Here is a 72,089-nt window from a genome sequence, read left to right on the forward strand (position 1 = left end):
CAATGCTTTTTGAACCAATGCGAAATTCACTTCGAGTTGCAAGCTGCAAACTTCCTCACAGCAAGAAGTTGAATAGCTTATATTATCTCCCTTCTTTCTGGACAAGCACTCGATTGGGCCTCTCCACTAATTCTTCAAACTTTGGCATCAGAGCCAAAATCACTCCCACTGACATCACTAGTGATGTCAGTGAGGCCGGACCCAGACGGTAGGCGTTCCCATGGGAACGCCTCCGTCTGGCAGCCATGCCCCCAGCACGCCCACCAAAGGGGGTGTGCTGTCAGTCACCATCGACAGCACGCCCCCTTTGGTGCGAGACCCGGAGCGACAGCTTGGCTGTCGCTGTCCGGGTCTCGCGCATTCGCACGACGGATCTCCCTCCGGTGTGCGCATGCGCATTGGGGTAACATCGACCCGCTTGCGAGCATCCTGCGCTCGCGAGCAGGTCTGAATGACCCCCTTAGTCAGATTCTGTCCTCTTTGTCCAGGAAACACCAACTCCTAACTTATGACAAAGCAGTTAAGTTAGAAGTTGCCATTGAGTCACCCAGGAAGTCAGAATATACCATCAATGCCCTGTTAGAGCTTTCTCGAGGATCCAAAAGTGTGCTAGCGCTCTTGAATTCGGGAGAAGCAGGGAATTTTGTAACTGCAGACTTTGTTCAAAGACATCAAATTCCCATCAAAGCTTTGTCCCGGTCAGTCACCTTAACTGCCATAGATGGTAGTCACATCTCTGATGGAGTAATTTTGTACCACATTCAACCACTCAAACTCAGGATAGGTGCACTTCACTCTGAAAACGTATCCTTCCTAGTGATTTCCAAAGCCTCTCACATTCTAATTCTCGGATTGCCTTTGTTACAAAGACATAGGGCCTGATTCAGTAGTGCACACTAGTGCACTGCTAAACGCAGATTTCTGTTGTTGGGAATCTGCACAAGCGCAGGACCCATTCTGCGAGTGTGCAGAATGGATCCTGCTAACTTGCTCGCAGACTTTCAGGAGACTGTCAGTGATTGACAGTCTGCTGCCATTTGTGGGTGGGGAGGGGGAGGTATTGCCCTCCATTTCCCGAAACGGAGGTGTGTTGCTGCCATCACAAGGGGGGTGTGGTGGGTGCGGGCCGCACCGGGTGTCACCCTCCAAAGGTTGTGACATCAAAATCCGCACAGTCATGCCCGCACCCCCCCGCCGCCACCACATTCCTGCCTGTTCGCCCGCACCCCGCGCACTTGTAGCCGCCACTGCCTGCATCCATCACCGTCATCAGCCCGCTCCCTGCTACCACCCCCACTGCAGGTGAAGGGGGATTGCGCCGGACACTGCCAGCCCCAGGTGAAACTGTGGCCAGAGGGGTGGTCTGGGTTAGCTGGATCACGGGCATTCAGCTGGTCATGTGCGCGTCGTGACGTGATGTCACGGCACGCGCGCTGTTTGTGTGACTGTGTAGTCAGTGAAGAGTCAGATGCCAGAGTACCGAGGACCGAGGGGAGTGGCAACTTACTCCCATGGGAGGCTTCCTTATAAGGACATTATGTGCTGAGTATTTCTTGCAGGTTTAAATACTATGGCTTGTTCAATACCCTGTAGGTATTTAAATTTTTTCATTCAATTGCATCAAATTTTTCTAAACCACGGTGTGCTGGATTTTGTCCTGGATGCACTCTATTGCAATAATTGTTGTTGTCCAAGCACCGAGAATCCAATAATTTTTGAGTGATGTGTGCGTCCTATTCTGCCATATATTTTATATATATATATATATATATATACAACACGTAATGGATGGCACTCCCATGTAATGAAATAGTCCGGGTGCCCTCAGCAGTAAGCAATGTAGCCAACAAATATAGTCAGCATCGCAGCGGCACTCCAAGAAAAAACACAGTCTGGGCAGGAATGATAGTCAACGTTTCAATGCTTTACTGCATCGTTTTCAAGACATAATAAGACATAAAGAACTTACACTTACATATACCCCAACGCCCCACCACGTGCAAAACGCCGCAGCTTCCGGGTCCAATCCTGGTCCGCCCACTAGTGACGTCACAGGTGCGACCCGTTGCCATGACAACAACATAGCATATACACATGACAACATAAGCAGGAGACAATACAATAATACATCAAAATAGACATACGAATCACGTTAAGTTATATCAACTCTTATCATACTAGCATACCCATGGATGGTTATAGCATATATTCCAGTATTACTTTAGTCAAATTTAGAGACGTGGTATCGGGACTTCTATGTATCCGTAATAATCTAGCCATGTATAGGTATAATAGACCAACCCGCTTCATACAGAGACCGGCCCAGACAGACGTCTGTGGTCGGTATCAAAACATGTGATTACATCATAGTACAATCTCCACTACCGACAAAAATGTTCCCAAACAGCAAATGATCATATTAATGAACTCCTACAGAAAACAATGTAAGCCCAAATGTTCATTTAGACCCTTAGGGCTTAATGTTCCTAATCGATGTATCCAACGCGATTCGCATTGTAGTAATTTTAAGGATCTATCACCCCCTCGACTCAATGGTGGTATGTGGTCAATGATGGTATACCTGAGTGTCGCCAAACTGTGATTAACAACAGCGAAGTGTCTTGCCACAGGCTGATCACTAGTACCTGTTTTGAGGGCCGCCCTAATAGCGGAACGATGTAATGCCATCCATTCTCTTAACGTGCGGTCAGTCTTACCTACATAGTTAAGACCACACGGACATGTGATAATGTAAACAATAAATCTCGTGGTACATGTCACTCTATGCCTGATCTCATAACGTTTTCCACTATGTGGATGGTTAAAGTGCTCCCCAGTAGTCATATATCTACACGTAAGACAATTAAGGCATTTATAGCACCCTAGTTTTGCTCGAAGGAAACCACCCTCATTGTTGCCACTTCTGCTGTTATCGGATTTACCCAGGCCACTAATATCAGATTTAACGACCCAATCTCAGATGTTTCTACCACGTGTATAGCACGACATCAATTTTGTATCGCTCAAATTAGGTTCGTTATCACGTTGAACAATCGGCCAATGGTTTTTTGAAGTGGTCCTTATCTCGTCACTCAAGGTGTTAAAGTGATTAACCCATGGTAGGTGCTTCTGTACATGCATATTCCTATTACTACATAAAAGCTCCTCCCGTGATTTGGACATAGCCCTTGTTTTAGCAACATTCAAATTATGCGCATCATACCCCCTGGCTAGAAAGCCAGTAATCATTTGATCTATTTTCTCAGAAGCAACATCGATATTACTGCAAATCCTTCTCACTCTCAAAAATTGAGAGTAGGGTAACCCAAATTTGGAGGCTCTAGGATGAAAGCTCCTTGCATGCAACATAGAATTGCGATCTGTGGGTTTGCTGTATATCGATGTGCTCAAAGTGTTACCACATTTGGTCACTTCAACATCAAGAAATGTAATTTTGGTGTCATCGATGGTATACGTGAGTTTAATGGGACTATCGGACAGGTTATGCCTCTCAATTAAATCAACAAACTCACTTCTTGAGCCAGACCATACAATAAAAATGTCGTCTATGTATCTGGTGTAAAATCTAATACACTCAGACACCCTAGACGATTTAAAGAAGATGTCTTTCTCAGCCTGGAACATGTATGCATTAGCATACGATGGGGCCACATTGGACCCCATCGCACACCCGCTGCACTGCAGGTATACCTTCCCATCAAATAGGAAAAAGTTATGTGTCAAAATCATATTCAACAGTTTGGCAACAAATGTAACATCAGGACCAATGTAAGCAGGATTATCATGTATAAGAGTGCAGACCGCCTCAACCCCTGTTTTATTTGGTATGACAGTATATAATTGTCTTACGTGTAGATATATGACTACTGGGGAGCACTTTAACCATCCACATAGTGGAAAACGTTATGAGATCAGGCATAGAGTGACATGTACCACGAGATTTATTGTTTACATGATCACATGTCCGTGTGGTCTTAACTAAGTTGGTAAGACTGACCGCACGTTAAGAGAACGGATGGCATTACATCGTTCCGCTATTAGGGCGGCCCTCAAAACAGGTACTAGTGATCAGCCTGTGGCAAGACACTTCGCTGTTGTTAATCACAGTTTGGCGACACTCAGGTATACCATCATTGACCACATACCACCATTGAGTCGAGGGGGTGATAGATCCTTAAAATTACTACAATGCGAATCGCGTTGGATACATCGATTAGGAACATTAAGCCCTAAGGGTCTAAATGAACATTTGGGCTTACATTTCTGTAGGAGTTTATTAATATGATCATTTGCTGTTTGGGAACATTTTTGTCGGTAGTGCAGATTGTACTATGATGTAATCACATGTTTTGATACCGACCACAGACGTCTGTCTGGGCCGGTCTCTGTATGAAGCGGGTTGGTCTATTATACCTATACATGGCTAGATTATTACGGATACATAGAAGTCCCGGTACCACGTCTCTAAATTTGACTAAAGTAATACTGAAATATATGCTATAACCATCCATGGGTATGCTAGTATGATAAGAGTTGATATAACTTAACGTGATTCGTATGTCTATTTTGATGTATTATTGTATTGTCTCCTGCTTATGTTGTCATGTGTATATGCTATGTTGTTGTCATGGCAACGGGTCGCACCTGTGACTTACTAGTGGGCGGACCAGGATTGGACCCGGAAGCTGCGGCGTTTTGCACGTGGTGGGGCGTTGGGGTATATGTAAGTGTAAGTTCTTTATGTCTTATTATGTCTTGAAAACGATGCAGTAAAGCATTGAAACGTTGACTATCATTCCTGCCCAGACTGTGTTTTTTCTTGGAGTGCCGCTGCGATGGTGACTATATATATATATATATATATATATATATATATAATTTGCACTTATGCTTGCGAGTTTCAAAATTTGTTACCTCAGTATGGGCCTGATTCTGAGTTGGACGCCGATGCTATCGCAGCTGTATCTTTGGCCGCAAGCATGCCTGCAATTTCCCGCCAATGGTGGTACAGATTCAATGCTCGGTGTGCTAGCATGCATTTGAATGTGCATGGACTGAGATGCCAACTCGCAGTATCTATAGATGCCACATTACCGTCCTGTATATCATTAGACGCATTATTGGTGTAACATTGGTTGCACCATCGGAATTTGCAATAGCCCTATATCAGGTGCAGTTTCTCCATCTGAGTATGGTCTCCTTTGTGAGTGGCTGTGCTCCTCCGTATGTTGCCACTTTCAGCGAAACACCTACCATTCTCTCATAATACGCAATATTAGAGTGCGTCTTTTTTTAACACCCCTCTGTTACCTCCCAAGAATGCACACTCACGTTCTCAAACCCTGCGTCTGTCTGTGCATCTTAGATGCATTTGCAGTATGAAAAAACATTGGCTGATTGCATCCATATCGGCACTGCTTCTGACTTAGAATCAGAAACTATGGTCTTGATCCAAGGATGAACGCACATCGATGTCATAGGGTTTGCGCTTGCACAGGACCCATTCTGTGCATGTGTTGATCTTGCTCGTAGACCTCCCCTCCCCCAAGCGGCAGCATGATTGACATCTGCGGCATTTGGAGGATGGAGCAGGGGGAGTGCCTGGGCGCTGTTCCGAAAATGGGAGTGTCGCCTCCGCTATCCAGGAGGGACTAGGCCAGGGACTGAGTTGGTGGACACAGATTCCTGGTTTCTTGCGTCACAAATCACCGCCCAGGCTGTGGGAGGCTTCAACTCACGCAGCCTGACCAAAAGAGCAACCATCACAACTATTGGTCTCAATGGTGATCCCAGCCTGCGACGACTGTCACAGAGCTGGGATCGCAAATGCAGCAAGGAGGTATCTGACACCTCCTGTATTTGCATCTGAGATGGACGTATTTGCGCAGCTGCTTGTGTTCGGCTGAGTAAATCCGTCCATCTCTGAATCAGGCCCTATGTTTCGACCACTGACTATAAGGTGATGATTAGACAATATATCCGTACACCATGAGCAAGTTGCTTTTAGTGTGTTTATATAATCTGATTTTGCCTTCTATGACAAATTATGAGTTGAAAACAACAAGTTGAATAAAACAAAAGAATTACTTGGGGAAAAAAGGTCCTCACACCCCAAATTTAAAATGTGCAGGTAAAATAACATGCTTAAAGGCTTTATAAATGTAAAAAGGAACATATTAAAAAAAATGAAGTTACTACAGGTATATGATGGATAATCTGTTACATATAAAAGGCAATATCAGAATATATAAACATACCAAAAGTGATTTGCACACGGTGCACTGATATATTCACAATAAATTCTCATCATCACCTTTATAGAAGTAATCAGATCAGTATCAGGTAAATGTGTGGGGGGCAGGGGCTGGAGGATTGGGGTGGGGAGGTTGATAGGTTTAGTTTTGGGAAAATAACAAGTATAAGGAGTTAATACTTTAATAGAGTTAATTAAGGGGAAGTTGTCATTTTGATTAGACTGAGAGAGGTAATGAGAGGGTTAATGAATATGAATCAAATTATCTGATTCATATTTATTAACAATGATTAGTTAATAATGATTATAAAGGGCTCATTATTGAGGAGATAATTATATTGTGTTGGTCACAAAAAGATTCTGTATTTTATGTTTGTCTCAAAAATGCTCTCTGTGAAGTATGGCGGTTTCACAAATGCTCTCTGTGTGATATATGTAGTATCAAAAATGTTCTCTGCTTTGTATAGTGGTGTCTAAAACACTCTTTTAGTTGTACGGTGGTCTCCAAAATGCTCATGTGTTGTATGGCGGTCTCAAAAATGCTATCTGTGTTGTAAGGCGGAATCAAAAATGTTTTCTGTGCTCTCTGGTAGTCTCAAGAATGTTCTCTTTATTTTATGGCAGTCACAGAAATGCGCTGTGTATTGCATAGTTGTCACAAAAATATTCTCTATTGTATGCCTGTCATGAGTGCAGTCTGTATTGTGTGGCGGTAAATTGTGTGGTTGTCATTAGAATGCTCTCAGTATTGATGGCTGTCACCAGGAGACAGTCTGCATTGTAAAATGTCCTTTTTCTGTACATGATGCTCATATAGAGTAAATTGACATAATTTGGTCATTTTTAAATCTGCTTAATATATTATATTTTTGTATGTAATTGGAGACAATTATTTGAACATAATCTTCTGCCATATAAATAAAATATTGACATAGCTATAATTCATGTCAAATAAATACAATTTCTAATTTGCTCCTGCGCTGTTCTTCTCTCCAATTTATATTTTTTTAGCACAAGAAATGAGGGATTAAACAAAATGTATGTTTTATTTGTAGCAGTACGATTTAACAGGCCTATGAGAAAAATTTATTTAATTAACTATAAGGCACATAAAAGGAGAGGGTAGCATTCAGCAATTTAGGGGCACCCAAACAAAACTATTACTTGCCCCACCCCCAACCTTAAAACGTTCTGCCACCCGTGAGTACTATATATATTGTTACTGACCAAATTGTCACTATACTGCCTTCACCAATTACTGTATCTCTTATAGGAAGTTCTATCCTCTGAAATGGTTGCAATAAATATGTTATATGTCTATTTTTTAGTCTGACCTGCATTATCCAAAGATATTTAATAAACTATAATAATAATTATAATGAAAATCAGAAGTACATAGGGTTAGGGTGATACATATTTATTGCTCTTCTATAGTTGAGGGAAGATGATCCTAAATATAAAGTGATAATTATTATTTATTGGGTTTTATTATGAGGGTGAAGGGATTAATTATTTTAATGAAGTTAAGGTGAAGGTTTAAGGAGGTACAGTTATTAGGAATTAATTAATATGATTTGAATTAATTAATGTGGGCGTTAATTAAAGTGAATGAGTTGGCTAATGATTATAAAAAGGTTAATTATGTCGAATGTAGTTATTATAATGATGAAGAAGTTAATGATTTTAAGGAGGGGTTAATTAATGCTGAAGGGATGATATTGTGTGGCAATCACTAGAATGCACCTTATAGTGTCTGACAGTAATTGGGATACTCTCTGTATTGTATAACAGTCACTGGGTTGCACTGTGTATTGTATATAAGTCCCTGATATGCTGCTTGTACCTCTAGCCATAAATGTGGCTAGCAATAACTGTGTGCTAACTCCATCTACTTTTCTGCCTGCACCACCTACAGTTTATTTGGACTTGCCTACTGTATGTGAGGCCACTTCCATAGTTATGTCCAGGGCCAGTTTAAATTTACAATCCATTTCTGCTTTGTAATATGGCTTCTTTCCTGTAAATGTAAAGCGTTTTGAGTCCTCTTGAAGGAAAGTGCTATATAGATAAACATTGTTTTTATTAATTATTATTATTATTATTATTATTATTATTATTATTATTATTATATGTGTCACTAACTGTCCTCCTATGCCATCAAATGAATAATATCAGCAATGATATGCAAGAAAAATACTTTGCTATTAAAATAATTTTTTATTTTTAAAAATATATTAAAATAGATGTTATTTGGTTACAGTTTTGATTTCTTTTTCTGTTCTTCATTTTTTGTTGAATCAGCTACTGGAAGCCCAAGATCAGCTAACGCAGTTCAAATGTGTGACCCTGCAATTGCACATAAGGATCCTGGACTGGTCAACAAAGTGATATATCTTTCTTCACTCAGCTGTCACAGCAAAATATTTGTAATAAATTGCATAGTTATATAATTTTCTGCAGTCTGCAATCATTAACTGTAGGTATTTCTGATAAAACCTGTATGTGTGATGAATGGTAACTAAATATGTGTATCATGGATAAATGCAAGCAAGTAAACTATATAAATTAAAATATTATTTATTTTAGTTGAATTACAGTAACTCCTGTATAAAATAGCAGTTACTGTATGATGATGGATTAACATAAATGCATCCTCCCATCTGATATGCTGCACCTCAGATGAGACGATGCTATAAACTATACCATGCTGCTAAATATAGCATGTGGCGGCATATCGCGCCATCGTACACAGTATCGTGCAGTGTGTATGGACAGCGCAATTGTCCTGTTGATGGGTACACACATTGTGTAGTGTGTAACGAGCCTTACATAAAACTAGAGATGAGCGGTTTGGATTCTGTGGAATCCGAACCGCTCCAAACATAGGGGATCTGAGTCCACCCGAACGCTGTTCGGGTGTTCCCCGCCTGACTCGGATCCCCGTTCGGGCCGAACGGCGGCCGCCTGATGTCGGATTCTCACTAGAGAATCCGACATCAGGGCTCCTCGAGTGTAGGGCAGAATGCTGTGATAGCAGTCTGCCCTACACAGACACAAACACACAGCCGCCAGCGGCAGCTGTGTGTTTGTAATAGCAGAAGAACACAGAAAGCGGTAGTTTAATGGTGCACCAACCGATTTGATCGATTTAAAATATAACTTTTAATAAGTATTATTTAAGAAAGACAATCCCCTCCGGGAATAGGTTGACGAAGTATTGAAAATAATAATAAAGTGAAAAAATTTAATAAAAATTATGTTAAAACCAGTGTGTCAGGGATATAGTCATAGTCTATTGACTGTATTGACTAAGCGGAACAAACCCCATATACAGCTAAACTTACACTAATGGAATATTAGAACTGCTGTAGCTATTCCATAATATACTAATAATCTCCACCAGTATTAATTATATACACTGATGTTACAATGTGGCTTAAAGTTAAATAGACAGCTGTTTAAAGCTGTTTACACTATATCGCATAACACGCTGATAATTGCCCCGGCAGTCAGATACATTCACTGCAGCCGTGGTCAGCATTGATGTTGTTTTATTTAATAAACGTAAATGTTTGTAATAGCAGCCAATGAGAGTCACACAGACTCTCATTGGCTGCTGCACGGAGGGAGCCGGCTGGAGCTCACTCAGGAGCTCCGTCTTCCGGCTCCCTCCTCGTCGCGTGGATGCAGAGCAGACGGCGCGGGAGTGGGGATTTGGGTAAGTTTTTAATTTTTTTATATGTGTAAGGGTCGGGGGCGCTACTGGGGGGCACAGCTACTGGGGGGCACAACTACTGAGGGGCATACTACTGGGGGAGGGTCTGCTACTTGGGGGGCATACTACTGGGGGGCCTGCTACTGGGGGGGCTTACTACTGGGGGGCCATACTACTGGGGGGGGCTGCTACTGGGGGGCATAATACTGGGGACCATACTACTGGGGGGGCCTGCTACTGGGGGGCATACTACTGGGGGGGAATACTGGGGGGGGAAACTACTGGGGGGCCTGCTACTGGGGGGGCCATACTACTTGGGGGTCCATACTACTGGGGGGCCTGATACTGGGGGGGCATACTACTGGGGGGCCTACTACTGTGGGCATTGTGTAAAAGGGGCACTACTGTGTGTCGTAACATAAATAAGAGACACTACTTTATGGTGTAATGTGAATCAGGGGCACTATGTGTGGTGTAATGTGAATAAGATTGTGCACTGTGACTCCTTGGGCTGTAGCTTACTTTGTAATCAAGTACTGTGATTCTGCTGGCCGTACCCCACTGGGTGGGTGCACTACTTTTCATTTCTGCCACTGCTGTGTGGCAATGTGTCATAGATGTGCTTTATTCTGTGGTGTCTGTGTCGTTGTGCCACTGCTCTGTCGCTTAGTAACCAGTCAGCTCACTGCAACCTGTGGCAAATAATGTTGAAAACAATATTATAAGCTGTGAGGTGTTCTAAATTGACTGGAAATTAATGTTATTGAGGTTAATAATACTATAGGAAGAAAAAAAAGACCAATTTATGTGGTTTTAGCTTTTTTTGTCAATTTTTGTAAAAAAAATCCAAATCCAAAGCCAGTCACCGCAGTTTGGCAAATCCAAATCCAAATCCAAAGCCGGACGACGAATTAGAACCAGATCCGGCAAAAATGGTCCGGCACACATCCCTACATAAAACCATACAAGGGATGGGAGTGAGGGAAAGTGCAAAGACCAAGATCACTTTGTGCGGGGAGGGGCTCCGGCGGCAGCTGAAAGACAGGGAGTATATAAAGTCTGTCTGGGTCTACAGGATTTATGAGATCGTCTGTGCAGTCCTAATATTGTACATGGCCAGCAAATTCCTTGGCAAACTTGTGTGCATGAGTCTTAAACCCACTGGTATTTTTCTTTTGTTTTTAACTAAAAAAGTGTGTTTTGCTAGCATTTTACTACTGTTTTATACCTCACTGAAGGCCTTTCAAGACATTTACATGCAGTAACAGCACAAAATTAAACAAGTAGCATAGCAAAAAAACAGTCATTCTATGCAACGTAAAATACTGGCATTAACTCTAGAAACAATAAATAAAACTATATAAACACAAATGATTCAACCTGCCTAAGAACTAGATGGCTATTAATTAATCTGTTTAATCCTTTGAGATTTATAGTTTAGTTAGTTAGAGCTTACCAATATAAGAGGGATTTATATCCGAGAAACAGTAATTTTGATATACAGTATAACTACTCTGCTGACATCCAATAGTGTTAATTATCAATTCATATACATTTTATATATTTCAATCTATTTTTAATAATACTTAATAGTGTTAACTGTGTACACCCATCTTATTGGACTGCCCTATTTGTGTTTGTATCGTGTATAATACATATTTTATATGATCTTATATTGAGGTATGAAGGTTATTAGTACCTTATTTTTCATGTCAACCCCATTTTGATAATAACTTTATCTTTCAGTACTATAATAGTTGTGTCCCTATTATCAGAGGAGCACTCTCATTTAAGGATTAATGAATATAACTAAACATTATGTAACAAAATCCCTAACACACTAGAAAAGTGGATTACCTAAATCATAACCTGTTATGGAGGGCTTCAACTTTTGATTAACAACAAAAAATATATTTTTCTCCATAAATTGTCAATTATTACATTAATAATTTGAGCATTTTAATTATGTAAATGGCTCCATATACAGTAAAAAAGAGACAAAAGCAATAGAATTAATATAAACCCACTAATACCCCTTTTACACCAAAATCCCGGGTCCGACCCTGGAATTTGAACACTGGTCAATCCCGGGTCGAACTCGGCTTCAGACCCGTTTGGGTTATTCCCGGGTTTGCCCCGTTTACACTGAACCTGGGTAATCCCTGCGTTTCTCTATAGAAGTCATTAAAAATGGTCTGTTTTAAGGTCTGACAAAGATGGTCACAAAAGGCAACAAAAGAGAGGGGTGTGGACTGATTACAGTATTGCTACAGATTGCTGTAGGTTCTGGCTGTGGCAGGCTGTGTATCAGCCTGCATTTGTGGCTGCTGGTCAGGCTGTGGTGCAGGCTGCAGTTCTGACTGTGACAGGCTGTGTACCTGTCTGCTTTTGTGGCTGCTGGTCAGGCTGCTGTGGTGCAGGAGGTTAGGCAGGCAAGCGATGGCTTCATGTGCATCTCTCTCTGCAGGGCACTGACAAATTACATCATCTGCCAGCGACCCAGAAGCTCCAATCAGCATCTTTCTGAGCTAGCCGGGTCAAATAAGCAGGGTAGCACCCGTTTACACTGCCTCATGACCCGGGAACAACCCGTTTTCAACCCTGCTGTCAACCCGAGTAAGATTGCCTGGTAAATCGACCCAGGTATTTTTGTTGGGAGCCGTTCACACAGAGCCTCAACCCGGATCGACCTGGCAATAACCCGGGTTATTTGTTTGGTGTAAAAGGGGTATAAATTACCCAAACATATTATGATCTTGTCCAAAATATAGGGATACCAAATATCTATTATGTATTTGCTGCAAATATATCCTAAATGTAAACGTTGCACCTACAGTAGGCAAAGTATAATTGTTGCTCTCAGCTGCAGATCTTTTTTCTTCTGACTCCACAGACCTAACTGATCAGTCTCTGAAGGGCACAGAAAGGACAGCATACAGGTGGGAACTCATATTAGTCTGGTAAGCAGGGAAAAGACATGTAATGTGCACAGGTGGAATGTAGGTAGACAGTGCAGGGTGTGTGTATCGCTGTAAGGAGGGTGGAGGTGGATAAAAATGGTGATAAATATATGTAGAGTTAATATGTTTGGAGTGCATTAATCTTTACTGTACATAGGAATCAGTACTGTATTATGATAGATTAGATAGATATATTATATATATATATATACAGTATATATATATATATATATATATATAATTATATATATATATGTTATGACCAGTATATATATATATATATATATATATATATTAGGGGTGAGCGGGTTCGGATTTCTGAAATCCGAACCCCCCCGATCCGAGGCCGATCCGAGTCAGGCTCGACTTTTCCCGCCTGACTCGGATCTGAAATCGAGGCAAAACGTCATCATCCCGCCTTCCGGGTCTCACGGGTTTTGGATCCTATATAAGGTACCCGCGTCGGCGCCATTTTCTCACTCGACTGTGGACAGTGAAGAGGGAGGGTGGGAGTTAGGGCTGGCTGGGCTGTGTAGTGTAGTGTAGTGCAGTGTAGTGTTGTGCTGCGCTGTGCTGCTGTTGTCCATAGGGGCTGTGTCCACTCCTTCAAAGTCCATAGGGGCTGGCTGGACTGTGTTGTGCAGTCAGTTCTCCATAGGGGCTGTGTCCACTCCAAAGTCCTGTGCAGTGTCCCAGTCCTAAAGGGGTGCTGTAGTGTTGTCCAGGGGGTGCTCTGTCCATCAGGGGTGCTCCCCCCAAGTGCAAAAAAAAAAATATTTTTTCTGTGTTTGTGAATTGTGTGCACTGTGGCTGCACGTGCATCAACAAAGGAGCAGCGCCAAGCGTGCGCCTGTGTCCCATGTAAAAGGCCGGCTGGCTATTCATTTAAAGGGTGCTGTAACCCCCAAAGGGCACTCCAAACAAAATAAAAAATATATTTTTTTGTGTTTGTGAATTGTGTGTGCAGTAGCCGCACGTGCATCAACAAAGTAGTGCCAAGCGTGCACCTGTGTCCCATAAATAAAGGGCCGGCTGTATTGACTGCTAAAGGGTGCTGTAACCCCCAAAGGGCACTCCAAACAAAATAAAAAATTTTTTTCTGTGTTTGTGGATTGTGTGCACTGTGGCTGCACGTGCATCAACAAAGGAGCAGTGCCAAGCGTGCGCCTGTGTCCCATAAGTAAAAGGCCGGCTGGCTTGTCCATTAAAGGGTGCTGTAACCCCCAAAGGGCACTCCAAACAAAATAAAAAAATATTTTCTGTGTTTGTGAATTGTGTGGGCTGTAGCTGCATGTGCATCAACAAAGGAGCAGCGCCAAGCGTGCGCCTGTGTCCCATAAGTAAAGGGCTGACTGGCTCATTTCTTAAAGGGTGGTGTAACCCACAAAGTGCACTAGTCTCCAACAAAAATAAAAAATTATTTTCTGTGTTTGTGTGCGCCTTAGCCGCACGTCTATATCAATATAACATAAATGGAGGACCAAACTTTCTCTGATAAAAATAAAATAGGGAAAGATCAAGAACCACTTCCTCCTAGTGCTGAAGCTGCTGCCACTAGTCATGACATAGACGATAACATGCCATCAACGTCGTCTGCCAAGGCTGATGCCCAATGTCATAGTAGAGGGCACATACAATCCCAAATGACAAAGTTCAGGAAAATGACCTTGAAAAAAAACATTTAAATCATCTGAAGAGAAACGTAAACTTGCCAATATGCCATTTACGACACGGAGTGGCAAGGAATGGCTAAGGTCTTTCCCTATGTTCATGACTAGTGGTTCAGCTTCACATGACGATGGAAGCCCTCCTCCCACTAAAAAAATCAAACGAGTTAAGCTGGCAAAAGCACAGCGAAGAACTGTGCATTCTAAGAAGATATCACAAATCCCCAAGGAGAGTCCAAGTGTGGTGGTGGTTGCGATGCCTGACCTTCCCAGCACTGGACAGGAAGAGGTGGCTCTTTCCACCATTTGCACGCCCCCTGCAAGTGTTGAAAGGAGCACCCACAGTCCACTTGCTGATATGCAAATTGAAGATGCCACTGTTGAAGTACAACAGGATGAGGATACTGGTGTAGCTGGTGCTGAGGAGGAAGTTGGCGAGGAGGATTCTGATGGTGATGTGGTTTGTTTAAATCAAGCTACGGGGCAGACAGTCGTTGTCCGTGGGATGAAAAAGCCCATCACAGTCATGCCTGGGCAGAAGACCAAACATTCCACCTCTTTGGTCTGGCAATATTTCTATCCAAATCCAGACAACTGTCTTGCCATATGTACCATATGTAAAGGTGAAATAAGTAGGGGTAGGGACGTTAACCACCTAGGAACATCCTCCCTTATACGGCACCTGCAGCGCGTTCATAAAAAGTTACTGTCAAGTTCAGAAACTTTGGCTAAAACCGTAAGCAGTCCAGGGACACCTAAATCCCGTTGTCCTGTTGTATCCAAGCGCCTGCAAACCACACCGTCAACTCCCTCCTCGTCAATTTCCTCCTTAGTCAGGATCGGAAGTAGTCCTGCAGGCCATGTCACTGGCATGACTGACTCTCCTATCTGGGATTCCTCCGAGGATCCTGCATTGCTACGCCTCCTGCTGCCGCTGCTGCTGCTGCTGGGAGTCGTTCATCATCCCAGAGAGGAAGTAGGAACACCACTACTTTTACTAAACAATTGACCCTCCAACAGTCCTTAGCGAGGAGGATGAAGTACGACAGCAGTCATCCTGAAGCAAAACGTATAACTGAGGCCTTGACTGCTATATTGGTGTTAGACGTGCGTCCGATATCCGCCATTAGTGCAGTGGGATTTAGACAATTGATGGAGGTAGTGTGTCCCCGGTTCCAAATCCCATCTAGATTCCACTTCACTAGGCAGGCGATACAGAGACTGTACAGAAACGTCAGAAAGTGTCCTCTGTGTCCTGAAATATGCCGTTGTACCCAATGTCCACTTAACCACGGACATGTGGACAAGTGGAACAGGGCAGACTAAGGACTATATGACTGTGACAGCCCACTGGGTAGATGTATCACCTTACGCAGCAACAGCAGCAGTGTCACCAGTAGCGGCATCTCAGAAACGCCAGCTCGTCCCAAGGCTGGCTACGCTGTGTATCACCGGTTTCAGTAAGAGGCACACCGCCGACAACCTCTTAGAGAAACTGAGGGAAATCATCGCCCAGTGGCTTACCCCACTTAGACTCTCCTGGGGATTTGTGATATCTGACAACGCCACCAATATTGTGCGGGCATTACAACTGGGCAAATTCCAGCACGTCCCATGTTTTGCTCACACAATAAACTTGGTGGTGCAGAATTTTCTGAAAAGCGACAGGGGCGTGCAGGAGACGCTTTGGGTGGCCCGAAAAATTTCTGGCCACTTTCGCCATTCAGCAACTGCGTGCTGAAGACTGGAGCGCCAGCAAACACTCTTGAACCTGCCCCGCCATCACCTGAAGCAAGAGGTTGTGACGCAGTGGAACTCAACCCTCTATATGCTTCAGAGGATGGAGGAGCAACAAAAGGCCATTCAAGCCTATACATCCACCTATGACATAGGCAAAGGAGGGGGTATGCACCTGACTCAAGCGCAGTGGAGAATGATTTCCGTGTTGTGCAAGGTTCTCCAGCCCTTCGAACTTGCCACACGTGAAGTCAGTTCAGACACTGCCAGCTTGAGTCAGGTCATTCCCCTCATCAGGCTTTTGCAGAAGCAGCTGGAGAAAGTGAAGGAGGAGCTAAGATGGAGCGATTCTGCTCGGCATGTGGGACTTGTGGATGAAGCCATTCATTTGCTTTGCCAGAATTCCAGGGTGGTCAATCTGTTGAAATCAGACCACTACATTTTGGCCACCGTGCTCGATCCTAGGTTTACAGCCTATGTGGTGTCTCTCTTTCCGGCCGACACAAGCCTGCAGAGGTGCAAAGACCTGCTGGTGAACACACTGTCAGCTGAAGCGGAACGTGACACGTCATCAGCTCCTTCTTCATTTTCTCCCGCAACTGGGGCTGCCAGGAAAAAACTTAGGTATCCTAAGCAACCCGCTGGCGGTGATGCAGGGCAGGCAGGACCAAGTTTGGACATCTGGTCCGGACTGAAGGACCTGGCAACAATTTCTGACATGTCTACTGTCACTGCATATGATACTGTCACCATTGACAAAATGGAGGAGGATTACATGGGTGACAGCATCCAAGTAGGCATGTCAAACAGTCCGTACCTGTACTGGCAGGAAAAAGAGGCAATTTGGAGGCCCCTGTACAAACTGGCTCTATTTTACCTGAGTTGCCCCCCCTCCAGTGTGTACTCCGAAAGAGTGTTTAGTGCAGCTGGGAACCTTGTCAGCGAAAGGCATAGGAGGTTCCTTCCAGAAAATGTGGAGATGATGTTCATAAAAATGAATTATCAACTCTTCCAGGGAGACCAGCCTCCAGAACGTACAGAGAGACCTGTGGTGGTGGATTCCAGCGGGGACGTTAATACTCTGTGAGGATGAGGATGTACACAACACTGAAGAGGGTGAGGAATCGGTGGATGAGGAGGATGAGGACGACATCTTGCCTCCGTAGAGTCAGTTTGTGCAGGGACAGATTAATTGCCAGCTTGTTTTGTGGGGGCCCAAACGAACCAATCATTTCAGCCACAGTTGTGTGGCAGACCCTGGCGCTGAAATGATTGGTTTGTTAAAGTGTGCATGTTCTGTTTATACAACATAAGGGTGGGTGGGAGGGCCCAAGGACAATTCCATCTTGCACCTCTTTTTTTTCTTTGCATTTGCATTATGTATAGTTTGGGGCCTAGTTTTTCAAACTGCCATCCTGTCTGCCACTGCAGTGCCACTCCTAGATGGGCCACGTGTTTGTGCCGCCCACTCGTATCGCTTAGCATAGTCATCCAGCTACCTCGGTGCAACCTTTTGGATATAAAAACACTATTGTGAGGTGTTCAGAATAGACTGGAAATTAATGTTATTGAGGTTAATAATAGCATAGGAGCAGAAAAACCCACAAATTCTGTGATTTTAGCTGTTTTTATGCTTTTTTAAAAAAAAAATACAGATCCAAAACACAAAACCCAGAACCCAAAACACGGAAGGGTGGTTTTGGCAAAACCAATCCAGATCCAAAACACAAGGAAAGATCCAGATCCAAAACCAAAACACGAAAAGTGGCCTGTGCACACCCCTAATATATATACAGGTTGAGTCTCCCATATCCAAATATTCCGAAATACGGAATATTCCGAAATACGGAATATTTTCAGCATGACTGAGATAATGAAACCTTTGACTTTTGATGGTTTAATGTACATAAACTTTGTCTAAGGCACAAATTATTAAAAATATTGTATAAAATAACCTTCAGGCTGTGTGTATAAGGTGTATATGAAACATAAATGAATTTCATGTATGTACACAAACTTTTTGATGCATAAAATTATAAAAAATATTGTCTAAAATGACCTGCAGGCTGTGTGTATAAGGTGTATATAACACATAAATGCATTCTGTGTGTATATTTGGGTCCCATTTCCAAGACATTTCATTATAATATGCAATTATTCCAAAATACGGAATATTCCGATATCCAAAATACCCCTGGTCCCAAGCATTTTGGATATGGGAGACTCAACCTGTATATATATATATGGGTATATATATATATATATATATATATATATATACTGTGTATGTTATTACTTGTCCCAGCCAACAAGAGGAGAAGCACCTGCACAGGGTAAGTATGGCAGGTCCATATTGCTAGTATTTATATGTTTTATTAAATACATCTTTTGAGATAATTACATGTAAAGTGCTGAATATATAGAGCGATAAGATAATGCATAATTGCATACAGTATCTAGAATATCATATATTATACTGTAGCCTACTTATTCTATGTGCTATATACATCCATATTGTGGCATTTACAGCTTTTCCTGCTTCAGTATATACTGGGTGTATCTATATACAAGATTATTTTTTAATCTGGTCCTTAAATCCTTATTTGGAAATACTCATGCATGATTATTAATTAATATAAAGTTGTACCTTACTGAGCATGCACTCAATACAGAAAGTATAGAAATAAGCCACTTAATACATCCTACTTTTGACAGGTGCCATGAACTTTTTTCTTGGATAGTACAAGTTATTGCATAGAAACTCTAAAGCCATGTACTCACTGGGCAATCTCTGGCAAAACTAGTTAGCTATTTTGTATGTAATAATTACAGGAACTACAGGAACTAACTTGTTGACTTGTTTTCTGACACAAGTAATGTATAGTGCTATCTCCAATCCATGCTAATGTTAGCTACAGTAGCTCTGTAATTTGATGTCAATATATCAGATCTCTTAACATAGTTATCCTGTGAAATCACACTTTCCTGTGGCAAAGTAAATACGTTATGTAGTATTCAAGAAATACCAGAAATGTAAACTGATTACATTTAATTCAAAAAAATTGTTTCATTTACCTCTTTCTGTTATCAGGATTTCTTTCAAAATATCATATTTGATGTACAAAATAATTTTTTCTTATTAGTTATTTTTAATGTTTAAATAAAATAATTCATATATTTATATCATATTTAAAAAAAGGATAGAAGTAAGATTTTGCTGTTATCTCTATACTTATTATTTGTGAATACTTCATTATTTCAAGTTAAATAAAATGTCAAAACATTTTATTTTTAAAATTTCAACATATAACTTTAGAGAATTTATTTTATTAAAATAAGTTATCTGTAGATTTAAAATTGAAAAAAATGCAACAAAGAAAATACAGAATGTTAGTTTTGTACGAAATACATATTTTATTGATATCGTCATAATTTGTTAAACATGACTATCATTTGGCCAGCCACACTTTATCTTGAAATTTGTAAAGTAACTTTCAAGTCAAAAATTTGTGAATCGTAAAATCATTTATTTTACAATTTTTTTATTATTAATATTTATTGAAATACATTATTGAGTAATATTTAATTTGTGATTCATGGGTTCACTAAAACTCCTGCACTGTAGAACCCATTAATTTATATCTTGTACTGGTACTGATTAAAAAAAAGAAAAAGATATAAACAAGGCTATTAAATTTTATTTACAGTTGAGAACATTTTGACTGTTTTCCACAATTCAGTATTACCCTTAATATTTGCTCTACACACAAAATACAAAATGTTGTTTGTTTTCTCTACGATAATCTTTGAGCCTTAAGTGAAAGTAATGCTAACAACAGAGGGTAGAATTTTACATGCTGTAGTATTTGCCTAGATATAGATTATGTTTACCTGTCTTTTATGCATTTGCAGAACTTGACATAACTTTTGGAATTATTTGCATCTCTCTCAGAGCAAAATAGTTTAAATAAAAAAAGCAAACACACACCAGAGAACAAAAATAAGACTATTAATGTCAACTTGTCAAAATGTTCTTCACACTTCAATGAACTGTATTGACTGCTTTACAAACAGTAGTCTACCTTTGTGTATTTACAGTATATATAATATAGAATATAGACTACAGAAACAGCAAGCCTGTGATATTGTGTGATCAGACAAGCATAAAGCGGGCAAGGGAGGGGAGGCTGGGTTTGGAGACAGTGAGGAGGAACTTATAACAATGACATTAGCCACAGGTTTCGTTATACTTGGTAGTGTGTGACATAGAGATGTGTGGGTCACTTTATGCAGCAGGTACAATAAGTGACCTTTGTCAATGACATTTGTTGCTGTTAAAGCTGTTAATATCAGAGTACAGATGGATTTAATGTACAGAAATTTAACAAAATTGCTGTGTTCCTTGATATATAATATTTATGTATTTAAAAAATTTTATATATAATTTTTATCAAGTTTTTCACAACTTATACAGAGACAAAGTATAAGAGAAACAACTCTGAAATGTAACAAACATATTCTAGAATTCGAAAAAAGAGCAGTAACAAGACTTATTTATTTTTGGGAGTATAGTTATAACATAATTGTATTATGGGAATGAAAGAAGCCAATATTTGTTTGATTATGATAAATACAAAAAGAACAAACATATCTGAGATTTGTATTCCTTCGTGTCCATCTCATTAATATTGCCCTTAGTCTATATATAGAAAAAATCCACTTGGAAAATAATATGAAGTATAATAGTCACTACGAAATGAGAATTGTGTATAAATGAGAAAGACTATTGTCTCTTAGTTGAGGGTAGGGAGGGAGGGAAGACAAGGGAAAACACAAGGTAATGGGAGATAGACGACTTATATTTTTAAGCGATGAATGATGTAGGGAGTCACTGATAGTAATTATCTCTAAGCCATTTAGGTAGAAAATACATCATTGTAGATATTGCATTAGTAATATGAGCAAAAATCATACAAATATTAATAAAAGCATAACAATAGTAATCAGGTAAGGTGTTTGAGAAGAAACCAGTCAGTATTTTCAAAGCGTTTTAATATATATGTTGTTGAGTAGTAGTATCTAGGGAATCTATGTACTTTTCCCATTTTGCATAAAATCTCTCAACACCTTTATCGACTTCTGGGACAGTAGCTCTTCTATCGAAGTAAAGGAGTTGTAGTAGTTTTTGTTTAACTAACATTAATGAAGGTGCAGATTTGGAAGTCCAATGAATTAAAATAGCTTTTTTTTTCCCAAGGTGAGTATGTTAGTAAATAATGGAATAGTAGATTTTTTGTGGGGACCTAAATCCCCATAGAGGTATAAATTGGGTAATAAGGGGGTTCCTATCATGTTTTTTGTTAAGGTCAAGCCATGCTTGGTATGTATCTTAAAGATTATGTTGTTCATAATGTTATGGGGAATAAGAGATAACTTCGTCTGAAGAAGAGCAGCTGGGGAATATGGATACAGAAGAGCCGTATTTAAGGCCTTGTCTGTCAAGTCGCTTTTTTCTAGAGATGTGCGCTTCGGTTCTCCAGAAATCCGAATCCACTCAAGTTTCATGAATCTGGGTAAATCCTGAGCATATCCGGGTAAATCTGGGTCGCAGTTCTGATCTTTTTGCGGTTCGGAATTCGGATTTTAAATCCGAATTTCAGGTTTTGGATTGCATAAATTACATGAGTTTAGCTGTTTTTAAAACTTTTTATCTATTTTTTATTTAACAAATCCAGATCCAAAACCAAAACCAAAACACTTGAGCGTGGTTTGCAAAGCCAAATCCAGATCCAAAAACTTGAAAGAGATACAGATCCAAAACCAAAACACATCCCTACTTTTTTCCAAAAGCCAATCACTAATGTAGCAAAAGAACACCAATAGAGAATATGCAGAAATGTCAGCAGTTCCCAGTCCTCCCCCTTTTCTTAATACCTTTAGTTTCTGTCTCACTATTCTCGGTCTCTTATTTTGCCATAAAAATTTTGAAAATAATGCTTCTATTTTATTTATAGCAAAGACCATGGAAACATCCTGAAATATGTATAATTTATGGCCTTCCCATGTCAAGGGAATTTTTTTGCGAGAGGCAGACTAGAACACAGTCTTAAGGAGGTAATTTAAGCAGTTGAATATTTTTACTCTCGATTTAGCTGATGAAGAGGTTGGGGTGTTTCTACCCACTCTGTGGACTCTCTATAACAAGGTCAGCGCACTCTGATTCTATACCTAGAAGTGATGGAAGTGTGACACGGACAAAGTGGGCCAAAGACTGACCCTTAACTGATTCAGGGATTTCCACTATGCGTATATTATTGTGACGGGACCCGTTTTGAAGGTCATCTATTTTGTTCCACAATTGCCAATTTTCCTTCTCTAAGCCTTGAAAAGAGCGTTTTATCTGTGAGACATCTTAAAAATTTGCCCCTATTCTGTCTTCAGCTACTGAAACCCTGTGGGTAAGTTGATGCATCTGGGCTGTGATATCTGCGACTGCTTGAGTCAGCAAAGGGGTCATGGTCATTTTAATGGCCTCAAAGATGTCACTATATGTGACAGGGGAGTCCAGTGGACATCGTACCTGAGAGCTGTCAGGGTCCTGTATGAGTGCTGGGTTGGACTTCTTCACTTCAGGAGTTCCAGCAGCTTTATCAGCATCCGGCGCCATATTAGATTCGGCCCAGTATTTCTCCTGTCTGGGAGGTAGCGGCTGCGGGGACTACGGCGTCTGCTGAGGTGTTTGCTGAGCCCTCAAATTTTTATCCATGGGCAGTCAGGTAGGTAATGGGCAACTTTTTGTGCCAGCTGGGAGGCTAATAAACTAGCCGAGAGAACAATTAGGCGGCAGACGGCGGAGCTTGCGGAGGCTGCTGCTCACTCCTCCATGCCAGAACCAGAAGTCTGATATATAATATTTAAAATATTTTGAACATTAGTTCACTATGCAAAAAATGTATATCCCCTGCCTTTGACTGGCTGAAAGGAGAAATACAGTATGAGGAGAAATACAGTTAGTGGGTTTAACGGCCACGTTGATATTACCTAACCAGCAAGACTTTTCTAGGCATGAGATGTCTCTGTTATAGAGTAATTGATTAGCAGTAGAACTGTTCACTGTTTTCTGTTTCCTGATCATTCATTAAATCTCGATGACCATAGTTTATTAAGTTCTTGGAAAGTCACAACATTCACATAAATTGTTATTATAAAATCAGTGGGAAAAAGTAATGTTTTTGTTTAAAGATCCTATCTATAGGATTAAAAGAATATTTTGACATAAGAAACTAGGGGCCTGATTCAGAGCCGTTCGCTATTTGCGGTCGTTCGTTCAAAAACAAGGGGTGGCTATTCAAATGATCCGTTCGCAAATTGCAGTCTGCTCACACCTCTAAGTCTGAACGAGCGAGCAAAACATACGCTCGTTTATTTGTTAAAAACGCCCCCTGGCCGCTCGCACCATACGTCATGTCCGCTATTTATTAGATTAATCGAGTACATCGACCAGCGTATGAACTGCTCGCTATTCTTGTGGTTGGTTTTTGCTACCACAATTTTGCGAGCATTTCTGGCTATAAAATAACCCAGTGACGTGGTCAATGACGCTGCTGTATTAATTATGCACACCCATAAAACGCCCGTTTTGACCTTTAAGCACGCCTGCGTTCGGATCTCCACTCCCCATTTTCAAGCACCTTCCCCTGTTACCACCCACATACGCCTCATTCTGTCACTCAAAATAGCAGGCATTCGCTATATTGCGAGCACATGAATTTCGTCCGCACTGACTGGTTCGCGCATGCGTATAACGATCCGTACGCATGCGCAGATGTGCGAACATCGCTCGGAACGAGCGTACTGCCGCTAGCGAGTGGCTCTGAATCAGGCCCTAGGCTTTTAAACCATTGGGCTTTTAATGGAGGTTGTAAAAGCAATTACCTGATTATGTCAACATTTCCTTACTTCTAATCTACAATTGTTTCAAGTAATAAAAACAAAATTGTAAGTGTTGAAATTATACAGGTTGCTTATTATACAGAAGTCAAAGTATACATAGAGTGATGAGATGAAAGGAGTAGTGGGGCATACAGTACATGCTACCATTAGAACTGTGCCATCTGATAAAAGATCCTCATTCAGCCATATCATTCTGGCTGCCCCTTCCGGGAGGGAGCAGCCAGATCGACATAGCAGGGGGGCATGGCCAGCATAGGGGGGTGCAGCCGGACATCTTACCCGGCATTTGTGGGCAGAGTGGGGGCATGGCCATGCGATCGCATCATTTTGGCCCCGCCCTCGTTACACAATGCCAGTAATCTTACCGGCATTGTGAAGCAGGGGACAGGGCCAAAATGACACATTTCAGCGTGAATCGCGTCATCGGCCTCCCCTGCTGCAGTGGTTTCTCTTGTAACCACGGGGGGGGGGGGGGGCGGAGGGGTCGGCGGAAGGCTTGCCTGGCTTTCTAGGGGGCTGACAGTGGCACCCAATTTTTGGGAGGCTCCCGACCAAATTAGGAGGGTAGGCAAGTATGAGCCGTATGGGAGGAAGAGCTTCAACGGCTGCTAAAGTAACTCGACCCTAATTTTCCCAACCTGGGGAACCCAGCAAAGTAGATACCAATACGGCATTAAAAACAGGCACTAGAATGGGTTGTTCATCTAAGTGGCTACTCAAAGAGAAGGGATTGTCAGTTCCTGAATAAACACATATATACATACAAAGGATATAGTAGCGCTAGAAACCAATTACATGTGATAAATGATGAAAATATATTTAAGTATATATGGCAATAAAATATGTAAAATGTATTACTTTAATATATTAAAAGGTCACAATGGATTTTGTAACCAATGAGCATATGAGCATATTAAAAAGTCACAGTAGTTTTGTAACAAATTAGCAAATTATCTCACCCACAGCACTTAAAAGTTCAATAAAGGCCTGTTCCTGTGCATTGCCTTCATAATGGACACTGGGAGAGCCTGATGATACAGATAGTAAAGACTGTCCACTGGATGATAATCCTTATCACCGATAGAGGAATGTTCTTTATAGATACTGTCATTCTGCTGTAAGAATAGATCCTCAAATCACACTGTGTCCATTTGTGGTCTTAGTCCCAGTTAGTTGTATCCTTTTGGGTCCTGAGGGACCAATCAGTAGTTGTCTAGAGATAGTCCAACACACCGTAAGGATAGGTATCACTGCTTCGAAGTGCAGCTTTTTCAAAGGTATCCAGTGTATGTCCATCTGCTAAAAAAAACATATCGATACAATCAAAATAAAATAAGTAAAACAGTAGAAGGCACATCTATTTCATAATCTCTTATTCTAGGGAAATATATATATTATTTCAGCAATATTCACGGGACATCTGGTTTACCGGCACCCGATCACCTAGTGTAAATAAATCAATTGTCGGTGTATGTATATATATATATGTATATATGTTTCGAGCGGCTCTGAATCAGGCCCAATATTTTTAATTTCTGTACATTGATTATTGAAAGTGGATATAAATGCCACTTCCCTTTGAGCATCCTTTTCATCTTTTTCTCCTTTTCCTTTCTGTACCAAAAGATTATCCCTATTGATGTATCTGACATCATCCAAGGCTGGGGAACCTGACTTCTACAGCCACTCTCAAAAGGCTCATCATGGCTGCTAAGAATTGTATCTACCATTTATTACTTTAAGTTACAGGAATAGATACAAATATTTTCATTTGTACTTAGATGTTAGAGCATCAGAGGTGTAAATGGAATCTAAATGGTTAAGAAGTAGGACACATTTTCTAAAGCTTTCTGCTTGTGTAACTGGCCTCAGAGCAGAGAAAACAATGCTTAATATCATCTCTAGTCTTTGCAATCTGATCCCCTGGGGCATCTGGGAAACGGAACACGGTACATTCCACAACACTTTACAAATCATCTTACACAACTAGGAGGAAACAAGGTAAATATGTACAGAGGGCACTGTGCCGTGAATTTTGATTGAACACCTATACCTGAAAAAAAGGAACAATCTGTACGAAATGATTAAAATTAGCTCTAGAGGGCAAGTGACGATCTCTTGACAATAGCAAACACCCTTCTCAATAAGAGAAAACTACTTTCATGAGTAAATTACTGGCACACCCTTTCCATTAACACTATTGTAAGCTAATAAATATGTAATCAATTATGTAATGTTTTCCTTTTTTCACACTTAAAATGTAATGGACATATAATTATTTTTCCTCTCAATCAAACCATATTATGATCCATGATGCATGGCGTACTTTACTTGTATATACTGTATATAGTTACAAATGTGTCCTCATACGCTATGGCTTCAGTAACGTCCTTCTTGGTGCGCCAGGTCCCATGCGACTTGTCCAAGCAACTTGCATTGCTGATAATGTGAATCTTATTTGCATAAATAAAACAACTGGAAGAGACAAAACTACTTTTCTAGATTGCAGAGATCATTTTGATGTGTGACATTTGTACATCTGTGTGCGAATGAGTCTAAAGCTGTATACGAAGTGCTATGATGCAGCAGTTGCGGATGCTTCATCTGCGAATTTGTACATGTTTACAGCAAATTCCTGTGTGCAAGGGCGACTTTAGAGAGGAGGAGGCCCGTTAGCAACACTCGTCACGTGCACCCTCCTCTCCCTCCGGTGGCCGGCCACTGCAGAATCAATAGACCCTGGGCACCAAAGTGTGCCCAGGGTGTATTGAGCATGCGCAGATTGCCGGGGAAATGGCTCAGCCGGCATTTTCCCAGAGATCTCCTCACAGCGCATGAACAAAATGGCGGAAAAATGGCCGTGACTGCCATTTTCCGGCATTTGAACAGCGCTGAGAGACCCGACGTGGGACTTCAGAGAGGTAAGTATTACAAAGTATGGGTGTAGGGTGTGTGGTGTGGGCCCCCCTGGACCCGGTGGCCCGTATGCACCACACACGCTGCACCCATTATAGATATGCCCCTGCCTGTGTGGTTATTGCAGCTCAGAGTCCCAAGTACATTTTGTGTGGTGTTTCCCTGCGTCAGCGATGCAATTAAGATGCAAAATTTACAGAAAAGTCAATGCGGCTCATCTCTCGGAACGGCTCAGTCACGCTGGGGGTCTGGCGCCACATGGCGTATTGATACTAGATGTATGAGGACACATCTGTATATTACGGGGAATAATAATTATACATTAAACTCTTCTTTAACTAGCATTTTTGTCTTAGTAGCTCTGATTGGTGGAATCTGTCCAATCAGCTGCAACTGATACAAAATTGCCAAAATCTCTGTGATTACATTTCTTCTTTGCCATCAGGAAAGTGTTGGAAAATTAGTAACTCCCTCTGGCTAGTGAGTATCTCCCAATAAATGTGGTTAACAACAGGCAGCTAACCCCGTTAATCTGTAATTTGAAGGGAGTGACTGGGTTCTGAAGCTTTTCTGTAATTAAAAGTTGTAATCAACAAACCTGACATTAAATACCATTTTAAAAATACCATTTACTATAATAAACATTATTAAAAATGCACTACTTATTACATTACTTTGCTAAGGCATTCCTCTATATGACACCTTAGTACTTCCATGTGTCACTGCCTAGAGATGAGTGAATCAATTAATCCAAAAGTTGAAATTCATATTAACCTTGTAAATTCACATAAACAAGATCAATTGAGGCTCATTTCAAATAAGACAGCAGTTCTCAAACTATATGGCACAGCACCCTGGGGCATCACAGGGATTTTGCAGGGGTGCAATGAGTTGGTGACTCAGTCCCAAATTAAATGATTTGGGCTGACATCTTCTGTGGGCTGAGATACATGCTGCCTCTCTGAGGCTCCCTCCATTTCTCCTCCATTTACTCTTCCCCCAAGTTTTCCTGTGTTACGCTGTGTGCTGGGCTGCTGTTTGGGTGGGAAGAGTGAGGGAGGGAGGGGGAGAGCGGCGCCGAATCCGGGCATCCGCCAGTCCCTTCTAACAAGCCCGGGCCCGGGTAAATACCCGCTCCCCCCCCTCTATGCGCCCCTGAGTGTGGGGGGCGTGCGGACAGTGGTAGCATCGGACCCAGGCCCCTCCAACAAGGCCGGGCCTGGGTAATCCCCCTGCCCCCCCTCAGTGCCCCTGCTGATTGGGCATTTCTTTTCAGGGGCTGAGCAGGCTCCGAACAAAATGGCCAATAACTATCTCATTTCATGCAGGTGCTGGGCTTAACACATAGGATCTGTGAACTTACACATCCTTACAATTTACAGCTTACAACTTACAGATCCTATGTGTATTCACTCGAAAACAGATATTTTTTCGGGATCTAATTGAAGTGCCCGAAGCCAATAAAAGCGTTAAATTCCCATTTTATTTGCCCCAAAATTTATTGTGTCTAATTGAATTCCCCCTTAATGTGATCTCTCTCCTTTTTTCCTGTCTGCACCAACAACCCACACTCCACTTGCACCACACCTTCTCCCCCTAATCTTTCACTTCTCATCTCTTCACAGTTTTCTTGCTCTTCTAGTCTGGTCTTGTCATAGGCAAACTCAGAAACTAGATGGACAAACAGAAAAGTAATGCAATACCACATAACTGAAAAAAATGATGACAGTTGTCTTACTATCTCAAAAGGAAACTTTCAGCTTAAGGGTGCCATGTATAACATTCTAATATGAGTTCTTGGTTTCCCAACAACTAATAATATCCTTGCACTGGATTTATATCTGTTTTATTCCACCTGCCTAGCTGCTAGTCCAACTTGCCAGTAATCACCTGGCCCACTTAAACCACACACTCTAGAAAAAAAATCAGGAATAGGACTGCGCTGTTGGTGTATCTATGAGTAACATTAATAGTATTGCTTGACTGAAAATTAAAAATATTGAACAAGGCTTCTCTCAATAAATTTCTATTTATTAGTTTTTAATAAACAAGTACCATATAAAAAACACATATTACACTACACAAACATACAGTCAGGTCCATAAATATTGGGACATTGACAGAATTTTCAGATTTTGGCCTCTATTCACCACCACGATGGTTTTGAAATGAAACAAACAAGATGTGCTTTAACTGCAGACTTTCAGATTTAATTTGAGGGTAATTACATCCAAATCGGGTGAACGGTGTAGGAATTACAACAGTTTCAATATGTGCCTCCCACTTTTTAAGGGGACAAAAGTAATGGGACTATCAACTCAGAAGCTATTTCATGGACAGGTGTGGGCTATTCCCTCGTTATTTCATTATCAATTAAGCAGGAATCAGTTGATGTCGACTCTCAATATGAGATCCAAAGAGCTGTCACTATCAGTGAAGCAAGCCATCATTAGGCTGAAAAATCAAAACAAACCCATCAGAGAGATAGCAAAAACATTAGGTGTGGTCAAATCAACTGTTTGGAACATTCTTAAAAAGAAAGAATGCACCGGAGAGCTAAGCAACACCAAAAGACCTGGAAGACCACGGAAAACAACTGTGGTGGATGGCAGAAGAATTATTTCCCTGGTGAAGAAAAACCCTTAACAACAGTTGGCCAAATCAAGAACACTCTCCAGGAGGTAGATGTATATGTGTCAAAGTCAACAATCAAGAGAAGACTTCACAAGAGTGAATATAGAGGGTTCACCACAAGATGCAAACCATTGGTGAGCCACAAAAACAGGAAGACCAGATTAGAGTTTGCCAAACAACATCTAAAAAAGCCATTACAGTTCTGGAACAACATCCTATGGACAGATGAGACAAAGATCAACGTACCAGAGTGATGGGAAGAGAAGAGTACAGAGAAGGAAAGGAACTGCTCATGACCCAAAACATACCACCTCATCAGTGAAGCATGGTGGTGGTAGTGTCATGGCGTGGGCATGTATGGCTGCCAATGGAACTGGTTCCCTTGTATTTATTGATGATGTGACTGCTGACAAAAGCAGCAGAATGAATTCTGAAGTGTTTCGGGCAATATTATATGCTCATATTCAGTCAAATGCTTCAGAACTCATTGGATGGCGCTTCACAGTGCAGATGGACAATGACCCGAAGCATACTGCAAAAGCAACCAAAGAGTTTTTTAAGGCTAAAAAGTGGAATGCTATGCAATGGCCAAGTCAATCCCCTGACCTGAATCTGATTGAGCATGCATTTCACTTGATGAACACAAAACTGAAGGGAAAAAGCCCGAAGAACAAGCAGGAACTGAAGACATTTGCAGTAGAGGCCTGGCAGAGCATCACCAGGGATGAAACCCAGCGTCTGGTGATGTCTATGCGTTCCAGACTTCAGGCTGTAATTGCCTGCAAAGGATTTGCAACAAAGTACTAAAACGTGAAAGTTAGATTTAGGATTGTTTAGTTTGTCCCATTACTTTTGGCCTTAAAAAGTGGGAGGCACATATAGAAACTGTTGTAATTCCTACACCGTTCACCTGATTTGGATGTAATTACCCTCAAATTAAATCTGAAAGTCTGCAGTTAAATCACATCTTGTTTGTTTCATTTCAAAGCCATTGTGGTGGTGAATAGAGGCCAAAATATGAAATTCTGTCAATGTCCCAATATTTATGGACCTGACTGTATATAAAACAAAATGCAATAAAATGCTAAATAGTATTTTTGCCGCATGTGATCCTCAAATACTTTTATCCAAAGGAGCCTTTAAATAGTGAGGATAGAAAGGCAACAATCTTGAAAGTTCAAGAGAAATAGTCTCTAATTCGCTCACTAGCACAGTATATACTGCGGTGGCCATTTTCCCTGTACTGCGCATGTGCAAATGACTGGAAAATGTCCACGGCGGCCATTTTCCAGTAGTTTTTACAGGTGCAGACACCGGAGCCGATGTGGGAGTCCGGAGCGGTAAGTTTCATGGGTGCAGGGTGTGCGGTGCGGGGCCCCCCTGCACCCATTATAGATACGCCCCTGTGTGGCAGAGTGACAGGCTGCCCTATGTGATTCAGGTGGTGACTCCATCTCACCCTCACACCTGGTTCATTCATGATCTATTTAAGGCCTGGTAATTGAATTGTGTTTGTGCTGTGATGGAAGAAGGACCTGTGAACCGCTATATGGTATACTGTAATCTTCCTACATTGTGATACTGCTATGATGATACTACTACTGTATGTTGATGCCACTAATGCCATGATACTACTATGCTGCAATACTACTATGCTGTGATACTACTATACTGCAATATTGCTAAACTGATGAACTAACACTGCCATGGTGTTTCAGCAGTAACGGCCTTGTTACTGCTGAAACACTGCTATGCTGCTGTGAGTACTAAAGTGCCAGAGTGTTTATTTTCGATGGTGTCTAGATTTTACTTGAAATAACCCGCTACAAGTTGGTGTCAGAAAAGGGATCAAGTAAGGCTCTGTTTTTAGTACCTAAACAGTCAATATAGAAGCAGGTATTCAATAATAGTTTATCATGCACCTTCAAGACCAATCACATGATTTACTGATGCATTTGCAGGAAGGGTTAAAAGCTTTGAAAAAAATGATAACTGTCCAGAGGCTCCCATTATACCTAAAACAAGATTGGGTGATGATCTGGATGCCTTTTTGAATGTGTGGTCATTAGCCAGAAATGGCCTAAGGATACATGGGCAATGTGACTCAGTGCATTAATGGCAGGAGAGGCTCAGTTAGCATTTACAGCCCTGTCTGCTGAGGACAATGAGAAAATAAAGTCTGCCATCTGTGACCAGTTGGCTTTGGATCTATTCTAGAAACTTATCAACAGAAGTTACGCTCTCTGTGTTAGGATTCTACTGTCAGACCATGGTCCTTGGCACAAAGATTGATATACTATGCTACTAAGTGGCTGCAGCTGCCCCATAATACACCTGAACAATTAATGGAGGTTATTTAGCTACATCAACCTTGGCTGGCATACTGAGTCAAGATCCTTTGAGCATGATTCAATTCAAGAAGATGCTGAATAGCTCCAGGAAGCCTATTCAATTCAGTGCGCTGTTAAGTCGGAGAATGCTGGTTCTCGCGACTTAACCTAGGTGTTTAGTCTCGAGAACTGGCACTCTCCAACTAAAGTGCCGGCCACGAAGCTGTTAGCGCCGCGTTAAGCCAGCAAACAGCCACGCTGCCGGTACTTTTGTCGGATTACTCCTTGCACTCTTAGGAGGGTGCAAGAAGAAATCCTTTAGTAGGACCAAACATTGCTCTGAATTGATTAGCCCCTGGGAGCTCCATCCCGTGGATATCCAGTATCGCGTTAAATTGAATCGCGGCCATTGTATGGAAAAATTGCCCATATTGGTCTGCTTGGTGGAGAATAATTGGGAAGCAATATATATCATATATCATATACTATGGCAGGGAAGTGGTCACTCTGTGAGTGCCTGGTTCAGGTACATCGCTGCTGACTATTCCTGGGTCCTCTCTATAGCAAGATTTCTATTAATTACATGTTGGGTCAGTCAAGAGAGGTCCTGTTCCATGTGGTATGGAGTCAGGCCCAAGTCTGATGCTGGCTGTAAACGGGTTGTCAGAGTCTGTTTGTGTGTCCTGCCAGGCGAGGGAACAAGAAGAGTCTACCTGCCCCTTAAGTGGATTGCTCATTTTTGGAGAACTTTACTACAGTGACCAGGGGCTCGCCGATGGTCTAGATTAAAAATATGGTGGTCAGATGCATGGTAGATTTAGGCTCTGCTATTACTTTAATTATGTAGGCTCTGCCCCTGATGAGAAAGTTTCTTATCACCAACCTATTCATATTGGCTGGATACATGGGGATGTGCAGACGTATTCAACTGCCCTAGTCCCTTTAACTATTAAAGAGGAAACTGCCACATTAACAGTAGGGATTTGCTGTCCTATGTGTTGCTTGGTTGGGACCAGCCTAAAGTCTTCTCCTTTTGAAAAGAAAAGCATAGTCCATTGAGATTGCCTTCTGAAACCCTTGAATAGTCATTTCCCTCTTGCCTGATCTAGAGCTGGAAACAGAGGAACCTATAAGGATTGGGTGGAATTGGGTCTCTAGGGAAGTGATAATGGGAGAAGACATTGATTTACACAAATCTGAGGATATTGTTGATTTACATTAATCTATGAACATCGACTTGCAGGAATCTACCAATGTTATCGATGTAAGTGAATCTGTAGATACTGTTATGGATATACAGTACTTGAATCTGCTGATATGACTGACTCCAGAGGCGGATTTAGACCTCATGGGGCGCTAAGCAAAATATTGATTTGGGGCCCACCTTCCTTAAACAATCCTGAACACTATATTTACGTTCTTGAGTTATTCCCCTTGCATTATTTGTAATTGTTCCTCCTTATATTCAACTTTTTAAAATATTAAACATAAGGAGTGCCGTGAAAATAATGCTGATACTCTAGGGTGCCGTGATTAAAAAAAATATGGGAACTTCCCAATAGATAAAATCTGAATGCTTTCTGCATGGACAGAGGGCCTGATTCATAGATGGACGGAATAGCAGAGCCGCACACAAGCAGCTGTGCAATTCTGTCCATCTCAGATGCAAATGCAGCACAATGTGTCTGTGGGAAACAGATAGCTCCTTACTGCATCTGTAATCCTAGCGTTGGACCGAGGTCGCAGCCTGGCATCACCATCACAACCATCACGACCATTGGACTCGCAGATGGAGGACTGTGCATGTGTAGTCCTTTAACAATGGGAGATGTGCGCTAACCAGGGGTGTATCTAGGGATCCAAGCGCCCCTGGCAATGTAATGGACTGGCGCCTCCCCTATGCAGTGCCCCCAGTAGTAACCCTCCAGTAGCAATCCCCCTATGCTGCATTGCCCCCATTAGTAGCCCCCCTATACAGTGCCCCCAGTAGAGTGTCCCCCCTATACAGTGCAAACCCCCTAAATTACCCCCAGTAGTGGCCACCCCTATACAGTGCCCCCAGTAGTGGCCTCCCCTATACAGTGCCCCCAGTAGTGGCCACCCCTATACAGTGCCCCCAGTAGTGGCCACCCCCCTAAATTGTCCCCAGTAGTGGCCACTCATATACAGAGCCCCCAGTAGCAGGCACCCCCCATAAAGTGCCCCCAGTAGCAGCCACCCCTTATTTCAGTGCCCCCAGTAGTGGCCACCCCTATAGAGTGCCCCCAGTAGTGGCCTCCCTAATAGAGTGCCCCCAGTAGTGGCCACCCCTATACAAAGCGGTCACCCCCTATTTCAGTGCCCCCCCTAAACACACACACACACACAAAGAGAGAAAAAAAAACGTACCTGATCCTCGCTCCTGACGCGACCACCGCTGTCCGCATAGTCCCGCCCGCTCTTCTCCTGCATGTGAGAGACATCATACGTCATGACGTCTCTCCCATCACATGCTGCAGAGGGAGCCGGAAGACGGAGCTCATTAGTGAGCTCCAGCCGGCTCCCTCCGCGGACAATGCAGCAGCTAATGAGAGTCAGGCAGACTCTCATTAGCTGGATGCTATTACAAACACACAGCCGCCGCTGGCGGCTGCGTGTTTGTAAACTGTGTAGGGCAGACCGCTATCACTGTGGTCTGCACTACACTTGTGGGGCCGAGGGACTTGTCCACCCCTTGGCTACTGGTGGCACTGCCGGGTGGCACCCCCCTTTGGTCGGCGCCCCTGGCGAGTGCCATCCTGGCCAATGGGTAGATACGCCCCTGGTCAAGTGGCACTGTTTGGGCCTGTCAAATTTCTGTTTATTATCATTCTTGCTTGTAGCTTCCTCTTATTTCATCCCCAGCATCTCCTGGCCTCTCCTATCTCTTTCCTGGCCCTTCCCCATGAAGCCATGGCCCTTTTTTGGGTGCATTATGTCCCTTTGAAAAATGAGGGGGCACCAATGCTCTTTCTGGCATAGGGCAACAAAAAGTCTAGTTACGGCTCTGCTCCCTCCCAAGTGCCAAAAAAATATTAGTTAATCAATCATTTTTTTTTGTGTGTGTTCACGTTAGCCATGGCATCACAAAACGCCTCTGCTGAGATTTGCATAAACATTTTCAAAGGTGAAAATAGAGGATATGGTTTAAAAAATGGAATAAAGCAGCTAAAACTGCGTTCTCTGATTATAGTGTCCCTACTCCCTACCCATGGCCCCTCTACCTGACTTTCAGTGAGTCAGAGGGGCAACTCCATGCAGCCATATTCCAGAGTGCAGCTGCTCCTCCTGTAGTCCAGGTCAGAAGATGTGTAGGGGGTGTGGTGATGATATGGACTAAAAATGGAGCTCACATCCACTAAAGTGGACAATGAATCCCCAATCTTACAGGGAGCGCAACAGTCATTTATACACAACACAGGATGGAATGACGATATAGGCTTGGGTGATGGTATAATCTGGAGTGATGTATACATAATCTTCACACAATATTAATTTGTCCCCGCTGGAATCCACCATTACAGGTGCCTCTGTAATTTTTGAATGTAATTGACAGTAAAGGCCATTCTCATAGAATTTGTATTTCATTTTGATGGACATCATCTTTTCCACATTTTGGGGAAGTAGTCTCAGGCCGATCACTGACAAGGTTCCCGGCTGTGCTGAAAACTCTTTCTGAGTACACATTGGAAGGTGGGCAGCTCAAGTAAAGCAAAGGCAGTTTTATGTGTAAGGGCCTCCAAAGGGTATATTTATTTACTAACGTTTCTAAAAATGAAAAGTGTTCATGTTGCCCATAGCAATCAATCAGATCCTGTCTATCATTTTGTAGAATGCAATAGAGAAATTATAACGACAAAATTTCCCCCAAATTGCCTCTTTTTCCTACCAGTAGTTATTTACATGTATCTCTTTATTTTCAGATCTGTGTCTGTTGGGAAGAAAAAACAAAGTCTTCATCCCTTCTGGGATGAAAATCCACTCTCAGCAAGCAGGCATGGTGCTCAAGAATTCCCAAGAAAGACACAACGTAAAACTTAAACTTTAAACTGAAATTTTGCATTCAATGCTCTGTTCCGCTTGTTCACATTTCTAAGTAATATGGTTAAGTGGACAGTGGGAACAATGGCAATTTGAAGGCCACTAACTAACTCTGTTTTTTTAATGTCCCTGTACAGGTTGGGAAATGCCTTTACTTCCACTAATCCAAAGGATTATTTAAATCAATTGTTTTTGGAAACACTCTTCCTGGTCCCCTTCTGGGATGAAAATCCACTCCTAGCCACAGAAGCAGGCGCAGGATTCTCAAGAAAGACGCAATGTAAGGCCTAAATCAGGGGTAGCCAACCTCGATCCTCGAGGGCTACTAACAGTTCATGTTTTCCAGACCACCTAGCTGGTGCATAGGTGTATTCATTAATCACCAATACATTTGTAGAGATCCACAGATGGAGTTAATTATTACAGTTATTATTCTGTGAGGAGACCTGGAAAACATGCACTGTTGGTAGCTCTCAGGGTTGGCTAACCCTGCCTTAAATCATAGATCTTACGCTTGAGGCCACTAACTAACTCTGTTTTTTTTAATGTCCCTGTACAGGTTGGGAAATGCTTTTTCATGTGGAAAGCACTACTAGAAGTCTTCCTAGTCCCATTCTGGGATGAGAAAATCCACTCACAGCAACAGCCATGCTCAAGGATTATTCTGTGGCAAGGACTGATGTGAATGTGTAAAAAAATTTTTGTAAATGCCTCCTCCCCTCCCCTTCTCCCTCATAAGTTTTCTTCGGAATCAAATTATGAAATAAAATTTACTACCAATCAACCCTTCCTGTCCCTGCCCTGCCTTCAACTACATACATACTCCAACTCCCTCAGGCCTCTCTTGAATCATAAAAGTGTTTCCTGATGTGCCATATTTGAAGTTGAACTGCCATGTGTTTGTGCCGCCCACTGCTGCCGCTTAGCTTAGTCAGCCAGCTAGCTTGGTGCAAATTTTGGGCCTAAATTGATTGAAAACAATATAGTGAGCTGTGAGGTGGTCAAAATCGACTGGAAATGAGTGGAAATAAATGTTTTTGAGGTTAATAATATTGTAGGAACAAAAACAGGCCCATTTTATGTGATTTTAGCTATTTTTATGATTTTTAAAGAAAAAATCCAGATCCAATACCAAAACCGAAAAACAAAACACGGAGGTGAGGTTTTGGCAAAACCAATCCAGATCCAAAACCAGAGGAGGATCCAGATCCAAAACCAAAACATGGGGGTAAGTGCACATCTCTAAATAACATATGCTGGAATGGATATGACATTTCTTTCTCCACGGGGCACTTTGAAAGAAATTTTTATCTTTTGAACGTTTGCCGCTCTTATATTAGTGCTGCTACTTAATCTGTTCTTACCCGTCTAAACTTTGCTAACTTGCTGTATCTTACATCTACACCTGCAATGGAAGCTACAGCCACCGGGAAAGACTGACAAACGGAGATCCAGGCTCCCCACAAGTGGGTAGAGCTGAGATATCATGACCTTCGCACAGCAGAACAGGTGTTCCAGTTACAGATCCCCTGTGCTTACCATTCCGGTGGTAAAACATACGGTCATCAGGGGAGACCACCACATGGAGCCTGGCAGGTATAATTCTAATACTAGACTCCTTAACATTGGACGCATAGCATAAGGGGTTTTTACAGTTAAACACTCCGTTTGGAATATTATCAGCTCCCCGATCAAGGATAGAGCTATGTCTCTCATATCCTCAGAGCTCTGAATATATTTACAGGACAATTCTAAAAAGGACTCTGATAAAAGCACCTTACAGGTATTCATCTATTGCAGCACTAATATATACAAATCCTTTGAAGAAAGAGAAATACAGTGATACTATTGTGAATTGATACACTGTTAAAAGTCCATGTGCTTTATACGGGTGCCATTATTTTAGATAGAAGAGAATAATATAATACACACTGTTGGAGTATATATGTTTTATACTGATTAATCTCAGTGATTATATTTTATTTTAATAAATCAGAATTTATAGCAATAACTAATTGATTCTTATATGAAGTTTTAGTGAACGTATCAATTGTATCCATTCCTTGGTTCAAAAGCTGCTATACACATTGTTACTTATTTTTTACCTTGGGGCTGACTAAAGGCACATCAGCAATCGATTCTGGCAATTCTGCAATTTGCAGATGATTGTATAAAAATATATTCAATGTATGGGCTTCACAGATTGCAGATTGCATCCAAAAAGTGATTGGAATTGTTAAATCAGATTGTCCAACGTGTTGGATTTCACAGATCAATTGGGACAGTAGATTGCTAGTGTATGGAGATGATCAGCAGATTTGCAGAGCATTACAAGTAAAATAATGGGCCTTTCAAGATTGGCAGATCTGTGTTTGCTGAAAATGATCTGCAAATAACTGAAAAAGATCTGTAATGTATGGGCGCAGATAGCTAGATTGGGAAATCCTAAAATCGGGCAATAAATCATCAAATTGTTCAATTGTGGTTTTCAGATTGCTGATGTATGGAGGCATTTAGGCTTGTTTCTGCATTACTGGGTCTAAAAGAATTGCCTACAATTAATGAGACCTCTATCATGACTCCATCTGATAAGGTCACCATTCAAAGAATGCTTGAGGACTATTTTAATGATAACAGCCTAATAGGCATGTCAGACAGTCCGTTTCAGTACTGGCAGGAAAAAAAGGCAATCTGGAAATTGCACGGGGTCGGCGCACATCCCTACTTATTAATGTACTAAATGGACAGTACTGGAAATTAGTCTAGGTCATATTGACCAAGTAAGACTGTGTAAATTGGAGTCAGTGTAATCTAATGGGTCTATTCATCAAAGTTCTATTTTGCATTTGATTTTATGTTCAATTTAGCTCACCTGAAATCAAATCAAATCAAGATATCACTGACAAAATCCCACATTTACAGAAATTTGATTCTGTAAGCCTTTCCTAAATTGAATTTGATGTGGTAAGATTTTGACTAGTGATTTCTTAAACACAGAATCGAACTCAAAATCACCCAAAATAATAGATCTGGCAATTTTAGCATGAGCAGGTGCCAGTTACACAGAAACATGCAGAGACCTGTGAGATCCGTGCATCTTTCTGTGTGAAAAAAACTCATTAAAAGTGTAAAATAAAATTAAAATCCACATGGTGTATCTCTCTAAATGCACAACCAGCACCAGGCTTTTCTGAGCCGGTCCTGGTTTGAAAATACATGGGGACAAAAGATGTAGGGTTCTCCCATATTTTCAACATCCAGCACCAGGCTCAGTGAGTCCTTGTACGGGGAACAAAATGAATAAGGTCCCTTGTATTTTCCAAAACCAGCATTGGACTCTTTTTTTAGCAGGGGTGTAATGTTGCTAGCCAGCCCAGGTTAAGGTTCCCTGGGGAAGTGGGGACCCCCTTGGAATGGGGGATATACACTCAAATGAGGATGTGAAGTATGTGAAAAAACCATATCAATTACAAATACGTATAAAGTAATTATGTTTATTGATATTAAAATCTCTAAATCCCAATTAGGGATGGCTGTATGTACCCCAATCACCTTCTCACTGTGCGGGATGAGATGCTTTTTCAGGGATTGTCTTTCCGTAAGGTCTTTTATCTTCTCAGTTCCATACGTTACCCTGATGTGGTTTTCTATGAGACCATCAGTGAGGGAAGTAAACTTAGGGGTGACTGATAAGAAATGGAAGCGGTGTACCGCACGTATGATCACCAAAATCTCTGTCCTAAATTTCCATCTTGGATTTCTCTGGGGAGTGGGTCCCAAACAGGTGCAATATTGATGTCTTTTACACCCAGGATGTGGTGATCATTATCTGTTAGCTTCTCCCTGGGGTATAGAAGTATGTTCTTTGCCCTACAGGCTGAGCTCCCAGCATCCCATGGAGGGTGCTCCTGCAGATCACTGTAACCCTCCTCTACAGGTGAGTCCCGGAGATCCAGGTGTACAGTGTAAGTGAGCACTGCCTGTGTCTTATTCAAAGTGCTGAGACAGGCGGCTAAGTTGCCGGATGTCTGTCTCCATCTGATCCTGCTTCTGTATTCTGCTCCTACAGATCACTGTAACCCTCCTCTACAGGTGACTCCCAGAGGTCCAGGTGTACAGTGTAAGTGAGCACTGCCTGTGTCTGAGTCACAGTGCTGAGACAGGCGGCTAAGCTGCCAGATGTCTGTCTCCATCTGATCCTGCTTCTGTATTCTGCTCCTGCAGATCACTGTAATTCTCCTCTACAGGTGACTCCCGGAGGTCCAGGTGTACAGTGTAAGTGAGCACTGCCTGTGTCTTATTCACAGTGCTGAGACAGGCGGCTAAGCTGCTGGATGTCTGGCTGCCTGATCCTGCTTCTGTATTCTGCTCCTGCAGATCACTGTAATTCTCCTCTACAGGTGACTCCCGCCGGTCCAGGTGTAGACTGTAAGTGAGGACTGCCTGTGTCTTATTCACAGTGCTGAGACAGGTGGCTAAGCTGCCAGATGTCTGTCTCCATCTGATCCTGCTTCTGTATTCTGCTCCTACAGATCACTGTAACCCTCCTCTACAGGTGAATCCCACCGGTCAAGGTGTACAGCATAAGTGAGCACTGCCTGTGTCTTATTCAGTGCTGAGACAGGCGGCTAAGCTGCCGGATGTCTGTCTCCATCTGATCCTGCTTCTGTATTCTGCTCCTACAGATCACTGTAACCCTCCTCTACAGGTGACTCCCAGAGGTCCAGGTGTACAGTGTAAGTGAGCACTGCCTGTGTCTTATTCACAATGCTGAGACAGGCAGCCTAGCTGCCGGATGTCTGTCTCCATCTGATCCTGCTTCTGTATTCTGCTCCTACAGATCACTAACCCTCCTCTACAGGTGACTCCCGCCGGTCCAGGTGTACAGTGTAAGTGAGCAATGCCTGTGTCTTATTCACAGTGCTGAGACAGGCGGCTAAGCTGCCGGATGTCTGTCTCCATCTGATCCTGCTTCTGTATTCTGCTGCTACAGATCACTGTAACCCTTATCTACAGGTGAGTCCCGGAGGTCCAGGTGTACAGTGTAAGTGAGCATTGTCTGTGTCTGAGTCACAGTGCTGAGACAGGCGGCTAAGCTGCCAAATGTCTGTCTCCATCTGATCCTGCTTCTGTAATCTGCTCCTGCAGATCACTGTAACCCTCCTCTACAGGTGACTCCCGGAGGTCCAGGTGTACAGTGTAAGTGAGCACTGTCTGTGTCTGAGTCACAGTGCTGAGACAGGCGGCTAAGCTGCCGGATGTCTGTCTCCATCTGATACTGCTTCTGTATTCTGCTCCTACAGATCACTGTAACCCTCCTCTACAGGTGACTCCCGGAGGTCCAGGTGTACAGTGTAAGTGAGCACTGTCTGTGTCTGAGTCACAGTGCTGAGACAGGCGGCTAAGCTGCCGGATGTCTGTCTCCATCTGATACTGCTTCTGTATTCTGCTCCTACAGATCACTGTAACCCTCCTCTACAGGTGACTCCCGGAGGTCCAGGTGTACAGTGTAAGTGAGCACTGCCTGTGTCTTATTCACAGTGCTGAGACAGGCGGCTAAGCTGCCGGATATCTATCTCCATCTGATCCTGGTTCTGTATTCTGCTCCTGCAGATCACTGTAACCCTCCTCTACAGGTGACTCCCGGAGGTCCAGGTGTACAGTGTAAGTGAGCACTGCCTGTGTCTTATTCACAGTGCTGAGACAGGTGGCTAAGCTGCCGGATGTCTGTCTCCATCTGATCCTGGTTCTGTATTCTGCTCCTGCAGATCACTGTAACCCTCCTCTACAGGTGACTCCCAGAGGTCCAGGTGTACAGTGTAAGTGAGCACTGTCTGTGTCTGAGTCACAGTGCTGGGACAGGCGGCTAAGCTGCCGGATGTTTGTCTTCATCTGATCCTGCTTCTGTATTCTGCTCCTGCAGATCACTGTAACCCTCCTCTACAGGTGACTCCCGGAGGTCCAGGTGTACAGTGTAAGTGAGCACTGTCTGTGTCTGAGTCACAGTGCTGGGACAGGCGGCTAAGCTGCCGGATGTCTATCTCCATCTGATCCTGGTTCTGTATTCTGCTCCTGCAGATCACTGTAACCCTCCTCTACAGGTGACTCCCGGAGGTCCAGGTGTACAGTGTAAGTGAGCACTGCCTGTGTCTTATTCACAGGGCTGAGACAGGCGGCTAAGCTGCCGGATATCTGTCTCCATCTGATCCTGCTTCTGTATTCTGCTCCTGCAGATCACTGTAACCCTCCTCTACAGGTGACTCCCGGAGGTCCAGGTGTACAGTGTAAGTGAGCACTGTGTGTCTTATTCACAGTGCTGAGACAGGCGGCTAAGCTGCCGGATGTCTGTCTCTGCCTCATCCTGCTTCTGTATTCTCCCGGCCAGACTGGACAGCAGCGGTGTCCGTTGTAGTGGCAATAGGGTCTGTAGCACCAAGGAGTGTGCTCCAGCGCTGTGGGAAGTAGATCTCTGTTCTATATTAACCATGCGGTTGTGTCATGCCTGGTTTAGCCAGAAGTCCGCCACTGGTGCAGCGTTGAGTCCTGTGCCAGCTCGGTAACAGCAGCATGGCAGTGTGCGGCCAGGTGGGCATGTCTGTAGTAAGTCGGCCAATCACGGCTTCAACTGGGATTTTATGTGAAACTGCATCTAATCACCTGGACTAAGTCTCCTCTTTTTGTTACTGACATACTCCTCATCCTCACTACATTTTCTCTTCATAGTTTTTGGAAATGGTGTAAATATTCCAGTTTCTAGGCATCCAGTTTCTAGGCATCCAGTTTCTAGGCATCCAGTTTCTAGGTAATCTGAACTAAGTCTCCTCCTTTTGTTAGTGCCATACTCTTCACAACGTTTTCTCTTCCTATTTTTTGGAAATGGTGTAAAGGTTCCAGTTTCTAGGCACTTTATGAGATGTTCCCTCATCAGTTCATTGTTGTAGCTGCTGGTGGGAATGTCGTTGTAGAAGAGCAGCTCCACAGCAGTTGCTATGGCATATACCACACAGTCAAGTGAGTTTTCCGGCTGTTGCTCCACATCCAGGATTTTGATCATTTTCAGCGTGTTTCTTGGAACAACAGTTCCGTAGAGGTCTTGTAGTTGTTTAAGAGCACAGGGGGTAAACATTAACTCTTGAAGACTGTCTGCAACTTGTATCTGCCCATTCCGAAAGCAGGACACGAAACAGTGTTGGTGACACTTATCTGCGTGGATCTGTACTGCAGGCCCAGAGACGGGGATGTAGGAGCTAAATATTGCTCCCCATGTGCTTTGCAAGCCTTGCGTATTAAATTGTCGCCGCAGTATGTTCTGGGCAGCATCAATGATGTCGGCTTCCAGACGCCCGCGGCCCTGCAGGCTGAGTCTATGTTCATGCGTTAGCCATAAATGAGCCAGCCACATTATCTGTAAATGTGCAAGAAAAAAGTGGAATTAGGGATAAATGGCAATATGTTTCTACCTACTAAACCAATGTTATTTACATGTGCTATAAAGACACATGCACAGCATTTACCCATTGCTTAGGACACTAGGTAATGGTATACAAGGATGGTAGGGTACTACATATGTAATCAATGTAACAGTATAGTCAAAGTATTTGCCGGAAGCCAATGAGAGTAAAGTGAATTAGTGGTATATAACAAAACAAAAAGCATAAAGGAGATATGCTGGTGTATGAAATCCGGTCCTAAAGAACACCCAATGTTTTGCAGCAAACCGGGAACAATAAAAAATAAGACTGGTAAAGAATGAAAGCCAAAGCCGTAAGGTCACATGACTGCTTTTGCCCATTCTGTGCCTTCATGCCGCTGTGCACAAATGTCACTGTAAGATGGCATTGTAGCACGTTTATGTTCTGGCTGATGACAATGTAGCTGTGGGTTATTATTCGGTTGCAGTTATGATAAAGTCAGTGTGGCCTGGCTGTGTTGGCCTATTAAGGAAAGAGAAGGAATGTCATGGTAGGTAACTTTGGCCTACAGTATTTGTGTTTTCAGGGGCTTCACTAGATATCAGTAACCAGGAAAGAGGTCCTGACTGTCAGGCATCTTTCTTCTTAGTCATGTGAGTGCTGATAACATTATGTAACTTACTATGTTTCCCAATGGTGAGATGTGGAGTGAATTAGGACAGTGTCAGGGTGAAGCATGCAGACACTGCCGTTTCCATGTGATGTCATTGCAGAGTGGGAACTGGGCAGTGACAATGTGATCACACGTAACCTCCCTGACGTGTGGGAGTGCCATGGGATTGTTGTGGACATGTAGTAAAAGCCATATGTGATTCTGAGTTGTACATAGGGGGGAAGTCTGTGTCTGACGTATCTCTTCTCTTGTACCCAGCATGTAGGTGGTGCAGGTGCAAATACTAATGATGATGGTTATGGCGGCCGGTGTAATATTAATGGGCGGCGTGGGTTTCTATGTACAGATGCACAAACTCCTGCATGAGCTGAATGTATAGCCACATTAGTATAATGTAGTGACTCTGAATACAATTACTGTATATATAGCCACTTTGCATGTGACTCACAATAAGCTCCCTAATATATGTATAGGGTAAGGGAGAGGGGATAAGGTGGTGTACTAAGCCATTCCTTAGTAGTCTGTATGAGTTTAGCAATGGTTGTTATTAGTCAGTGACATATGTAATATGCAGAGTATGCCTGGTATATCTATGTGATTAGGGGCCTATTCATCACTGGGGGCCTGGAATCAAGTGATTGTATTATAGTCATTTATGTTTTAAAATATCTACACAGAGCTGATTGTGTAGGCCAGGGATATTCAACTTGCGGCCCTCTAGTGGTTGTAGAACTACACATCCCAGCATGCTCTGCCTCAGTTCTGCTATTAGGGTATGATAAAGCTGAGGCAGGGCATGCTGGTATGTGTAGTTCCGCAGCTGCTGGAGGGACACATGTTGAATCCCACTGATGTAGGACAAACAAGCCACAGCATGAAACAGAGAGAACAGGAGAGTACAATAAGAAATTCTAATTCTGATATTGATGAGATACATTCTAAGGCGCTTATTTATATTATAGGTGTGGAAAGCCCAATTGTAGAAGAAAATATGATTAATGATGATTGGCAACAAAAACAATTAGAAATAAAGAAAAGATGACAGGGAAAATAATATCCCACCCTGCTAATAATACAACATAGCTCTAACTAAGCACAAATGGTCATAGCATGGTCTACTTACAGCTAATACACGGGTACAAACATGGTTGTGAGGTCCCCCAAAAAGCTGCAACCAGCACCGGTCTATGCCAGGCTTAGATCGTCCCATTATAATAGTGCCATGTTATTAAACTAGATTTTAAAATAATATTTACTTTAAAATATTCTTACCTTAGACTCTCGTATCAGCAAAAAGCGTTAAAGTAATGAAAAATGCGTGCAGATAGCTATACCGATATATAACTAGCACACAACTCACTCTCATCCAATAACTGATTGTCCTGTACCAAGCAGGGCCTTTTTTCCCACACCTGAGTGACATCACAAAGGCTGCCTGTGACATCATCAGCCTCAACCTGCCTGCTTTCCATCACTGCATGTAATGACTCACATGCTTTACTATAATGTTTGTTTACCAGGGATAGCTGGGCTACAAGAAAATGGCCTTTGTTCACCGGCATGCAGATGATGCTAACAATTACATTCTAATTCCCATAACAAAAGTGTGTGAGGGCCCCTATGTACCACCCAATGGATGACAAATGTATATAACACACATAACTATGACAAGGATGATGCTCCCCCTCAGCTCTGGGTCACATAGCAGCTGTTCCCCTTGCACGTATGGTAGTTACACCCATGGCCACGCGGCTAATTGTATCGAGCCCTAAATGTTTTAATGACCACTACTTTATGCCATTGTATTATGAGGCATTATGCAATAGTACACAGAATAAAACAGAGCAGTCCTGAAGGGAAAGGGCACCACAGGCCCATGTACCTATACCAAAGTCACCTTCTAACAGTGATTTGTCAGGTGTCACAAAGCACCATCTCAATATTCAGCATTAAACCTCTTGTCAGATTGTATATTCTCATTACTTCCCTTCCAGATCTTGAAATACAAATAGAAAGTATGGTGGCCGCTCACATCAGCTTAATGATATTGCTCAGGTGCTTGTAAAGGCCGAGGTTTATACTGAACCACAGAAAAAAGAAGATTCCCTCCAGCATACTGCAGCAATATTAGCAAAAATACTTGCATCCTACATAATAATAGAGATTCAGAGGTATTGGTTGTATACATTTGCAAATATATGATTAAGCGCCGGGCCAACGTCAAGGCTTCTCTATACGGGCATCCCTAACATTAAGGGGTTCACGTCCGAGGTGCAGAGCAACCCAAAAGAACCCAGCCAAGGACCACTCCCAGGGCATCACACGAAAAATGGAGAAAGGTGATAGTGAAGTGTAAAGTATAGATGTGTCAAGATAATCAATAAGTGTTAATATAATAAGAAAGAATTAAAATTACATAAATAATAAACAAACAAATGGAAAGGTGATGAAAATATATCTATGTGAATTAAGTGGTGATGCCCTGAAAAAGGCCCAGCCAGAGCCACTCCGGGGGCCCCAGGCCCAAACGCTCATCCCAAAATAATTATTGCTACAAAATAGTAGCACCCACTCTGGGTCATATAATTACAATTAATGTACTGCATGATAACAGTACATGTATGAGCTGAGAGCTGACTCACCTAGGATGTACCCCAAAATCCTCCAAATGGCACTATATAGACCAGCACATCCTCCCAATGCTGGCTTCTTTTTTCTGTGGTTCAGATCTTGAAATAGAAGTAATATCTGAGCCTGAGAGCCTGTAGCGTGTAGCGTGTTACTGCAAGCAGATGATAGTGGATATTTCCCATTAGCTCTCGGGTTCTGCAAATGTTTCAGTGACAATAGATCTAGCAAGTAATAATGTATTGTCACCTGTAGGCAGGGGCTGGCATCTTTAAGCCTAGGGGGCAGGCACAAGTAAGTGGCCTGGTTTTTCCACCAGCGCATTGCAGTGGAGAAAGTCACATGATAATAGCCTCTGTAGGTGTGGCTTGTCTAATGTGGGCGTGCTTTAAATAGCCAATTAAATATATGAAAAATTGTTATGTCAAAGTGCTATAAACAAATACAAGGACCAGCCCCATCCCAAACCAGAAACCATTCTAGTGACCACTGCAAAATGCACACAGCGGTATAGTGACGGATATACAATGCAGGAACCATTCTACTTACCAATATACAATACAGGGATACAGGGACCATTCCTGAGACCATTATACAATACAGGGATTATTCTCGTTATTAAGATACAGCATAGGTACATTTCTCCTGACAGATATATAATAAAGGGAGCATTCTAGTGACCAATATACAATGCAGGGACAATTGTAGTGACCAATATACAATGCAAGGACAATTCTAATGACCAATATACAATGCAGGGACCATTCTAGTGACCAATATACAATGCAGGGACCATTCTAGTGATCAATATACAATGCAGGGACAATTGTAGTGACCAATATACAATGCAGGGACCATTCTAGTAACCAATATACAAAGCAGGGATAATTGTAGTGACCAATATACAATGCAGGGACCATTCTAGTCACTGATATGCAATATAGGGGACAGTCTAGTGACTGGTATAGAATACAGAGACCATTTTAATGACCGATATATAATGCCTGGACCATTCTAGTACCCAATATATAATAATATTTTATTATTATTATCGTTTATTTATATTGCGGCTGTCGATGTTGATCGACAGCTCGCCCCGTTTTGTAGGCCGGGCGGATGGGTGGCTACACAAATGTAGGCGTTCCCAAGCGACCGCCTGCCGTTTTGTGGGCGGCCGCACTGACATCAGTAGTGATGTCAGTGGGGAGCTTCCTGCTCGATCAGAGCAAGAAGCTCCCTGGGGCTTGCGGTTGCCGAGACCCAACCTTAGGGTCTTGACCATCGTGACCATCAACCTGGTTGGTCGCTAAGCTGTGGGTGGTAACCCACAGCTTAGCTAGCGACCAGGAGGCCGCACTAAAAAATAAAAGCAGCTGCCCTCATTCAGAACGAGCGCTCGCTTCCTGCGACCGCCTCTGAATGAGGGCCAAAGTTCTAGTAACAGGTATATTCTACTACTTGTTAGGGAACAATAAGCAAACGGCCCAGTTAGAATATCTGCATTATGCTCAAAGGCTATGAAGCTACAGTACATGTACTGTTTTCATTGATAAGTTCAAAGGCGATGGAACGGCAAATATCTATTAATTAAAAACCTCATATGAGAACTTATAGGCCACAGTCAAGCAAGAGTACAACACATCTAACAATGGCAGCAGCAGTGAAAGTGTAACATACATGTTTTTACTCACTGACTACTAAGAATATAGTTTAGGAAAAACATTGTAAATGTAAGCAGGCTACATAAGATCCTGGAATTGGGTCTGGCTCTTTAACAGAGCTATGTCCACTGTCACACATATAGCCGCACTTAGGGGCATATTCAATAACCCGCGGGACTTCTCCCGCGAGTAATTGAGGGTTGAAAGACCCGCGGAAAGATAGCTTTTTTCCCCGCGTCAAAAAACAGGACTTCCACGCGAGAACACACTGATTCCGCGAGAACTGCGGAATCAGTGTGTTATTCTTGCTCGCGCGAGGCCGAATAGGGCGGCCTCACGCTGATTTTAAGTCAAACAGCGGGGACTCGGGCGCGGGGTCTCAGGGACACCCGCGTGTGGAATCCCCGCTAAATAAATCCCGTCCAGCGCACAAATTAGCCGTGGGGTAAGCCCCGCGGCTAATTGAATATGCCCCTTAGACATTTTTGCACACTGGGCATCCTGTCCTTAAGAATTATTCTTTAATTTCACCTAACATACTTATTTTTCTAGCATAAGGGAGGAGAGACTTTAGATTATTCAAACAGTGGCCAGTAACTGGTATATAATATAATACACAGAGAGCGTTGCAGTGACCTCTATTGTAATACAGAGAAAATATAGAGCAAGGAACATCATAGAGACAGCCATATAATGCTGAGAATATTACTGTGACCACCATACACTGCAGAGAACATAACAGTGACAGCCATATAATGCAAATAATATCACGGTTCCCGCCATATAATTCAGAGATCATAACAATAGCCACAAGATAATGCAGAGAGCATTACAGTGACCGCCATATACAGTAATGCAGAGAACTTCATAGTGACCAGCAAATAATGCAAAGAACATCTCACTACAAATATATAATGCAAAGAGTGTCACAGTGATCGCCATATAATATGGAGAGCATTGCAGTGACCGCCATATAATACAGAGAGCATTACTGTGACCGCCATATAATACAAAGAACTTCATAGTGACCAGCATATAATGCAAAGAACATTTCAGTTTCAAGCATATAATGCAGAGAGCATCACAGTGATCACCATATAATATGGAGAGCATTGCAGTGACCGCCATATAATACAAAGTGTATTGCAGTGACTGCCATATAATACAAAGAGCATTGCAGTGACTACCGTATAATGCAGAGGTTTACAGTGACCAACATAAAAAGAAAAGAACATTGCAATGACCTCTGAATAATGCAGATAAGTTCACAGTGACCGCCAGATAAGGGAGCATCGCAGTGATGTGCCATATAATGCAGAGAGGTTCCCAGTGACCGTCAGATCAGGGAGCATCGCAGTGATGTGCCAGATAATGCAGAGAGGTCACAGTGACCGCCAGATAAGGAACATCGCAGTGATGCGCCACATAATGCAGAGAGGTTCCCAGTGACCGTCAGATAAGGAAGCATCGTAGTGGCTGCCAGACAATGCAAAGAGGGTCGCAGTGACTGTCAGATCAGGGAGCGTGCAGTGATGTGCCATATAATGCAGAGAGGTTCCCAGTGATCGTCAGATCAGGGAGCGTGCAGGGATGTGCCATATAATGCAGAGAGGTTCGCAGTGACTGTCAGATCAGGGAGCATTGCAGTGATGTGCCATATAATGCAGAGAGGTTCCCAGTGACCGTCAGATCAGGGAGCGTGCAGGGATGTGCCATATAATGCAGAGAGGTTCCCAGTGACCGTCAGATCAGGGAGCATTGCAGGGATGTGCCATATAATGCAGAGAGGTTCCCAGTGACCGTCAGATCAGGGAGCATTGCAGGGATGTGCCATATAATGCAGAGAGGTTCCCAGTGACATCAGAACAGGGAGCATCGCAGTGGCTGCCAGATAATGCAGAGCATCGCAGTAATCGCCATATAATGCAGAGACCAACAGAGACCCACGTATAACACAGATATTATGAATATCCTCTAGCACACAATAATAATCCCCCCCATAAACACACGTTATTACACCAACCCCAGCACAGACAGTATTAAAACACCTCCCCCCCCACAGAAAACAAAAAAAGAAACTCCACCTCTCCCCATTACATAAGTATTCCATCCCCCACCCCCTCAAATATCATTTAAACATTTCATATCTCCACTGACACTTACCTGTCTGGAAGGATCTGTCTGGTCCCTGCGGAGCTCCAGGTACAGGAAGAGATAAAAGAGATCAAAGGGACTTGAGGTGGTGGAGACTTGGGATGAGGGGCGGGGTCTTGGGCAGGGGCAGGAGGAGGTGGATTAAAATAGCCAGGTAGGGCAGGAGAGGGGGCGGGCCTCCTTGTAAGGGGGCGGGATAGGAACAAGTTTAGAATAGCCAGAGAGGGTAGAGGAGGGGGTGGGATCTTGCCCGGGACACTGGGGAGAGTGTATTCAGTAGTGACAGACAGGAGATAGCAGGTGTGGAGACTCAGGGGTGTCTCAAGCAGGGAGGGACTGACACAGACTTGTCTTAGGCAGGAAGCAGGTAAAGTACTGTACCAGTGCACCCTGCACATCCACTGCTGTGGAGCAGACTCGGAACAGTGCTCAGTGTGCAGCTACAAGCTGCATGGATGTGACAGACAGCCGGGTAACAGGCAGAGAATGCTGCCCAACCGCTCTGATGATTCTATTGTCGGAGCAACTGCCGAGCACTTTCTGCCTGTCACCCGGCCATCAGTCATCCATGTGCCTGGCCCTCACTGAAGGAAAAGTGTACCAGCCCGGGGGGCATATGGCACCCTGCCCCCCAGCCCAGCCCACCCCTGCCTGTAGGGATGAGCGGCTTCGGTTCCCTGAGAGCCGAACCCACCTGAACTTTGGAGATCCGAGGCAGGTCCGAGTCGGCTCAGGTTCTCCCGCCTGACTCGGATCTGAAAACGAGGCAAAATTGAATCATCCCGCTGTCGGATTCTCGCGGGTTTTGGATTCTATAAAGGTCCTGTGATCGCCGCCATTTTTTCATTACGGCTGTGGAGAGTGAAGAAGGAGGGAGCTGGGATCTGTGCTGTTGCTGCTGTACGCTGATGCTGTGCATAGGGCTGGCTTTTGTTGTCCATATAGGTATAGGGGCTGGCTGTTTTCCTGTCTATAACGGCTGGCTGTTATCTACAGAGGGGCTGGCAGGCTGTTGTCCTGTCTATAGGGGCTGGCTGGTTGTAGTGCTGTGTTGTCCAGGGGGTGCTCTCAGGGGTGTATCTAGGGGTCCGAGCGCCCATGGCAAAGTAAAGGAATGGCACCCCCTCCCCCCATATTTTCTATATAAATACACACACTGTACTTAAAACCTCTCCCTAGCCAGCCCCCGTGTCTCACCTGCCAGTTACAGTAACACTACAGAGGATAATATATATATGTATATAAGGCGCTGAAAGAGGGTCACTGAGGGTGGGTCTCACCAAAAAAAATAAATTGAATAATGTAAAAATAAATGTAATTATAAATATATTATGCGTATAAAAATCAATAAACACACTTAAATTTGCTGCCGTATACCAGAGTAGTCTCTCTGGGAGACAAACACAACCAAAAAATGTATATAGACAAAACTGTATATAAACACTACGGCGCACGTGTGACTTAATGCATGTAATAACCAATATGAGTAATTAGGGCTATTGTAAATGGCTGCTGGCATGAAAATAGAGTCATGTGAAAACCTTCATAAAATGCACAGTTTAATAAATATAGGCATAATGACATGTAAATAATATAGGTAAATACATAAATGTATATAAGATAAAAAGTGTAGTATATAATCAGAGGTAGTTCTCTCACATGGAAAATCAATAGTGTGCTGTTAAATAGTCTTGTATATAGTTACCAGTACCACTCTCAAGTAAAGTGTGCAGGTGATATCCCAGCTGGAAATAATCTCTGCAGCCTGTGTAGTCCTTCAGAACTTTTGTGGAGAAGGCATTTCATATGGCACGGTGTCACTTCAAATGTAGAAAGTGTGAATGGTGTCCAAGTGGGTTAATATATCCTACAGCTGGTGCAGTCCCTTGTATCTTGGTTTCCAGTGTCCCAATCGGGAGCAGGTATGTCCAAATGACACTGTCTGAGGTCCGTGATGTTCCTTTTCCCGTTGCTACCTCCGCCTCCGACAACTTCTGATTCTTCTTATCCCGCACTTGTCTGACGCAGTCTCACTGTCTACGGACAGCGTAGACGGTGAGACTGCGTCAGACAAGTGCGGGATAAGAAGCAGCAGAAGTTGTCGGAGGCGGAGATAGCAACGGGAAAAGGAACATCACGGACCTCAGACAGTGTCATTTGGACATACCTGCTCCCGATTGGGACACTGGAGACCAAGATACAAGGGACTGCACCAGCTGCAGGATATTATTAACCCACTTGGACACCATTCACACTGTCTACATTTGAAGTGACACCGTGCCATATGAAATGCCTTCTCCACAAAAGTTCTGAAGGACTACACAGGCTGCAGAGATTATTTCCAGCTGGGATATCACCTGCACACTTTACTTGAGAGTGGTACTGGTAACTATATCATACATGCCTACCCTCCCGGTTTTCGCGGGAGGCTCCCGATTTTTCGGGTAACCCCCCGCACCCCCGGAAGGGTAGGCATTTCTCCCGCATTCTGCCCACTTCCTAGTGAAGTGGGCAGAATTAGGAGAATACCCGCAGCAATCGCGGGTCTCCATGAAGGGGGCGGGGCTTAAGCTGTGATTCTGCATGAATCACAGCATTTGGACCCGCCCCCTATGTAAATTGTGCCCAATCGCGGCAATTTTACAGCGAGGGGGCGGGGCTTAATGATGTGAATCATCAAGCCCCGCCCCCGTCGGCCCCCTGCTGCTTCTCTTACCCGGGCTTCTCCCGGGAAGAGAATATTAAAGGTAGGCAACCCTGAACTATATACGAGACTATTTAACAGCACACGATTGATTTTCCATGTGAGAGAACTACCTCTGATTATATACTACACTTTTTATCTTATATACATTTATGTATTTACCTATATTATTTACATGTCATTATGCCTATGATATTTATTAAACTGTGCATTTTCTGAAGGTTTTCACACGACTCTATTTTCATGCCAGTAGCCATTTACAATAGTCCTAATTACTCATATTGGTTATTACATGCATTAAGTCACACGTGCGCCGTAGTGTTTATATACAATTTTGTCTATATACAGTAACACTACACCCTGTCACATACTCACACTACACCCTGTCACCTGTAACACTACATCCTGTCACATACTCACACTACACCCTATCACCTGTAACACTACACCCTGTCACCTGTAGCACTACACTCTGTCACATACTCACACTACACCCTGTCACCTGTAACACTATACCCTGTCACGTACTAACACTACACCCTGTCACATACTCACACTACACCCTGTCACCTGTAACACTACATCCTGTCACATACTCACACTACACCATATCACCTGTAACACTACACCCTGTCACATACTCACACTACACCATATCACCTGTAACACTACACCCTGTCACATACTCACACTACACCCTATCACCAGTAACACTAAACCCTGTCACACGCTCATACTACACCCTGTCACCTGTAACACTAAACCCTGTCACACGCTCATACTACATCCTGACACATACTCACCCTGTCACCTGTAACACTACATCCTGTCACATACTCACACTACACCCTGTCACCTGTAACACTACACCCTGTCACATACTCACACTACACCCTGTCACCTGTAACACTACATCCTGTCACACACTCACACTACATCCTGTCACATACTCACACTACATCCTGACACATACTCACCCTGTCACCTGTAACACTACATCCTGTCACATACTCACACTACACCCTGTCACCTGTAACACTACACCCTGTCACATACTCACACTACACCCTGTCACCTGTAACACTACATCCTGTCACACACTCACACTACATCCTGTCACATACTCACACTACATCCTGACACATACTCACCCTGTCACCTGTAACACTCCACCCTGTCACACACTCACACTACACCCTGTCACCTGTAACACTACACCCTGTCACACTCTCACACTACACCCTGTCACCTGTAACACTACACCGTCACACACTCACACTACACCCTGTCACCTGTAACACTACACCCTGTCACATACTCACACTACACCGTGTCACTTGTAACACTATACCGTCACACACTCACACTACACCCTGTCATATACTCACCCTGTCACATACTCACACTACACCCTGTCACCTGTAACACTACACCCTGTCACACACTCACACTACACCCTGTCACCTGTAACACTACACCCTGCCGCATACTCACACTACACCCTATCACCTGTAACACTACACCCTGTCACATACTCACACTACACCCTGTCACCTGTAACACTACACCCTGGCACACACTCACACTACACCCTGTCACATACTCACCCTGTCACACACTCACACTACACCCTGTCACCTGTAACACTACACCCTGCCGCATACTCACACTACACCCTGTCACCTGTAACACTACACCCTGTCACATACTCACACTACACCCTGTCACCTGTAACACTACACCCTGTCACACACTCACACTACACCCTGTCACATACTCACACTACACCCTGTCACCTGTAACACTACACCCTGTCACATACTCACACTACACCCTATCACCTGTAACACTACATCCTGTCACATACTCACACTACACCCTGTCACACACTCACACTACATCCTGTCACATACTCACCCTGTCACCTGTAACACTACACCCTGTCACACACTCACACTACGCACTGTCACATACTCACACTCAGCCTGTCACACTACACTCTGTCACATACTCAAACTCACCCTGTCACCTGTAACACTACACCCTGTCACATACTCGCACTACACCCTGTCACCTGTAACACTACACCCTGTCACACACTCACACTACACCCTGTCACCTGTAACACTACACCCTGTCATACTCACACTACACCCTGTCACCTGTAACACTACATCCTGTCAAACACTCACACTATACCCTGTCACCTGTAACACTACACCCTGTCACATACTCACACTACACCCTGTCACCTGTAACACTACATCCTGTCACACACTCACACTACATCCTGTCACCTGTAACACTACATCCTGTCACATACTCACACTACAACCTGTCACATACTCACACTACACCCTGTCACACACTCACACTACATCCTGTCACATACTCACACTACACCCTGTCACACACTTACACTACATCATGTCACATACTCACCCTGTCATCTGTAACACTACATCCTGTCACACACTCACACTACATCCTGTCACATACTCACACTACACCCTGTCACACACTCACACTATATCCTGTCACACACTCACACTACATCCTGTCACACACTCACACTACATCCTGTCACATACTCACACTATACCCTGTCACCTGTAACACTACACCCTGTCACACACTCACACTACACCCTGTCACACACTCACACTACATCCTGTCACATACTCACACTACGCACTGTCACATACTCACACTACACCGTGTCACCTGTAACACTACACCCTGTCACACACTAACACTATGCACTGTCACATACTCACACTCAGCCTGTCACACTACACCCTGTCACACACTCACATTCAGCCTGTCACACTACACCCTGTCATATACTCACACTCAGCCTGTCACATACTCACACTCAGCCTGTCACACTACACCCTGTCATATACTCACACTCAGCCTGTCACACTACACCCTGTCATATACTCACACTCAGCCTGTCACACTACACCCTGTCATATACTCACACGCAGCCTGTCACACTACACCCTGTCACACACTCACACTCAGCCTGTCACACTATACTTTATCACATACCTCTGGGGTCCTGCTGTCAGCCCGCACAGGAGCAGCCGGAAGGTACCCTCCCACATTCTCCGCTCCTCGGTTCCCGGCGGCATGTGAGATGGATGCCCGGGTGTCCCGCTGTCAGCCCGCACAGGAGCTGCCGGCAGGTACACTCCTTCATCCTACGCTCCCCGGCGGCATGTGAGACAGGGGCAGCCGCGAGCCCGGGTGTCTCGCTGTCAGGCGCACAGGAGCAACCGTCAGGTACCCTCCTTCATCCTCCGCTCCCCGATGCCCGGTGTCATGTGAGAAGGAGAGTCAACCGCGGCTGCCGGGGAGGCCGAGTGGGGGAGGATCCGGGGACAGGGAGGAATAGGCTGGGGGAGGACGGGCGGGGAGGTGCTGGGGCGGGTGAGGAGGTGGTGCCGGGAAGTAGGGGGTGGGTGACTCCCTCTCACTCACCAGCGACTCCCAGGTCCTGGACGGACATCATAGGGGCGTACCTAGGACTCCACAGCAGTCCTGTCTATTTCTACCCCTTGACCATGGGAGGCACTGCCGGACGGCGCCCCCTCCTCGGCCGGCGCCCCTGGCGAGTGCCATCCTGGCCAATGGATAGATACGTCCCTGGCGCTAACCATCCCCCATAGAAACCTATGGGGGATGTGGCTGCCAGCGGAGGTATAGCAGCAGGTATCGGAGATATCTGCCATGGCCCCTCTGTGATACATCTGGGGGAAACTTAATATTTGCGAATAAAGTGATTATGTCATCCTTTCAGTATTTAATAAACAGCAGTACACTTAGTTTACCTCTGTTTGTTACCCAAATCCCCGCCAGGTTAAAGTGTAATGCCCATACACAGACTGGCACCTGGCGTGTGCAATACACAACAGCCCATCCAGGGGTGTTTTAAGAGAGGAGGGGGCCCGTGTGCACTCCGTGCGGGGCCCCCTCCTCTCTCCCCGGTGGCCGGCAGCCGACTGATGTGGCTGGCCAGCCACCGGAGCATTAGTAGACTCCGGGCACTAGAGTGTGCCCGAAGTCTACTGTGCATGCGCAGAACACCGGGAAATGGCCGCGGCGGCCATTTTTCCGGTGTTCCGAGCAGCAGTGACATTCGACACGGGACCTCGGACAGGTAAGTTTAAAAAAAATATGGGTGTAGGGTGTGCGGTGCATGCACCCATTATAGACACGCCACTGAGCCCATCGCTGGCAGCTTGAGGCTGTGGAGGATGACGCTGAGGAGGAGGACATCGCTGGACCTCGTCAGAGGTGCAGAGTAATTTTAAATACCAATGGCATATTCGCTAGTATCACTGCGATACTAAACAAAATATGCTTCTGGTAATATGGATTGTTGTTAAATTGAGCCCCTGTCTAGGCTCCACACTAAAATGTAAATCCCTTTTGTTAGTATAATGGAGGTAGTCATCAATTAATAAAAGCAGGGGAAGTGAAGAGGATGTAAATGAGAAGGGGTGTGATGGAGAGGAGATGAGGGGGCAGGTCTGAGGTCAGTAACCCCCATATATACACAGACAGCAGCTTAACAGAACCTTATCACTACATTTCACAGAGATTAATGCCTTTGTGTAGCTTTCCCTGCTGCAGAGATAGAATTATAGCAGAGCAGTGATATAGCTACAGTACACTGCTATACAGCTACATATACGTGGGGAAGCAGGTTATATGCTAACATTACTCTTGTACATGGCAAAGCAATAAACCACTTCCTCTCTCTTACTATATATAACTGTGCACAGTCAGAAATACAGTAGAGTACATAAAGCATACTCACAGTTTTTCACAACAAAGCCCTAATCCGGGACAGCACAGGAAAAGGGGAGGTGAGCAGATCAGTCACAGACACACAGTGCAGAAAGGCAGCGTGGAGGAAGGAGAGGGACGTGTCTGCTGTGCAGAGGAAGGGGAATGTAATCTACGACACTGTCTGGCTCACACCATGCGTGGTAGGGTTTGTGAATGCACTATAGAAAACTAATATGAAACATGCCATGCCCCTGCTCTAGCTGGAGGCAGCTCCCTCTCTTCCTCCGGAAATTTGTTAAACAGCAGGACTCCGCGGTGAGCTGTCTTGCTTTAGATAGTAAACTAAAGGCACTGGCAGGCACCTCGCCTTCAGCAGCTGAGCATCTTACTGTCTTCTTCCTGTGTTGCCGGCTCCTCTCTCCCCCTCTCCGTGCACGTCACGTGTACACAGCCGGGGAGGAGGAGACACTGACTAGGCAGAGTATCTGTGTACTGGTGCTGACAGCAAGCAAAATGCCCTCTATGTCTGCTGCCGGGCCCTCTGGGACCCGCCAGGCCCTAAGCGCCCGCCTACTTTGCCTAGCGGTAAATCCGCCTCTGACTGACTCTACTGATATTATCACTGATATTCCTAAATCTGATATTGATGCCTGAATCCACTGATATTGTTTGCACAGTGAGACAGGATTGAATGGACATGAAATGGATGTTAAGTGAAATTTGCATAATGCAAATGTGAATCTTCCTGGTAATCAAGTTGATGAGGGGAAAGTTTTAATGAAGAAATATTGATTCTCCCCATTGCACCATTCTCTGATCTTAAAGCTGCTCAACGGGAAGCTCCAGCACTCAGTAGATCTTTTGAAAATATAGTGATGGTCAATTTTTTGGATAGTACAAAGAAAATGATCTCCCTGTTTCGGTTTATGGAATTATATTTTGTACAGAGAAGATCAACGTATACAATTGGGAGAAATCGTTTTTATTAACCCATACCATTTCTTGGAGTGGACATTTTGAGTGACACAAAACTATAGAGAAATACGGCCAGGTTCTTCTGATTGGAGGTTATTTTGGCCAGGAACGTATGCTGACATAGTTAAATATTGTGAAGCTTGTCCAGATAGCCAGCGTACTTCTGAAAGGTGACCTTGTCCTGCCCCATTAGGTGCCTTTTAAAAAGTTTTGTGTTGATTTGGTGGGTCCTCTTGAACCATCTTCAAAAACTTGCTGGTTTATAGTGGTGGTAGTTGATTATGCCACTCATTATCTGGAGGTATTTTGCTTAGGTACTTCTTCAGATAGCTATGAGTTAATTCCTAGATTTGGGCATCCAAAAGTAGTCCTTACAAATTCAGGAACTCATGTCATATCCCGCTTAATTAAAAGTGTGTTAAAACATCTAAAGATTACATCTGCAATGACATCAGTTTATCATCCTAAAACAGATGGTCTGGTGGAGCAATGTAATCGCGCATTAAAAATTAACATGGAGACAATATATGAATACAGAGAGACACTGGGTCAACCTTCTTCCCTATTTTTTGTTTGCTGTTTGTGAGGTACCCCAAGCTTCTACATTTTCACCCTCTGAGTTCAGTATTGCTGGAAATGATGGGCTGTCCTGGGTCTAAGGCAAGAATTTTGGGATAATCTCGAAATCATTTTAATTTGGTTAAACAATTTGCTACAGGGAATTTGTTTAACTCCCAACAGGCGCTTGGATTTAAAAAACAAATTTGGGTTTCTGACATTTTAGCTGTTTATCAGTTTTTAATCGATATTTTGCAAAACCAAAACACAAAGATAAGTCCAGATCCAAAACCAACACACGAGGGTCCGCGCACATCTCTAGTATATTAATATGTGCAGATTGTTAGCTATGTTTATGCTTGCTTCCTACTCACTCCTGAATTTTCCACAATCAAGTTAGCCTAATCTACCCCTTCCTCATCTGCACCTCTGTGCTCCAACTGTGCCCTTTCCTGCCCGGACTGGCAATTTTTTTTTCTCCACACTCTCACCCCCTCTTATTTCTTTCTGCATATCCTCTGCAAAACACGAAAACTAAACACAGAGCAAATAAAGACAAGACAAAGCACACTCAAATCACTGACACTCATCCCACACTCCAACATGAAAAAAAACCTCATGATTCTGTATGCTCCACAAATGGACATGCCATTTCCCGGGGGACTTGGCCAAACTGAGCGTTTTTTTCACTCATCTTATTCACACAAATAAAACAAATGAAAGTGACAAAACTACTTTGCTAGATTTGGACCGCACGGTCAAAAAACAATAAACCTGTCAACCATTTACTACTTCTGGAATCTCTACACTTAAGGCAAGTAGCAACCAATGGACTGATATTGAATACATATGCAGAACTGAAACTGCCTGAATCTACACTGAGATACTGTCACGGCTGCCGACACTTGAGACTCCTGGAGGGAGGCAGGCCTACTAGGCACAATAAACTGGGGTGAGCTTATGAATGACCTTTCCATAAAACTCAGTAGCACAGGATAAAAGTAAAATTTAATTTATTCACAAAAGAATGATAATCAGCGAGGTCTCAAATAAAGTCTCAAATTGCACAGAGGTTCACATATGCAATGATAAGTAAAGGAGAGAATCCCCAAATATATATATACAGTTTTTAACATATAAGAACTAACGTGGTAGGGAACCCCGAGTCCAGAATGAGGCCAACACCTCAGGATGACACTAAGGACCTTTGCCAGGGTAGAACCCTGTAGTAATGGAAATCCAGAGCAGATCCTGCAGAATAATATAGTCCCGGGACAGGGCCGAGCCCTGTAGAGCAGTGAGAGACGATGAGATTCCAGGACAGGGTTGAGCCCTGTGGTGTGGCTAGAGTTTGGAGCATTGTTGATCCCCATGATGCGGAGAAGATTGTAGAGGGGTTGAGCCCCATGATGCAGAGAAGATTGTAGCGGGGTTGAGCCCCGTGATGCGGAGAAGGTTGTAGCGGGATTGAGCCCCGTGACGCAGAGAAGATTGTAGCGGGGTTGAGCCCCGTGATGCGGAGAAGATTGTAGCAGGGTTGAGCCCTGTGGTGTGGCTAGGGTTCAGAGTGGGGTTGAGCCCCGTGATGCAGAGAAGATTGTAGCAGGGTTGAGCCCTGTAATGTAGCTAAGGTTCGGAGCGGGGTTGAGCCCCGTGATGCAGAGAAAATTGTAGCAGGGTTGAGCCCTGTAGTGTAGCTTGGGTTCGGAGCGGGGTTGAGCCCCGTGATGCAGAGATGACACTGTAACGGTGCAGTCAACAACTGTAACAAGGATGAGTTCAATATCCACAGGAACAGAAACACAACAGGCAAAGTAAATAATGCAGCAAAATGGCGAACCTGCAGTGATGGAGCAATAAGCAATACTTAGGAAATAGGAATGCTAGGCCCTGTAGTGCAGCAGGTAACTGACATCAGAAGTTCATCTGGAATATAACAAAGTCCACAGCAATCCACAGGCACAGCGGGGATCTGGCAGGAGTCCAAGAAAAGACCTGAAAGCAACGTTGCACAGACACTGAGACACAGTTAGTAACAGGCTTTATACTAGAGTATGAGCAATCTAGAATTCCCACAACCTGATGACACCTGGGAAACAGATGATCACTTTAACACTCTATCCCCTGAATGAGAAGCATGCCAGCAAGCAGGATAGCTCCTCCAACGACCACAATGGAACTTTGGCAAAAATAGTCTCACTTTATGTACAGAAACAGTTGCAGTCCTGATAGAGACCCTCACGAGATAACATAGCAGTCAGTCCCGGGAGAGTATTTGGATGATGATGATTGTCAGGAGGTTTGAACACTGCTTCCAGCTAAATCTGTGTGAAAATTAAAAAGAATACTTATTACCTTTTAAGTCTCTTGTACTATGTTCCTTTGAGACCTCACATACCCAGATGTTTCAAATACTTGCTGGAGAGGCTCCTCTGTTGTGGGCTCATTCCTCCATATACTATATGGTGGCTTTGTCACTAGTTGTAGAACTTTCCAAATTATATTGAATACATTTTACAGTCAATACTGCAAATATAGAAGATGGTACACATACTGTATGGAGCTCATCTTAGTTATTGTCTAATGGTCAATATGATCAAGTGATCATCAGACAATACCACCATACACTGCAGAAACAGTAAAAGTGTCAGGATATGAGAGATGGAAACTAATTTAAGAGACAGGAGTTACCTTTTTCAAATGATTTGCTCCCCTATTATTTCATCTCTGATATTTCATGCAAATTATGAAAAAATATGTATTACCATGTCCAGATTTTGTGACTGATTCTGAGCTGGACACAGCCACATCCGCATCTGTGTATTTTGCTGCAGTGGCGCCTGCGGCTTTATGCAAATGCTGCTGCAAAGCCCTTCCCTGGCGTACATCTGCACATCCGAATGTGCAGGGAAAGAGAGTCCTACTTTGAGCATCTTCAGATGCTAAAATAACAATTGGCACCTCTTTAAATGCCACCATTGGACAGACCATCAAAACTTGCCCCAGCCCCATATTAGGTGCAGTTTATCCACCTGAATATGACCTCCTATCTGAGCAGTTCTGCAAATCTGTACAGAACTATTATTAGTGACAAATCCGTGACTCTCCCATAAGACGCAACATCTCTGTGTGTTTGATTAGCCACCCCCAGTTACCTCCCAGCCACTGCCCAGGAATGCCCCATACATTTCCAATACAATTATGCTACTGTGCAATTAAATCTGTACTGCGACTCTGTGGTCTAACAATCAGGACACAGGCATAGTGCGACTCAGGCACATGTGCAGTCACAAAACATCACTCCACTGCATCCGACATTGCCACTGTGTCTGCTTCAGAATCAGGACCTTTTTGTTCTATGTTTTTGCTGTTTTAGTAAGGTGGATTGAAATCAAATATTTTTTTGTTTGTTGTTGGCAAAAACATATTAGTTTTTTGTTCACATTCTTTCAATTACATTTAAAAAAAATAGTGTTTAGGACATTTTGGTTTTTTGATAGCTTTTATTTTCTTTGTCAGGTAGTATAAGCAGGAAAATTGTATTATTTAAATACTGGGGAAAAAATATATAATTTTTATGGGTTTTGCAAAAACAATAGACAAATTACTGATAACAATGTTGAAATGTTACCAGCCCAAAAATTGCCAAAATAGGCTCAACATTTTATTTTTAGAACAAAAATGTATCTTTAATTGTGCTAGAAAATTGCCTAAATAGACGTGGACAAATTTGTTGGTACACTTTCACGAAAAGAGAAGAACAAATATTTTTTTCTGAAATAACCTGAAAGTGATTTAAGGCCCCCATACATCAGAGAATGTTTGCAGCAATCGTGCAATTTGCAATCGATTGTGTATAAAAATCTTTCCCTTTTTCAATCGATTGTGGCAATTCTGCAATCTGCAATCGATTGAAAAAGGGAAAGATTTTTATACACAATCGATTGCAAATTGCACGATTGCTGCAATCAATCTCTGATGTATGGGGGCCTTAAGTCATTGTCTTCCATCATTGTTTATTCCATATTTAATAGAAATCAAACTTTTCCTTTGATTTTTGATTTAACAGAATATTTAAAATATTAAAACAAATGAAAATGGCAAGAGCAAAAGTGATGGGACCTTTAAACTAATATTTTTTTACACAAACTTTAGAGGCAATTACTGCAATCAAGCACTTTTTGTAGCTCTCAATGAAACTTCTGCACAGGTAGTTTGTCCCACTCTTGCTAAGCAAACTGCCCCAATTGTCTCAGGTTTGATGGGTGCCTTCTCCAGACTGCATGTTTCTGCTCTTTCCATAGACGTTCGATAGGATTCAGATCAGGGTTCATAGAAGGCCACTTCATAATAGTCCATTGTTTTGTTCTTACCCATTCTTGGGTGCTTTTAGCTGGTCATTATCCTGTTGGAGAACCCACGACCTGAGACAGAGACAGAGCTTTCTGACACTGGGCAGTATGTTTTGCTACAGAATACCTTCATAGTCTTCAAATGTCATTGTGCCCTGCACAGATTCAAGGCGCCTTTTGCCAGACGCAGTAAAGCAGCCCCAAAACATAACCAAGCCTCCTCTATGTTTCACAGTAGGTATGGTGTTCTTTTAGCTTAATTTTTTCATCTGTGAACATAGAGCTGATGTGACTTGTCAAGAAAGCTCCAGTTTTGACTCATCTGTCCAGTCTGGCTTTGTTATGTTGTTTTTCAAACTGGCGTCCTCCTGGATTTTCTTCAAAGTAGTTCAAAAAGCAGTGATGGTGTGATCAGGTGCTGATGTACATGACCTTGGAGTTCAGCTTGCTCGTATATATTTGGTAGTTTTCCTTGGATCTTTTTCAACCACTTTCACTATTCTCTTATTTAATCTTGGGTCAATTTTCCTCTTGCGGCTCTGTCCAGGGAGGATGAGTACAGTCCCACTAACTTTAAATTTCTTAATAATATTTGGAACTGTAGTCACGGGGACATCAAGCTACTTAGAGATGGTCTTAAATCCTTTACCTTTAACATACTTGTCTATGATTTTCTTTCTTAGCTCTCTAGTCCATGTACATTGTAGTGCACATGATGATTCCAAACAGCTAAGTGACTATTTTTCTCTATTTAAATAGGTTGAATGAGTGAATGGGTACCGCAGCTAATTGTATCGGGATGTGCAATCCATTAGCTGCGAGATAAACTCTGTGACTAATTGAATTCCCCCCCTGTAAATACCTTTTTCTCAGGCAAATAAATATCATACTAGCTGTAATTAAAATTATTTTAATATATTACTATATTATATACTACTGTATATTGAATACTAAACAATGCTAAATTGTCTGTTTTGTAAATACTGTAATATCTAAAACCACTCACAAGAGATTAACCCCAGTGACAAGACTACTGTAGCATGTCCTCTTTTCCCTTTTAGGGCATTGTACTTATTGGTACAAAGAATACAGGGTACCATACCTAGGATAACAGGACACAAATTCAAAGTCCAGCAACAGTTACACTAGCACAGGAGAATAAATAAAATACAAAGACAAGGTCAGGCAAAGCAAATAACATTGATTTCATTATTGTTCTGCACTGGAAAATTGTAAAAGCTATGGAGAGTTTAAAGCAAATCAGTATGGACAAAATGTATACCAAGTAGCAACAGCTCCATTTGTAGTGTGCAGATGCCTGGAGATGTCATTTACAGAGCAGCCTGTGTCCTATACTGATGAGCGCTAACAAGAGTGGAACAGTCTGTCTACAGATCATATTTCCAGCTCAGAAACCCAGGACTTGAGTCTTACATGCAATTCTGAATACAGCCTATTCTCATTCTCATGTGCTGCGGCCCCCATAAGCAGCTTAGAGCATCTATGAGCTCATCTGAGTCGTACAATTGTAGTCGGTTCTCATTGAAGGCTGAATAGGCATTACTGGGTGGCAACTGGGCAGTCGCACGTAGGAGAAGTATCCTTTGGGCGTGTTTTGTGCGTGCAAATTAGGGGTGTGCACCGGCCACTTTTCGTGTTTTGGTTTTGGATCTGGATCTTTCTTCGTGTTTTGGATCTGGAATGGTTTTGCCAAAACCACCCTTCCGTGTTTTCGGTTCTGTGTTTTTGTGTTCTGAATCTGTATTTTGTGGGAAAAAGCATAAAAACAGCAAAAATCACAGAATTGGGGGGGGGGGGGTTGTTCCTACGCTATTATTAATCTCTAAAACATTAATTTCCACTCATTTCCAGTCTATTCTGAACACCTCACACCTCACACTTTTGTTTTTAGGCCAAAAGGTTGCACCGAGGTAGCTGGATGACTATGCTAAGCGACACAAGTGGGCGGCACAAACACGTAGCCCATCTAGGAGTGGCAGACAGGATGGCAGTTTGAAAAACTAGGTCCCAAAAAGTATATACTGCAAATAAAAAAAAAAAGATGCAAGATACAATTGTCCTTGGGCCCTCCCACGCACCCTTATGTTGAATAAACAGGACATGCACACTTTAACAAACCAATCATTTCAGCGCCCGGATCTGCCACACGACTGTGGCTGAAATGATTGATTCTTTTGGGCCCCCACAAAACAAGCTGGCAATTAATCTATCCCTGCACAAATTGGCTCTACGGAGGAACGATATCGTCCTCATCCTCCTCATCCACCAATTCCTCACTCTCTTCAGTGTTGTCCTCATCCTCACAGAGAATTCATCCCCGATGGAATCCACCACCACAGGTCCCTCTGTACTTTCTGGAGGCTGGTCTTCCTGGAAGAATTGATAATTCATTTTGATGAACATCATCTTCTCCACATTTTGTGGAAGCAACCTCCTACGCCTTTTGCTGACAAGGTTCCCGGCTGCACTAAAAACTCTTTCGGAGTACACACTGGATGGGGGACAACTTAGGTAAAATAGAGCCAGTTTGTACAGGGGCCTCCAAATTTCCTCTTTTTCCTGCCAGTACAGGTACAGACTGTCTGACATACCTACTTGGATGCTGTCACCGATGTGATCCTCCACCATTCTGTCAATGGTGACAGTATCATATGCAGTGACAGTAGACATGTCAGAAATTGTTGGCAGGTCCTTCAGTCCGGACCAGATGTCCAAACCGCCCTTGACTTATGACACAGGCACACGCTTGGCGCTGCTACTTTGTTGATGCACGTGCGGCTACAGCGCACACAAACATAAAAAAAGTAATTGTTTTTTTGCACTTGGGGGGAGCACCCCTGATGGACAGAACACCTCCTGGACAACACTACAGCACCTCTTTAGGACTACAGCCTTTATGGGACACTGCACACAAGTCACAAACACAGAAAAAAAAATATTTTTTATTTTTTCCGGCACTTTGGGGGTTACACCACCCTTCAACAGATGAGCCAGCCGACCCTTGATTTATGACACAGGCGCACGCTTGGCGCTGCTACTTTGTTGATGCATGTGCAGCTACAGTGCACACAAACAGAAAAAAAATAATTGTTTTTTTTGCACTTGGGGAGAGCACCCCTGATGGACAGAGCACCCCCTGGACAACACTACAGCACCCCTTTAGGACTACAGCCTTTATGGGACACTGCACAACAAAGCCCAGCCAGCCCCTATGACAGCAACACAACACAGCCCAGCCAGCCCCTATGGACTGTGGAGTGGACACAGCCCCTATGGACAACAGCAGCACAACTCCCACCCTCCCTCTTCACTGTCCACAGCCGGAGTGAGAAATGGCGCTGATGCGGGGACCTTTTATGGAGTCCAAAACCCGCGAGATCCAACAGCGGGATGATGACGTTTTGCCTCGACTTCAGGTCCGAGTCAGGCAGGAAAACCCGAGCCTGACTCAGTCCCGCCTCGGATCAGGGGGGCTTGGGCGGGTTCAGATTTCAGAAATCCGAACCCGCCCATCCCTAGTACAAATCTATTTTGAGTTGAGTGTATGCAGACTTCATGCCAGTTTCAGTCAGATCTTCTGCACCAAGAATGGGGTATGTGTATGCACCATCGCTAGGATCAGCCACATACACCTGGTGGATGTTTGCATGGAACTTCTATTTGCAGAAAGCAGCCATAACTGCGAATGCATTATGTGCAACTCGAAATCAGGCTCTGGTAAAGTGTTGACTTGAAAAGCTAAATGACATGCAATAAAGTCAGCACTCCAGAGCAGTGACTAATTGTCCACACAAGGTAATTAATTTAAAAATATATTATCAATGTGGTGATATACTACAAATATGATTGATCTTTAAACTTACTCTTATTCTGATACAATTTTTTCCTTATCTCAAGCTGGGCACACACTAGACGATAAAGTGGACGATTTGTCAATTTTAGATGAATTGGAACAACAAATTGTCCACATCACCTAGTCTGTACGCACTATTGTGCACTCCTGCATGTCGTCAGTGAAGTTGTACATGGCCAATCACACAATCCCGCATGATGTGCATATTAATGAAGTGTATACTGGCAATCATGCATGGTCCGTGGCGAAGAGTAATCGCCCCAACCATCGGCGAGATTGCCGGGTCTTTAATGTGTACCCAGCATTAGACTCATCTTCCGGTAGTAGTTTCTTAATGTGTTGCTGGATTTATTGAGTCTAAGTTTCATAATTACAGCAGCTGGTTTATTTTTGTCATATGGGTTAATGCCTCTGAAATTATAGACAGAGAAATGTCCATATGGATTATTATGATGTAAATAAATAGCATGCCGTAAGTGTGATTCATCAAATCATCCTATGTTTAATACAACAGTCCAGGTCCAGTAGGCACAAACTGTAATAATTTGATTACAGTTCGCAGAAGTCGCATGAGTCACCCCACTGGCAGCCATTCCAAGTAAGGTACCTGTATAAGGAGATAATAACTTTGACAATACATAAGATCTACGTTGACATTGATCCTCCAATATTACCATTTATGATACCATGATACATAGCTTAGGGTAAAATATATCTTGAGACTGAAAATGAAAACATAATTAATAATTCCATATATTTAAAATAAACATGCAACATGCAGTTTTTTCTACCAAAGCCACCCCCTTCTCTCTTTTAGGTGCCAAAACAGGATCTTCTTGGTAATAAGAATCTCAATTTGTGCCGAAAACATAATTCCAAGATTTTCCGAGGGGACATGAGTGTGTCGGTAAAATCATTACATATGAGGACCCTAAATTTATTTAAAGGAGGAGATCTGCGAACAGTCTCTGTGCATGTCCCACCACTCTTCTCACCGACCATAGTCTACTATGGGTCCACACCACCACCACACACCCTGCATCCATAGTTTTTAAAACTTACCTTTCCGAAGTCCCGCATTGGCTGTAGCAGCACTGCACAAAACGCCTGGGAAACGGGCCCCCTCCTCTCTTAATACACCCCTGCATACACTGATCTCCGGAAAAATGGCGCCTGCACCATTTATGTGGTGCCGAAAGACAGTTGTGCATATGTGCAGGGTGAGCAGTGTGAGCTCCCCCAGTCCCTGCACTCATTGTAGATATATCCATGCATCTCCTGTATGCTAGATAACAGGTTAGCTGCTTCATGAGCACACAGTAACCTCTAGCTTATACCAGTTTGGCTTCCTGTCTTTGGACAAGAAACCTCGGCAATCTACATTATTGGTACGAAAATATCAAATCATTTTATAGAATAATGAAAATGTATTGTATTTTTTTTCCTTTAGTAAATTCTGCGGACTCTGATGTATGTGTTTGATTTTGCTGTACAAGCAATAACAGCACTTAGGGGTTGACGCAGAGTTGCAAGTAAATTGAGTGTTCATTGCTTAAAAGAATTGTGCCCGTACAAAACGTCCTATAATCCCCCTTATGCCTGAGAGAGGACAGCAAGGTGGGAGATAAGGGGAATGAGAATGGACAAATGGAAGATATAAGGAAGAAGTGAAGAAGCATAGTCTTGCATCATTAAACATGTTTTATACTATACTATACAGCACTAGTATTTTGGACCCATCATTCGCAGAGTCACTATATATTGTGGTATTGTGGCCATCATGGCAGAGGCATTTTTCCATCTGTCTCACCCAACCTTCCCATCTCTCTCTCTCCCATTTCCCGTTATTCCTCCTATCTGTCCCCTATTACTCCCAACTTTCTCTCCGCTGCCCTTATTCATCCCATCTCTCTCTTCTGTCTCCCCTATAACTCCGAACTCTCTCCCGTCTACCGCTATTATTCCAATCCCCATCCCTTCCTCCTCTCCTCTCTCTTTCCCATCTCACCCTATTACTTCCAACTCTCTACCGTTTTTTCCTATTTCTCCCAACTCTCTCCCATCTCCCTCTATTCCTCCCATCTCTCTCCCATCATCCCATTACTCCCAACTTTCTCCGGTCTACCACTATTCCTCAAATCTCCACCTCTTCCTCCTTTCATCTATCTCATGTCTCCCCCTACTCCTCCCATAGTTCTCTCTCCTGTATCCCCTTCCTCCTCTCATATCTCTCTCTTGTTTCCCTTCGCTTCTAGAATATTTTCCAAAATATCTGGATGCTGTTGATCTGCTATGTCCTATACTCGTGCAAGAGTGATGTACAATAGAGGGGTGGTGTACAATAGAGAGGCGGTGTAGACAATGCAGAGTGAAATCCGATATGAGCTCCCATCCCACCAAAAGAGTACAGACGCAAGGTGAAACTGGAGAGCACTAATGCGGGCAAACTCCCAGTGGACTTGAGCGGCTTATTTCTCCATCACCGTAGGAGCCATCTCTGTGGGTGCTTGAGCATTCCCAATGTTTGTGCTGCTACTATCCATGCCTATGCATGGCGTTTTTCAGTTATATTTATGGAGGGACACACCCAACCATTTCAAAAAGTTGGCTCCAATGCCCATCACAGGGGTATTTTATGCCGGCCTCTGTGTCTACTAGCTACAAACTTGCAGAAGCGTGTTCAGCCCGCAATTGCATGTAAGCGGGGAGGCAGGGCCTCACTCAATCTTTTCCCTAGTATCCAGTGCTAAGAAAGGGGAAGGGGACTCCCTTCAGCTGTACTGCCAAATGCTGGTCAAACATTTATGCCCATTATATTATAGATTATAAAGAACCTAAAATTAATGTCACATTAGGCTCCATAAGGCATATGTGGCACCTGGCTCCCAAACAATGGCTTTGCATACCAACACTTCCAAATATTCACTTCAACTACATTTGTGTTTGTGGGTGTGTGTGCATGCTTGTACTGTATGTGTGTGTGTCCTGCAAAATTCTTCTCATTCATGAGTCTTCTAGTGATAGCTTCAGCCAGTCAGTGTTTCATGGAAGTGAGAATGGACATGTGAGGAGAACCAAGGCTCATTTGTACTGTATCTTCTATTAGGCATGATACAGTATTCAGGAATGAGTATATCAATATGTTTCTACTTTCTAGTCATAAACTAATTATATGTGCCTGTAGTTACTGACTGCCAAGTTATGTGAACTAATATTGTGCTTGCAATGATCAACAACCTAGAGCCAGAAAAAAATCACACTTCCTGGATTTTCCAGCTGCTGGGAACTGGCACTATGCCTATGGTTATCAACTGCTCAGAGCCAAACTAGCACTGTACCTACGTACACAAAGTGCCCAGAACCAGGAACTAGCATTTTATCTGTATCCAGTCCACCAAATGCCTTGAGCCAGGAGCTAGTGCAGTACCTGTTTCCACCAAATGCCCACTGCCAGGAACTAGCAGGGCCGTCTCTACCTGTAGGCTAAATGGGCAGTTGCCCAAGGGCCCCAAGATTCCAAGGGCCAATGGCCGATAGCAACCATATCCCGCATTGCATAGCTGCCACCGCTGATAGTCCTGCATGGGGAGGAGGCAGGGGCGGGTACCTGCTCGGGGGAACTAGCGGTGGTGCAATCAGTGCATGCATTGCACCAGGGCCCGCTGTGGTGCGGAGGCCCATAGCCACCACTGCACCCCCTAGTGTCCCCTGGGCCCCAAGTGTAGGGCAGAACGGAGTGAGTAGCAGCCTGCCCTAAACAGTTTACAAACACACAGCTGCCAGCGGTGGCTATGTGTTTGTTATAGCAGCCAATGAGAGTCAGACAGACTCTCATTGGCTGCTGCGTCATCCACGGACGCAGCCGGCTGGAGCACACTCATGAGCTCCACCTTCTGGCTCCCTCTGCAGTGGGTGATGTGATCCCATAGTGCAGAGCGAGAGTGGGCCTGGAGGAGTGGACAGCGGTGGGGATCAGGTAAGTTACTTTTTATGTGTGTGTGTGTGTGTGTGTGTGTAAGGGAGAGCACAAGGGGGGCGCTACTGGGGGCACTA

Source organism: Taudactylus pleione, unplaced genomic scaffold, assembly GCF_031769625.1.
Source record: "Taudactylus pleione unplaced genomic scaffold, aTauple2 ptg000089l, whole genome shotgun sequence".
NCBI classification, from domain to species: Eukaryota; Metazoa; Chordata; class Amphibia; order Anura; family Myobatrachidae; genus Taudactylus; species Taudactylus pleione.